The sequence below is a fragment of the Chlorocebus sabaeus genome, unplaced genomic scaffold, assembly GCF_047675955.1.
Source record: "Chlorocebus sabaeus isolate Y175 unplaced genomic scaffold, mChlSab1.0.hap1 unalloc_scaffold_219, whole genome shotgun sequence".
NCBI classification, from domain to species: Eukaryota; Metazoa; Chordata; class Mammalia; order Primates; family Cercopithecidae; genus Chlorocebus; species Chlorocebus sabaeus.
The window spans coordinates 101,892-173,980 of NW_027327503.1; the positions used below are offsets into that span (position 1 = coordinate 101,892).

General features: G+C 48.4%; 1 long non-coding RNA gene and 1 pseudogene across 1 annotated transcript; one reads left to right on the forward strand and one right to left on the reverse strand.

Moving 5' to 3' along the window:
* Positions 1 to 13,644: 13,644 nt before the first annotated feature.
* On the reverse strand, positions 13,645 to 30,439 carry LOC140711146 (SH3 domain and tetratricopeptide repeat-containing protein 1-like; annotated as a pseudogene).
* Positions 30,440 to 40,335: 9,896 nt separating this feature from the next.
* LOC140711147 (uncharacterized) lies at positions 40,336 to 48,178 on the forward strand. Its single transcript, XR_012092264.1, has 2 exons — positions 40,336 to 42,143; positions 45,974 to 48,178. It is a non-coding gene; the product is annotated as an uncharacterized lncRNA (long non-coding RNA).
* Positions 48,179 to 72,089: the final 23,911 nt, after the last annotated feature.

Below are 72,089 nucleotides of genomic sequence, written 5' to 3' on the forward strand. Positions count from 1 at the left end.
TTTTAATTTTTCTTGTGTGACTTAGTTCTCATGAATATTTTTCAGTTTTTCTTTTCCTTTTTTTTTTTTTTTTTTTTGCAAATCCTTGGCATGAAACTTATTTCTAGCACTGGTAAATAAAAAAAAGCATTTACCATACAGCACATATAGTAAGTAACGCTTAGCACTTGATTCTTGCTTTTCTGAGCATCTTAAACTTTCTTCACTTTCTTTGCGAAGGAAACCTGCCCAGGTTTTCCCGTGTTCACTGGCTTTGGGGGCAACTTTCACCTTTTTTTTGGCAGTCACTAATCTCTGACCTAGACGTTGCTTCTCTTCTCCCGGTGATGGGTGTCACGGCTTTGCTGCTGCGGGGCTGGCCCAGCTCTGGGCTGACCTTCACGCTGGGAACATGAACATGAGTGTCAGTTTCACAGAGGGGATGCCAGCATGGCTTTCGCTGCTCTTTCGCTGGCTTTAGCTGGATTTTTGGGTCCGTGAAAGTTGGGTGTGCAATGGGAGGGATTGAAACTTCTTTTTTCCCAAATTGTTACCTAATAGGAACTTGCCCAGAGGGAATGGGTGGAGAATTTGAGAGCAGTCACTGCAGTTAGTTGAGCATCTGAAGATGTGGGACAAAGCTGCTGTTGATCTCCCTGTGACTTTTTTTATTTTCAACTTTCCACACAAAGCAGAGGTCCTTGTGGTATGTGATGTACACTTTCAGGCATAAAAAAATCTCTCTTTAATTCCAGGGTCCTCCGCTATAAATAACTTTTTTGTTGTTGTTTTTCAGATTGTAAATATGTAATAAATGTGTAGGGTCAAAATTTGAAAACCAAAATACGTGAGGCAAACACCCCCCAAATGATCAGTTCTACCCACTTTGACTTCCCTTGGAGGGACTGTGTAATTTATTATGCGATTGTTTTAAATTCAGTTTTTCATTCATTCAAGTTTCTCAAAGCTAGGTTAAACAATTTCGTTTTCTTTCTTTTTTCTTTTGTTTTCTTTTCTTTTTTTTTGAGACAGGTCCTTACTCTGTTTCTCAGGCTGGAATGGAGTGGTGCAATCACGATTCACTGCAGCCTCCACCTCCCAGGCTTAGGAGATCCTCCCACCTCAGCCTCCTGAATAGCTGGGACTACACGTGCATGCCACCGTGAGCAGCTAATTTTTTGTATTTCTATAGAAATGAGGTCTCCCTGTGTTGCCCAGGCTGGTCTCAAACTTCTGGGCTCAAGCAGTCCCCCTGTCTTGGCCTCTCAAAGTGCAGGGGTTACAGGGATGAGCCACCACGCTGGGCCTTAAGTTAACTGATTACAATAGAGAAAGAACTAGAAAGTGTAGTTAGTTGAGGCTCCCGTTGGCCAGGCACAGCCACCTTGGTAAGGGTATGTGTGTGTCCTCATTGCCCTTCTGATCCTGAGCTCCGAGGAATGAGGCTGTCTTGGGAGTGCTGTGCTTCTAGTCTCGTGATGGATGAGTGACACCGGCCGATCAAGGTCACCCCGGCGAATGCAGCAGCTGCTTGGGAGCCAGGACAGGGATGAGAAAGCTGCTGAGGGGTCCCTCTGTGGACGCCTGAAGGGAGAGGGACGGAGATGTGAACATGGCAGCTGTTTTCTCCAGAGTCCTGTTTACTGACGGCAAAACAGGATGAAGCCTGAGAAGGTTTGGATTTGGGTCTGAACTGGGCTTGTCTGGCCGTAGAACAGGAGCTGGTGACGAACTCAGGACATGAGGGTGTGAGGCGACTTGATGTGGATGGCTCCGGGTCGCTCCAGCCACTGTCCTGAAGCCATCGGAGGTTGAGGATGTGTGGGAGTGAGCGTCTCTTCCCTGTCCGGCCACACCCTCTGTGCCCCATGACTCATGGCCTGGTCCTGGGCAGCATTTATGTTTGGGGTCTGTGGATGGCTCCAGTTGTTCAGTATATTCGGTGATTCTCATTGGGATGATTGTGCCCCAGGGGATGTTTGCACCGTCCAGGGAGGTTTCTGGTTAGAACTGGGAGAAGGGATGCTCCCAGCTTCTGGGGCTGGAGACAAGGGACACTGCGGAAAGTCCCTCCAAGCACAGGGCGGGCTCCATAGTAGGAGTCTGGCTCAGGACGTGGCCGTGTTGTGCTTCAGAAGCCTTGGGCGGATCTGATACGGTGAAGTCATCATCTTCTTTGGACACGTGTGTCCTCATCCTCACTCGTGATTTCCTTCTCGCCAGCATTGATGCTTAGCTGATGCCACAGCCCCTCAGAATCTATGCGGTGCTGGTGAGTGGGTCTTCCAGGCAGAACAGAGTGAATGAAATACCTCAGAGCAGGTGTTACACATTCTCAGGATGTGGCTGCAGGGAGTTTCGGTTGGACTCCTTTCATTCCCTAGCGCTGGCTGATGCATTACTCTGTCCTGTAAGCTTGATCAGGTCACATCAGAAACACAGTAGGTGGGTGCCACGCTGCCGTCAGGTGTCGCGAAGGTGGCGGTGACCACAGCATTGAGAGTAATTCCTTGTCATAGTGCCCCCCCCCCCCCACGTACCCAGGGGCCCGGCTGTGTTCGGTCTTGAGAGTTTTATGCTTTTCTGGGCAGGGTCTCCCCCGTCTTGAAGCTTCCCTCCCCTTTTTTGGAGACTGAAGGAAGGAGAAGAGGAGCGATAGGGAAGGAGGGGAGAGAGGATTTGCAGCAATGGGTCCATTCCCACAGATTTCAATGTGGAGTTAAGGAGCCGAGACCTCCCCCACCTGCCCTCTTGTGTGCCTCAGGCACCAGGTTACACACACCCTCTGGCTTCCAGTGAGGGCTTCTTGGAGAAGCAACCAGCTCCCCGCAGCCAGTCTTGGTCATTCCTGAGCTAGGGCATTCCACAGTAAAGGAGTGACATCACCTGTCTGAAAAGCATAAGGAGCCCCCCACGTGATGGTGCTGACGGGGCCACATCCTGGGCACCAGGCCAGCGAGTATCTCCAGATAAGTGTTTCTGGCTGGCAAGCAGGCTGGCATTTGGATTGAAGTCCTGCACAAACTGCCATGGCCAGAGCCTGCAAGGCAGAGCCTGTACAGAGCAGCCCAAGAGCTGGGCATGTGCTGGGCCTGGGTGGACGTGGAGGCCATGCCATGGGGCGTGGGGGACCCTGCTCACAGCTCACCTCGTGGTCGCCCAGCACTGACCCATCCACCTTACCCTCCTACCCACCACGCTGTGAACTCACCTGCCACAGATCTCCACCCACTGTCGGAAGCCCTCGGCCCACACGGACTCCTGGCCTTGGGATGCTTTGGGTTGCACCAGGGCTGCAGAGCCTGGGTCGCTCACTGTCCAACTCTCCTGGGGCGATGTGGGCCCCGCCCTGCGTCCCAGCAGTAGCATTTCTGCAGCAGATGTGGAGATATTCACAGGAAGAGGGACAAGTCCAAGTCCATAAACAGTTGGTTTTGCCGCCAAGTGGATGACAAAAATACCTTGCTGTGTGGGGCCGCTTGGAGGTGGGAACAGTGAGCGTGTAGACCTGTCCTGCTGTTACCTTGGTTAACACCTTGAGGTGGAGTCTGGGAAACCCCGGTGCACATGGGCTCCAGAACCGCTCCCCTTTCTGACACCAGAGCCCATTTCCCAGTGGAACCCCAGAGCAGCAACTCGGGCTCTTGCTCGCCTGTGTGGCTTTGTGTGCGGCTTCCTGCCGGTGAGCAGAGATGTGGCGTGGGGCTGAGTGTGGCCCGCCGGTAATCCAGCTGCCTGCCTCCTTCCCTGCCTGAGCGTGGAGGCTGCCTCTGCACGATGAAGGCTGTCACTTGGTGTGGTCCTTACGGCTGTGTGCCCATCCCACTGATCGTGGCCTGCCTGCAGGAAGCTACAGGAATGGCTTTGCCTTTAAACCTGCTGACCGCCCCGGCCTCCCTTACCCACGATGAGATGCCGAGAGCTGAGCTGTCCCGCTTGTGACTAACTCGCCACTGCCTGCAACCTGCTCTGCTGCCTGCCTCACCCCCACCCTGCTGTGCTGCCTGCAGGCCTCCCCTTTCACGAGGACCTGGGCTGTGCCCAGGCAGTCCCCTGTGTCGCTGAGGCCTGTCCTGCTACCGCACAGCCTCCAGAGCTCCCCTCGGCCCCTTGACCCGCAAGAACCGGCTTCCGCTGGTGATTCAGGCCCCTTCTGTCCCTTCCTGGACCTCAGCACAGGCCCTGGGGCTGGCAGGTGAGCACCCAGCACCCCCCGCTAACCGCTTGGCCCTGCTGCTTCAGGCTTACAAGAGCGCGTGCGACATGGCCGAGGCGTGAGGCCGCCGCCAGGAGCTTTGCATCCACCTGTGTGTGGTGCCGGCCACGATTAGCAACAATGTCCCGGGCACAGAAATAAGCCTGGGCGCTGACACTGGCCTGAATGCTGTTGTCCAGGTAAGAGAACCCCGTTTCCTCCCATTGCTTTCTTTCATTTATTTTAGCAATTTGTTTTTTCTGTGCTAAGAATGAGCCAGATTTATTATTACTCTTCTCCACCCACCCCCACTCTTTATTAGCTTGACTTTATGTCGATCACACTGGCCAGAACAGGGTAAATTTTTTAGCTTCTCTGCCTTAGGGAGAATCTGTCTTTACTGACTAAAAGTGAGATGATATATTCAGTCCTAGGGGTCATGTTTCTATCCCACCTAGACTAGGGGAGCGGTGAGCACCATTTCTCTGGAGCCTGCCTCTCCTGCCTGGATTGACTAGTGAGGCTGCAGGGCCAGCTGTGGGAGCCTGCAGGAAGGGGTTTGAGTGCGTGGTACGTAAGAGCTCTGGGACACAGCCGTGTCCACTGGGGGCTGCTGCCTGGAACCACAGCCTTCCTGGTGAGATGAGAGGTTCTTGAGAGAGCTGAAATCAAGTCCTCCTGGGCAGGCAGCTTCACCAACATGTGCTATAGGAGGAGTGGATCCTGCCGGTCATGGGCGTGGTGCTGACAGCCACATGGTGGCCCCTCAGGTCCCTGATAAGCTGACCCACCTCTATGGTCATGAGCTGGACATGAGGACCTGTGGGAGTTTCACAGGCCTTTGCTGCGGAGAGGGTCCTCACTCAGCTGCAGACGAGACGGTGGCCACCTTGGCAAGTAGGGTCACATCAGTGGCTTGTCCGCCTGGTGCCTTCTGAAGAGCAGCCGCTGTCCTTTACCTTAGATCTTCACGTCCAAACCACCTCCGGAGTTTGTGGTGAAAACTCCCAGCCCTGTTGGATACTCCTTAGTTCAGCTTGGCACAGAACCTCGGAAAACAGCAGTTCTGTTCCGGGTTCAGCCTCCTGTGCCTCCCACTCGAGCTGAGGGCCATCTCTCTCCTGGGCTTCTCCTTGTCGTGTTCCCTGGTGCTGTGCTGGCCTTGCAGAGGCTGGCCCAGGCTCGTTCCCTGGACTTTCTTGGGCCCCGTGCTTGTCCCCTGTTCATTGAATGCCGTTAGGTTCGGGCCATCGCTGGCTTAGCTCTCCTTTAGCACCTTGTAGATGTCCACACATGCTTCCACCCTCGCACCCCACACGTGGCGCAGCACAACCCCGGCCAGCGGCTCTGCTTTGCTGCGGGTCCCTTGCTGTAGCAGGGACGGGACCCCCACCCCCTGCCCTGTCTGGCCACCGACTTCAGTAGAGGCTCGGCTGCCGTGAGGGATAGCAGTCATGGGAAAACTGGCCTCCCTGCAGATTCACAGAGCAAAGTGGTTCTCACAGAGAAGTCAGTGGCTTTTTTCTACCTTAACGCTGTAGCAAACGCCACCTTATCTTTCACCACCAATTTATAGTTCTTTACACCCACGGAGCAACGTGTCGGTGATGTTTGAACTGTAGCCTGGGCTCTCGCTCCCATGGGACTCCTTAGGGAATTTCCTAGCAGGATCGTGTGTGTGCCCTTGCAGGGGGTTGTGTCTGCCAGGCACATCCCATTGTGTGGCAAGAATGGCTGAGGTCACAGGCTCTGCCTGACGAGTGCGGCTCACAGCTGCTGTCCACACAGGGCCACGCTTGGGATCGGCTTTTTTCTTGTCAGTGCTACTTTGACTAATTGCCTGAGGCACGGCTGGAGTGACTTGCTATTTTTAGAGGCTAATTCAGGCTTCAGATGCCATCTAGGTAATGAGGAGAGAGTTCAGGAAAGCTGTATCTAAGCTCCAGCAAAGGCGGGTTCTTCCATCCCAGCTTTCACTGCGTTTACAATGAGAGGAGCACACGGTCGGGGGCGTGGCTCAGGTGTCAGGGCTGCGCTGTTCCACGCACCCACAGCAGCAGCCTGGCGGGAGCAGAACTCAGACACTCTCGGGCACAAATCAGCCTCTTGGGAGAGCTGTTTTGCCTGCGGAATTCTTTTGCCATTAAGTGGTTGATGTCATTCTTTGAATGAGTGACAGTAATTCCCCACCTCAGGGTGGGCTGCGGGGGAGATTCAGTAGGAAAAATAACCCATGAGGCTTTGTGCCTCTGGGGGTCCTGACGCCCCACCCACATTTTCCTTCCCATGCCCAGGATTCTCTAACACCAAGGGCAAGTCTTAAAGCCTTATGGCATCTTAAGTCTTAGATCGCAATTAGAGAGAGAGCCGGTACAGGTGGAACAGTGACACCCTCAGAATTCTGCACTGGCCCTTCAAGAAGGCAGTTGTGGGCTCTTTGGACCCTTGACGGGCTTCTGTCCTCTGTCCTTCCTAAGCACAAAGACAGGAATTCTTCCCATTGCCTGTTTCTCTCCCCACCTCGGCTTCTACACAATGCAAAGTGGCCCGCTAACTAGAGCCCGTGTTCAGTTTTGAATACATCAACCAATTATTTTGGGAGAAAAAGAATCTGTCAAACGAAGTATAGGTTGGAATGGTTTAATCAAGCCTGTGTTTATTCAACAAAGTGCGCTTTTAAATGTCATCCGAGGCACTCAAGTGAACATTTCCCAGTGGGTGTTAAACTTTCGTGCACAGACTCTCATATGGCTCCCAGTCTCAAGTCCACACCCCCACTTCATGCTTTTACTCTTGGCTGAGTCCCATGGAGGCCGGTTAGGGAATCCTGCAGGATCAGCCCTTGACCTGGACAGACGGATGGACAGACGACTGGCTGGGGAATACTGTGCTTATGTCATTCAGTGACAAGTATTTCTTGAGCGCCTGCTGTTTGGGCTCGGCCGGGTCCTGCTGATGGTGCAGTGGTGTGAGCCCAGCCCACCGTTCCTGCCCTCATGGAATTTGCAGCCTAGTGAGGACTGCAAGTCAAATAACCACGAGGTAACTGCAGGGAGAGACACCGGGGTGATTTCTATGAAGAGAGAACATGAGGTGTCCCGAGAGCCCATGACAGAGGGAACTTTGCGGTCCTAGAAACCAGGCGGTGTTTTCCTGAGGAAATGGCATTTCCCTCTGGGTCAGAGCTGAGGAAGGTGCCTGTGTGCGTCCCGTGGCCGCTGTGACCCTGACCATACACCTGGGGCTGGAAAATAATACTCCCTCTCCCACAGCTCTGGAGGGCAGGAGCCATGGACTGAGACCGGAGTGTTTGCTCCAGGAGAGTCCCTCGTGGCCCATTCAGGTGCCCAGAGCTGCGGGCCTTGCACGCCTTGTTCCCTGGCGCCGCCTCCTCCCATGTGGGTGTGCAGCATCCTGCTCCAGGGCCTTCAGCCTCTGCACCCCTCATCTGCCGATGCAGGTCGTGGCACTTAAGGCCCACCTGGGTAGTCATCAGAATTCACCTTTATCACCGCATGAGGGAACAGTCCCAGGTTGCAGGGATTGGAACCGGGATTCCTTTGGGGGTCGCTCTCCCGCCCACCACTGTGCCTGAATGTGACGCACACGGCGGCCAGCATATCCAGAGGCCCCAGGAGGACCTGGGGTGGCTGGAGCTACAGTGGGACCTGGTGTCAACCAGGCGAAGCAGGGATTCTCGAGAAAGGCTTGACGTGTACTTGAAGTGAGCAAAGGGTTTTGAATGACTGGATCAGATTTATGTTTTTTATAGATGGGTCTCCAGTCTGTGTGAACAGATTGGAGGGTGCCGGGGTGGGAGCTGAGGCACAGGTAGAGGCCCCGCGAGGTGGGGTCCAATAGCCATCCCCTCTCCCCTCCTTGGCTATTGGGAGCCATGGTGGACTCATAGCCTGTTTAAGATATTGTGAGTAATATTGTCTCCCCCTCTGGAAATAATGAACTCTTTCACAGACGGGTGTACACCTTCAGTGTATTGCTCAGGGAACAGTGATATAATTAATTATTAAACGTCAAGAATCGATTGTAATAATTATCAGTAATACTATCAATTAAAATTTTACCATTAATATGGATAATTATTTTAAATAGATGATGTCAAATTACCGTTTAATAATTATATCATTTATTAATGTTACTAATTTTTAATATTATCGTTTTTTGCCAGCATCACTCAGTATTGATTTAAGATTAATTGTTGATATCTTTATTTTATTATTAATAGTGTTAATATTAATACTCATCGTTAATATTTTTAATCAGTATTAATATTTAGTATCTTTATTGTCATTATTAATCTCGATGATTAACATTAATTTGTATTATATTTATTAATATTAATAATAGACTTGTTCCTCATATGCGGTGGGTAGAAGATGATATTCCTCCCAATATCGCAGAAAGTGTACATTCCTCTATGATGTTTTTCCTAATAACCAGGGGATAGAAGATGATATTATTGAAACTACCGCAGTCTGTGTACATCCTTTCGATCATCTTGTTCCTTCTATCCAGGGTACGAGAGGATGATATTACTCCCAATATCGCAAGGGGCCTGGACCTCCACTGTGATATTTTCCCTCACATCCAGCCGGGGAGAGGAAGATATTACCCCTCATATCACAGGGGTGTACATCACCTTGTGATGTTGTTCTGTATATCCTGGGATGGAGAAGATAATACTAATGGCAATATCGCAGGGGTTTTACACACCCACTATGCTATTGTTCCGAACAACATGGTATGACTCCCAGTATCACAGGAGGGGTACATCCTCCTGTGATATTGTTTCTTATATTCAAGGGGAGAGAATGATATTACTCCCAATATCGCAGGGGTTGCACACACCTCCTGCGATATTGTTCCTAATATCCCGAAGAGGAGAGCATAATATTACTCTCAATATCTCAGCGGGTGTACACCTCGTTTGTAATATTTTTCATAATATCCAAGATGGGAGAGGATGATAAGACTCCCAATAGGCCAAGAAGTGTACATCCGCCTGTGATATAGTTCCTAACATCCAGGTGGGGATAGGATGGTATTACTGCCCATATCGCACGAGTTATAAAACCCTTTCGATATTTAGCCTACGATCCTGTGGGGAGGGGATGATATTACTCCCAATATCAAAGGAGGTGTACACCCCCTTGAGACACTGCACCCAATATCCACGTTGGGTGACGATGACAATATGCCCAATATCGCAAGGGATGTACACAAACCCTGGGATATTGTTCCTTATATCTAGAGTGGGAGAAGACACTATTACTTCCAATAACACAGGGACTGTGGCTGTACACCCTTGCTGTGATATTATTCTTAATATCCTAGGCAAGAGAGGATGATACTACACCCAATATCGCAGGGGGAGTAAACCCACCCCGTGATGTTGTTCTTAATGTACTCAACCTCCCACCTCCAGGGATATCGTTTCTAATATCCAGGGGAAGAGAGGATAACATTATGCCCAATATTGCAGGGGAGTGTGCACACCCTCTCTGATGTTGTTCCTAGTATCCAAAGGTAGAGACAATGATGTTACTGGCCATATCGCAGGGGGTGTACACCCTTCTGTGATATCGTTTTTGACATTCAGTGGGGGAGAGGATAACATGAATCCCAATATCGCTGAAGGTGTACAGACCCCTGTGCTGTAGTTTCTAATGTACAGGGATGAGACAAGAATATTGCTCTCAATATCACCGGGGGTGTAACCACCCTGCCCCCTGTATGTTGTTCCTGATATGCAGTGGGGTGGAGGCTGATAGTACTCCCAATATCCCAGAAGGTGCACACACACCTGTGATATAGTTCCTAATATTCAGCGAGAAAGAGGCTGATTTTACTTTCGATATCGCAGTGGGTTTACACCGCCCCCAACCCCGGGGTATCTTTCCTAATATCCAGGCGGGAAGAGGATGACATGGCTGACAATATCGAAGGGGGTGGACACCTCTACTGTGATATGGTTCCTGATATCCAGGGGGTGAATGGGTGATATGACTCCCAATAACGTAAGAACCGTACAGCCACCCTGGGATTTTGTTCTTAATAACCACAGCGGAGAGATGATATTACTACCAACATTGCAAGAGGTGTACCCCCCTCCTGTGATACTGTTTCTTATATCCAGGAAAGAAGATGGTATTACTACCAATATTGAAGAGATATACAACGCCTATGGGATATTGTTCTAAAGATACAGGTTGAAAGAGGATGAGACTCCATCCAATATAACAAGGGGTGTACACACCTCCTGTGATGTGAATCGTAAAACCTAGGAGAGAATGACATTGCTTCCAAAAACACACGGGGTGTACACCCACCCTGTGACTTCGTTCCTGTCATCTAAAGGAAGAGATGATGATACTAGTCCCACTACCGGAGAAGGTACACACCCCTCTGGGATATTGTTCCTCATAATTTGTGGGGGAGAGCATGATATTATTTCCAGTACGACAGTGGCTTGACACCCAGTCTGTGATATTGGTTCTGCACACCAAATCTGTGCCCCTCATTTCCCATGCATTCTCTCCACACTTTTGGAACCTCGGGGGAGGCTTTGTCTTTGGTTACAGATGAAGAAACGAAGGGTCTGAGAGGTTAAGCAAGTTTGTTACTGGAAAGCAGTTCCGATCCAGACCCCAAGAGAGGTTTCTTGGATCTCACGTAAGAAAGAATTCCGGGCGAGTCCATAAAGTGAAAGCAAGTTTATTAGGAAAGAAAAGGAATAGAAGAATGGCTACTCTGGCCAGGCGCAGTGGCTCACTCCTGTAATCCTATAACTTTGGGATGCCGAGGCAGATGGATCACCTGAGGTGAGAAGTTCGAGACCAGCCTGTTCCAACATGGCAAAACCCTGTCGCCACTAAAATACAAAACATTAACTGGGCGTGGAGGCAGGTGCCTGTAATCCCAGCTACTAGGAAGGCTGAGGCAGGAGAATCACTTGAACCCAGGAGGTGGAGGTTGTAGTGAGCCAAGATCACGCCACTGCATTCCAGTTCAGCCAATAGAGCGGGACTCCATCTCAAAAAAAAAAAAAAAAAAGAAAGAAAAAAAGAATGGCTGCTCCATAGGCAGAGTGGCCCCAAAGGCTGCTGGTTGCCCTTTTTCATGGTTATTTCTTGATCATACGCTAAACAAGGGTTGGACTATTCATGAGTGTTCCAGGAAAGGGGTGGGCAATTCGCAGAACTGAGAATTTCTGCCCTCCCTTCTGAGACCACGTAGGGTAACCTCCAGATGTTGCCATGGCATCTGTAAACTGTCGCAGCGCTGGTGGGAGTGTCTTGTAGCAGCTAATGCATTATAATTAGCATATAATGAGCCGTGAGGAGAACCAGAGGTCACTCTCGTGGCCATCTTGGGTTTGGTGAGCTTTGGCGGACTTTACTGCAACGTGCTTTATCAGCAAGGTCTTTATGACCTGTATCTTGTGCCGACCTCCTATCTCATCCTGTGACTAAGAATGCCTAGCCTCCTGGGAATGCGACCCAGCAGGTCTCAGCCTCCCTTTACCCAGCCCCCATTCAAGATGGAGTCGCTCTGGTTCACGTGCCTCTGACAAGTTGGCCTGGGTTGAGTGTTCCCTAGTGTGTGGTGGTTGGAGCTGTTCCTAGGAGTAAGAGGTATTGCCAGTAGGAAACAGGTCTCTGTTAGCCCGGGGGCTGGCACTCTGCACCAGTATGTCGGCCTCATTTTAGTGGTGACAAAACTGGGGCTCAGAGACATCAACTCCCTCATCCCGACCCCCAGACTGTCAGTGGTGGGCTGGGGTTTGAATGTGGGGCTTGAAGACCCATCATCTCCTCTGGTCCCCCAGTCTCTTCTGCCCAAGAGGAACAGGATCCCAGGATCCAGGCCCCTCATGGCACCAGCCAGGGTGGGTGGAGATGGGGAGGCAGAGTTCCAAAGCCCCCCGGACTCTGAGGCAGGTCAGGGACCAAGAGCAACCCGGACCTACGGGCCCCACCCTGAGAAGAATGGCTGCAGGCCCGGCCCAGCGGGCAGGAGGTCTGTGTCCTCACTCAACGTGACGGCGCTTCCGGCTGCTCCAGCCAGGCCGTGCTGTCTTCAAGTTTCCAATCATGCGGCCTCCTCTCCAATTCCCAAACCCAACCCACAGAGACAGCGATCTGGGGTCTTCGTGAGGTTTGTCAGCAGCTCTGACCCGCTGCTGGTTCTGGAAAGCTCTCTGCTGCCCCCTGCTGGGGAGGCTCAGGGTAGGGCTCTGGCTGCAAGCATGGGGTCCCAGAACCTCCTGGCTCTGTCACCTCTGCTGGGTGGAAAACCAACCCAGGATTGAACCAGCAGATGGGTGCCTGATTCCTTATTATCAGAGCTCCGCCTAATGGCAAGTCTCTCTCCGGGCCTCAGTTTCCCCTTCCATTAAACGAGGGGCTTGGGGGATACCAAGGAGGGGTAACTGCTTAGTGAGGATGGGAGGTTTCTTCTGGGGAGATGAATACATTTTGAAACTAGATGGCGTGAGTGGTTGCACAGGACTGTGAATGCACAAATGCCACCACATTATTCGCGTTGAAATAGTTGCATGCGGTGTGAAAGTCACCTCATTTAAAGTGTTTAAAAGAGGGGCCTGGGAGAGTGCAGTGTACGTGAGAATCAAGTGAGACACCCATAGTCTCTGAACCTCTGTTTTCTTGTGTAAACTGGCAAAGAGACCGTGTGAACTGTGTTCCCTGGGGCCAAGAGATTCCAAGAAGGAAAACCTGGGATTCCTGGCTCTGGGATGAGGGCTGGGGGCCAGAAGGGGAGGGGCATGTGAGGATGGCTGGGGTCAGCCCAGATAAGGCTTTCAATACTGGGTAGCAGCGTCTACACAGGCGGAAATCCCTGCATCTCACTTCCCGCAGGGCTGACCAGTGGCCAGAGGTAGGACTGGCCAGGCTCGGCCCAACCAAGTCTGGGAGCAGAGGACACTAAGTGAGGGATCCCCGTCGCCACCCTCACTGGCCTGTGGCTCTCCTGACACCACAAGAGAGCTCCAGGAGCTGACCTTGGGTCCTAATGGGGGACACCTTCCTGGCTGCAGGCTGGCAGGGTGGTGTGGTGGTCAGTGTACTGGGCTCTTCGTTTCCGCCCCTACCTGCTGTGTGACGGTGGGCCAGACACCTAACCTCTCTGTGCCTCTATTTCTTCAATGGAGCCCCCACATTTGGGCACAGTGGCCTGAAGGTTAAAGGCAAGAGCAGCACGAGACCTGCAGTAAAAGCTCTGAGCAGGGAGAACAGGGACCTGCCCAGGGAGTTCCACCACCATCTCCCCTCTGGCCGCCGAGGAAACCGAGGTTCATGGTGACCTGGCCCAGGTCTGTTGGACTCAGGGTCCTTCTCATCCCCAAGATCAGAGGGCTGCCACCAGGGAAGGAGCTGGCCCCTAGACCCAGCCCAGGAAGCACACAGGGAAGGATGCCCTGGGGACTTCGGTATGTTATTGCAAAAAAAAAATTTATTGCTATATGAACCCTGCTTTCATTCCTCCATTTCCCAGAAAATGAGCCACGGGAGACACCAGGAGAGGCAGGAGACCATCCTCCTTGCACAATACCCACTCCCTTGGATGCTGTCCTCAGCGAGGGTGGCTGGGGTCAACCAAGGGGCCCACCCGCAGGGTGGCAGAGGAGGTAGGTTGACCCTGTGGACGTTGAGCTCGGTGGCAAAGGTCCTGGCCCTCTGGTAGAAGAAGAGCGACTTCTCGCTGTCCAGGAGGAAGTTGTGGGAGATGGTGGCCAGCCGCGTGTAGATCTTCAGCTGTGCCTTCTTGTTGCCCAGGTCCACGGCGGCTGCCAGTGCCAGCTGGTAGTACCTGGCTGCATCAAACGGGTTCTGAAGGAGACAGGCCATGCTCAGCAAAAGGGGGACTCGGAGCCCATCTTCCCAGAGGCCATTCCTGTCTCCAGGTCATTCCACATGTCCAGCCAATGCTGGCTCACCCCATGAACCCCGAAGCCTGTGACACTGCTGTGGTCTCAGCTGCAGGAGGTGGGGACGACCCTGATACCCCTGGAAGACTTCCTGACTGTCCCTACGCCCCACTCACCCCAAGCCTCCTGCCCCAGTGCCACCCTCTCTGCAGGCAGTGGCTGCTTTCCCCATGGGCTGAGGTCAGGGCAGATCCTGCCTGCTCTGAGAGTTCCATGCAGGACCCGTGGCTCCAAGCCACAGCAGGGGCACAGTGTTGAGTGACCCAGGCTCCCCTCTGGCCCCTGTCCATGCTGACCATTTCCAGGCCCTCCACGGGCCAGGCCAGGTAGAAACCCATCTCTAAGGTGTCCTCTTTGGCAATGTTCCCTGAAATATTGACAGAATGTGACTCCCCAGATATCCACTCCCATTGTCAATGCATCTTTGGCTCAAACTCACCATCGCTGGGATGGGATGCCATCTCCCAGACCTCCTCCTTGACCCTCCCATCCCCCACCCGGCTTCTCCCCAGGCTCCTCCTCCACATGGGGGTCACCTAAGGGACCTCTCTGAGACCCATGCCTGGCCTGTCCCTCTTTACCATCTCAAGATGGCTCCCAATGACAAAGTCCAAGATGCAGCAGTCCATTCCCTCACTGTCCCACCCCACACACGGAGCAGGGGCGTGAGAAGGCCCCAAGTCACCGCCACTGCTCATCCAATGCACCCGGCCCAGCCGAACACTGGACTCTGTGCTGGGTGCGTGGCTGAGCCTAATGTCCTTGCTCCCAGTCTGAGGGCCTCGGGAGTGAACACTGACCACACAGGGTGGCCCGGGCTGTGGCAGAGGGAAGCCCAGGAGGTCCCAGACTCAGCCAGGGGTGAAAGGCAAAGGCTTCCTGAAGGGGTGGGGACTTCCCAACTAAACAGGAAGGAGCCAGCCAAAGCATATGTCTCTACATGTGCCTGTGCGTACGTGTCCCTGTGTGTGTGCGCACACCTGTGTGTGCCTGTGCGCATTTTCATCTGCCTGTAGTGTGTACAGCAGCTACTGAGTGGCAGGCTGAGCCAGGACACACCTAATCCACCCTATTCCAGGGCTCACTCTCATGTGTAGACTAAAGGGGACACCATTTTAGAGGCAGTTGGCAAAGATGCCCATTTACCCCTGCTTCTCTGCCAACCTTCCAGGTCCCATCCAGCCCGGCTTTTTCTCCCACTCCTCTGGGCCCTGGGTCCAGAGCCTCCTATACAAGGAGGAGGGTGTAGCCTTGGAAAGACAGCCGCCCTTGGGGAATTCCAAGGGGGCCTCCCTGTGGGAAGCTGGCCTGCGCTGACAGCATAGTCACGATGAGGCCCAGAGGGCTGTGCATGGGAAGGAGGTGAAGGAGGCCACTGTCCCCCGACCCCAACCATGGACTTTGGCCTCTCAGGTACTACTTGGCGCTTTCCTTTCTCCTGGACAGGCGGAGTGGGCGGCAGGCTTGACCAAGAGAGAGAAAGGCCTCTTCTGGGAGGCCCGTCCCCCTGGGTCCCAGGCAAGCCCCTGAGCAGTGAGCAGCGTCCCCCTAGGCCTGACACCTGGCACCTCCATGTCTGGCTGGGACTTGGGAGGCCACAGGGACCACATCTGACCACCAGGTGTCGCCAGCACTGGGCTGAGGCATATCGGGCCGCTGTAGGCCTGCAGTGGGGGATACAGGGCAGGGTCTTAGGGCTGCCCCGCTCCTCAAGTTGTTCTAAGGCCTCCAAGATCTCGGCCCCTGGACTGGAGTGCCCGGGCCCCTCAGCCCATAACGAGTACTGACGCGGTGCCGGTGTGATGCTAAGGAAGGGCGGTGCCTGCTGGGCAGAGGGGTAGAGACACCCCAGGTCTGAGTCTGCCAGTCCCAGCTCTCCAGCCCTGCAAGGCTGGGGCAGACAGAACACAGCACGTCCCCTCCAGACACACCCGACCCAGCAAGGCCTCAGCCTGGCTGGCTGGGGCCCCGCCCCACTGCACCTGCCCTGAGCTGGGGTTTCCCTGTTTGTGAACCCAATGGTAAGATACTGGTCCCACCCCACCCTTCCTGGGTGATGTGAAGATTCAAGGTGTCTCGGGACTCCAGGAAGGAGTTGCTCCGTGCAGGCTGGCACCCTGCGCAGGCTTCCTAGAGGAGGTGCCAGGATTTGGGTTGGATCTTGCAACGTGGATTCAATGTGAGGCTGATGCTGTCCTCCGAAATGTCCTTCTCCCGACCCTATTTTCTTTGTTAAATGCACCTTGACACTTGACTGTCAAGACTCAGCTTTGATGTCACCTCCTCCAGGAGGGCCTCCCTGACTACAATCCTCCTTCTTAACCCAGAGGCCACCATTGCCCACTCATGTGTCAGCCTCCCTGGCTGAGACTGAGTTCCTGAGGGTGGGGCCTGGCCATCTTGGGAGCTGAATTGTATCTGCTAACCTTGCTGGCTCCTCCAGCCGGGCATAGAGCTCCAGGGCGGCCACTGGGCCATTTCTAAGGAAGGCTGGAACCCAGGCCTCGGGGCTGGGTGGAGATCCCACTCCAAGGGGACTGGGAACACCCCGAGCCCTGCCCCTCCCTCCCACCTTCAGGTCATAGAAGATGATGTCACGGAGCATCAGGTACACCTTCACGTAGTAGAGGGTCTCCTCGTCGAACCCCAGTGGCAAGTTGCAGAGCTACAGGGTCTTGAGGTAGAAGTGCTCCGCCAGCTTGTCATGGCCCAGCCGGTGGTAGGCCACGCGCTCATTCAGCCGGTCCCCTGGGGTGCAGGCCAAAGGGGCAGGTGTGAGGACGTGGCTCCCTGGGGCAGGCAGGGCACAGGCCCCTCAGGAGCAGGTATACAGACCCCAGGCAGCACTCGTGGCTTGCCTCCAGGCACCTGTGGTCACCTGGGCAGCTCTGGCCATTCCCTTCTGGGTTCCCAGACTCACTTTCCCGTCTGGAAAGCAGAATTAATAAGGCCTGCCCCTGTCTACTGTGAGGCTTTGGCAAAGTCGGACCTGGATGGCCCAGCTCTGTGTCTACACATAGCCACCTGCCTTTGCTCACTGGTTTTAACCAGGGGAGCCCATGCAGTTCAGGTGCTCCTGGGTACCCCAGCTCCAGGCAACCCACAGATGTGACATCTGACTCCTCCTGGGTGTGTCACGATCAGATCCCCCTACCTTGGGAAGTCAGCTGCACACCTACTGTGTACTGGTCCACAGGACACAAGGCACTGGCACATGTGGCCTGCCTAGGGTTCCCTGTCTCTGGAGGGGGACAGACGACCCTGGCACAGCACCAGGGGATGCCCGGCCTTAAGGGGCAGACTGCTGGAAGGGGAACTGGGATTTTATCAGCCAGAGAGCCGTGTGGTTGATGACGGTGGGAAAGGCACAAGACAAAGGGAATGTGCCACTCAGCCTGGCACATACAGGGACCAACGAGATGCCTGGCATGTCTGGAAGGCAGAGGGCACACTGGGCGGCCCTTGTGGTCAGCAGCGGGAACAGGCAGAGGAAGCAGAAATCAGGCAGGCAGGGAGCTCTGCACTGCGTGAGAGACCTCGGGCTGTGCCCCACAGCCGGACGGGGAAGCCAGTTGGGCAGATCTGCCTGCCTGGACAGGAGACCAGGAAAATGCAGCAGCTGTTTCAGCTCCTGGCCTGCAGACCCAGAGGCTGGGCTCTGGCAAAGTGTGGGTCCTGGCAGGGTGGGGGCTCAGGGGACGTACCCAGAGTGATGCTGAGTGCTAGGACCATGTGGGCAACCTCCAAGCTCTCCTGTGGCTTCTCCATTGTGACCAGGAGTGCCACCAGCTTGCTGCACAGCTGTAGCTGCGGCTCCACCCTGCGGTTGTCCGTAGTCACTGCCAGGGGCAGGGCCTGGTCCTACCACACAGGCAGGTGGGGTCAGGTTTCCCACAGCACCCACCTTGCGCAGCGTCCTCGTCAGAGCTCAAACATGTGCTTGGAGCTTCCCACACCCCAGCTACTCCTGCACCTCGACACAGCTCTGTGCTGTGGGATAACACATAGTTCAGACACCCAAGTTGGGGGCTGAAGAGTCACCTGAGGCCCATCCAGCTACTCCCGACAGCCTCAAACCAGCCTCTCCCACCTGAGCACTGGGGGTCTGACTGGGGGGAGCCAACACTCCTCTCTGCTCTAGAAACACCACACTGATCTGTGCCCAGGGCTGAGCCACACTGTGAGCTCAGAGGAAAGGAGAAGTCGTCCCACTTCGGGGTACATGCAGACCTGGGCCTCCCACTGATATGCTGTGTGTCCTTTGACATGTCCCTGTGCCTCTCTGAGCCTCAGTTTCCTCATCTGGAAGATGGGGACAGGACTTCCCACTCATGGTTGCTTGAGGTCATCAGGTACAAGGGTAGAGCAATTGTCACGTCCAGGCTCCGAGCGTTTTTCCCGGGCAGCGGCATGGTCATATGCCTCAGACCACCAGGTGCCCCACTGAGGCCCACCCACATCAGCCCACAGGCCAGCTCACTCGGTAGAAGGGCATGCCTTCCTCCTGCTCCCAGGGCCCATTGAAGAAGATGTCTCCAACTGCCTCCAACAGCTCCAGCCCCAGGTTGGGGTCGCCTGTGTGCACGTCCACATTCTGTGCCACCTGAAAGGAGACAGAAGTTCGCTCCAGACCCACACCTAGCAACGTGGCTACGCGCACCTTTGCCAGCCTCTTTTCTCCCACACACTACAGGTACACCTGAGCATTTTTCAGACCCTGTGCATGGAGGCTGCCCCCACCACTGGCATGAGGACAATGAACTGATGCACCTGAGTGCCAGGAGGTGACTGAGCAGCTGCAGCCCAGGAGCCCGACACCTGTGAATCCTACCACCAGGGGTAGCCCTAGCCCACTCCCCCTGCACTCAAACCAGTCTCCGTGGCCCCTAGATTGCTGGGAGCCCAGCCCCTGTCTCCTTTCTGCGTTGTCACATCCCTGCCACATCAGCAGTGTTTCAGTGTTTGTGGGTGGGCCTGGTCTCCTCTTGGCCATGAGCTCTTGATCCCTCTCCTCAGCTCAAGGAGGTATACAGCAGGTGCTCAATAATGAAAGCTTCACCAGGCTCCTGGGCTTCACAATTTGTACCAGATCACACAGTGTTTCGGAAAGCCTCTGAAAACAGCCACTATGATAGATTCATTTTGTAAGGAGATGTGCCACGTGTCGCTTGGAGCAAGTTCTTCTGTGTGTTAACTGAGTGGTCACATTATTTGAGGATGTGCTGTATACCAGCAAGTGCTGTGCACTGTGAGGGGCCGCGCCTCTGCCCTCAGGGAGAAGATGCTGGCCACCGGAGGAGGATGTGAGGGAACCAGTTGGAGGGAGGGAAAAGGCACACAACAGGTGCTCAGCAGTGGCTTAGGAATGAGTGGATGGATGGATGAATGGATGAGGAGATGAAGACACATGGATGGATGGAAGGGTGTGTGGATAGATGAATGCTTGGATGGATGGATGGATGAATGGATGGATGGGTGGGTGGGTGGAATGATGTGTGTATGTATGGGTGGGTAGATAATGTATGGATGGGTGGAGGGTAGATGATGTATGTACATGTGGATGGATAGATGGTGGACAGACGAATGTATGGATAAACAAATGGACAGATAGATGAATGGAGGGATGCATTAATAGGTAGATTGGTGGGTGGGTGGATGGGTGAGAGGACGGATGAATGGAAAGATCAATTGGTAGGTGGATGGATGATGGATGGATGAACAGGTGAATGGATGGATGATGGAAGGATGAACGGACGAACAGATGGACGGATGGTGGCTGAATCAATGGATGATAAAGGGATGGATGGATGAACAGGTGAATGGATGGATGGATGGAAGGATGAGCAAGCGAGTGGATGCATGATGGATGGATGGATGATGGATGGATAGAAGAATGAACAGGTAAATAGGTGATGGAAGGATGAACGGATGGGTGGATGGACAGGTGAATGGATGGATAGACGGGTGAATAGATGGATGATAAAAGGATGGATGAATGATGGATGGATGAAAGGACAGACGGATGGATGATGGATGGATGGATGGAAGGATGAACAGGTAAATAGATGATGGAAGGGTGAATGGATGGGTGGATGGACAGAGAGTGAACAGCACAGGAGTCCTCCTGCATCCCTTGCCACTCACCTGGATGTACAGGTCCACCAGCTCGCTCTGCCGCAGGAGGTAATAGATCTTCCCTGCTTGCAGCCAGGCATGTGCCTCCTCTTTCCTCTGGAGGTCCATGAAAATCCCCAGACTTCGTTTGGTGTAGTCCAGAGAGGATTTGTAGGCCCTGGAATCACTGGAATCAGACACAGGTGTCAGAACAAGGGCTCTCATCCTCCTGGAACCAGTCTGCCTCCTCCCGTGGGTCTGATGACAGATGAATCTGGCATGTGGGGACTGGGAACGGCCCTCTTGTGTGTGCAGTGTTCTGCCCTTCCCAGGCTGCTGGGATGGCCAGAGTGAACACACACGGCATGGAAAAGATGAAGGACATCCTTCTGAGGGAATCAAGCATCATGCTGCCCTGTGGCAGGAGGAGTGTGCTAGTCCATCTCCCCTGCCTCCCAGTCATGGCCTGTGTCTTCTCCAGACGCACCAGGAGCCGTTAGTGTTCAGAGGCTATCTAGGTCGATGGTTCTCAAGGTGTGCAGGCATCACAGTCACCCGGAGGCCTGTCCTTATAGCTTGCTGGCCCTGCCCCCAGAGCTTCCGGCTCCACAGGCCTGGGGCAGGCCCTAGAACTCCCACTTGCCACAAACTCCTAGGTGACATGGATGCTGCTCTACTGGTCCAGGGACTACACTTTGAGAAGCATGGCTCTAGCACACTGTCCCATTTTCCTTCTGTGAACTTGAGGCCAAGACTACAGTCAGTCTCCCAGGTCCCTATGGAATCTGGCTCCTTCTCTGCTCTCTCAGTAAGTCCAACACTCAAGGGGCTGGGACTGCAGCAATGTCACTGGGCCCTATGGGTGGGGTGGCCAGGGCCATGGTTACCCCACCAGGTCAGGATGCTTGGGGGAAGCTGACTAGGCCAAATATGGGATGTGAGACCTTGAAACCCTGCCCCAGGGAAGCAGGTGACACAACTGGCTCTGTCTTCTGTGGGAGAGAAGCCACAGGTGGCTGCTGTGGTCACATTTAAGGGGACAGACGAAGCCCAGGAGTGAAGATTCGGGGCAGGCACAGGTAAGATGACAAAAGCCACCATAGTAGGAAGAACAGCCCAGAGTGCACCTACTGCCTCTGCTGGGGTTGAGGTGACCTTTGCCCCAACAAGGGAGGCTCAAGCTGGGACTCATGGGCCAGCAGCAGCCCTGGGATGACCCCAGGCCGGCCAGCTCAAAGCATCTGATGCCAAAGCACCAAATGATCAAAAGGAGAGGGGCTGCTGGGCCCTGGGCCAGCTTCCCTGTGCCCTTCTCCCTGCCCGCCCCCACCTCCACCACTGCAAAGCCAGCCCTTACCGCTCCGTGCCCAGGGACAGGTAGAGCTGACTGATGGTCTCCAGGAGCTGCCCCTCCAGCACCTTGTCGGCCACCTTGCGGGCCAGGGAGAGCTGGAGATCGTGGTAGATGACATACTGGGCCTCGCTGGGCATGACGGCGCTGTAGAAGTAGCACAGCCACTGGACGGCCCGCAGCTGGTCTGGGCAGAAGACAAAATGGAAGACGTTAGTCTCCCAGCATCGAAGCGAGGCTGGCTGGGCTCAGAGGCCCCTGCTTGCCTCCTTCACACCTCTGTGAGCCTGGGCCCCATAGGCGGGGCGCCTGAGCGCAGACAGGCCATGCACCTGTGCCAGGGCAGACGCCAAGCACACTGTGACATGGGCACATCTTGGTGCAGATGCTCATGGTACAGGCCGGCCTTCTTTACAACTCCCAGGGCCGAGGTTGTGGATGGACACAGAGTGAACAGCAGGGGCTTGGCACCTGCACCAGGCCATCTATTTCTGCTTCACAAAGACCCTCTGGCCAGGATCAGGGCTGCCTTCAGCCTGAGCTGATGAGGCCAGGGGCACAAGTGGCCCCTGTCACAGATGGAACCCTGAGAGAGCAAAGCCAAGCATCACGTCTGCCACACATGGCATCATGTTGGGGGAATGGGATTCAAAGCTGGCCCCTGGCGTTCCCACACATGCTTCTCTCATGCAACCAGGCTCCCTAGCCACAGGCTCACTGGCCTCTCCCAAAGCCTGATTTTCTAGTGTCAGAAACATTCCGGAGATTAACAGAGGAAACCAGGTACGCCGAATGGACATCTGTCACACACGCCACCCAACAACAGCCGAATACACAGTCCTCTCGAGCACCCATGGGACATTCCCCATGACAGACCATGTGCCAGGCCACAAAACGAGCCTCAGTGAATGGAGAAGGACTGAGACCAAAGCAGAGGTGTTCTTCAGCTGTACTGGCACAAAACTGGAAATCGACAGTGAAGGAAATGTGGGAAATTCAAAAAATATGTGAAAACTACACACTCCTAAACAACCAGTGAGTCAAAGAGACCAGCAGGGAAACCAAAAACTAATTTGAGAAGAATGCAAACAAACGCACAGCCCCGGCCAGTGCGGTGGCTCACGCCTCTCATCCCAGCACTGTGGGAGGCCGAGGCAGGAGCATCGCTTGAGTCCCGGAGTTTGAGATCAGCCTGGGAAACATGGTGAAATCCCGTCTCTATATTTAAAAAAAATACAAAAATTAGCCGGGTGGAGTGGTGCACATCTGTAATTCCAGCTACTCGGGAGGCTGAGGCATAAGAATGGCTCTAACCTGAGTAGAAGTTGCAGTGGGCCAAGATTGCACCACTGCACCCCAGCCTGGGCAATAGAGCAAAACTCTGTCTTTAAAAATAAAAATAGCACAACGTATCAAAAATTCCAAGATGCAGCTAAGGCAGTGCTGAAAGGGAAATTTATAACTGTAAATGTCTACATTCAAAGAAAGAAGAAAAATCTCAAATCAAAAACCTAACCTTCCACCTTGAGAAACTAGAAAAAGAACTAAACCCAAAGTGAATAAAAGGAAGAAAATAATAAACGTGAGAGTGGAAATGGAAAGTAAAAATACAGAGAATGGAAAAACAAAAGAGACAACAGAACCGAAGGTGGGTTTTTTGAAAATAACACAATTGACAAATTGTTCACTAGACTGACCGAGGAAAGAAAGACGGGACACAAATGACTAAAATCAGAGACTGAGCACCATGGCTGACGCCTGTCATCCCAGCACTTTGTGAGGCTGAGGTGGAAGGATCGTGAGGCCAGCATTCAAGACCAGCCCGGGGGAACATGATGAGACCCCATCTCTAATAAAAATGAAGAAATAAAAAATTACAAACCCAAGTTTCTAAAATCAGAAATGAAAAGGAAACATTATTGCCGACCTGACAGAAATAAAAGGATTCCACGAAAACACTACGAACAATTGTACACCAACAAACCAGACCATCTAGACACAACAGCCAAATTCTTAGAAGGACACAAACTACCGAAAGTGACTCAAAAATGACCCCAAGGAAGCATGTGGGGTATCAGCCCCGCCCTTGGTCTCCTCGATCGTTCAGCGCAGGGTGGGGAGACAGGGAAGCATGATCCCCGTTCCCTGGCCTGCATTTCCAAGTCTGAATCCCCCAGCACCCCGGGGAGGGCCTCGTAGGAGGAGGTACCACAGGCTATTGTGCCAAGAGCCACTGGAGGCTGCAGTGGGGGCTGGGGCACTGGGTTCCTGGAAGGTCTCCTTCCAGTAAGAGAATGTCCCTGGGGAAGAAGCCTGGGTCTGAACCCCCCAACCCTCCTTGGGCAGATGTGTGGGACCGGGGCCCCTTCACACGGTCCTTTCCAAAATCTTATCCCTCCTAGGGCCAGGAGTGGGTGCCAGGCCTGTGCTGGAAATGGGCAGGTTTGGTCACAGCCCCTGGGGCTCTGGTCCAGGTCACAGGAGGCACCTCTGAGTGGTCTCACTATGCCATGACAAAGCGCTGCAAGACAGAGGGGACCCACAACAGTATCCCTTGTCTCAGCCATTTCCCTGGACTCAACTTCCTCATCTATTCTCTGTGGCCTAGATTTCGGACAGCCCTGCCCACCTACTGTCCGTTCACTGCTCCGTCTGCAGTGACTGTTCGATAGCACTCCATGGCTCCCCAGTGCTCTTGGGGAAAAGGCCAAGCCACAGCCTGAGGCCCCAGGCCCTGCTTAGCGCTCCAGAAGAGCTTCTCACCATCCAGCACCCAACCCACCCCCTCCCAACTCTGCACCTCCCTGCATAAGCCCTGTTCACTCATCCCCGCTCCCACCCCACTCATCCCCGCTCACACTCCCACTCATCCCCGCTCCCACTCCCACTCAACCCCGCTACCACTCCCGCTCACTCACCCCCACTCACACCCCACTCATCCCCGCTACCCCTCCCACTCACTCACCCCCACTCACACCGCTCACACTCCCGCTCACTCACCCCATCACACCCCACTCATCCCCCCTCACTCTCCCGCTCACTCACCCCATCACACCCCACTCATCCCCGCTACCACTCCCGCTCACTCACCCCTATTCACTCATCCCCGCTCACACCCCACTCATCCCCGCTCACACCCCACTCAACCCCGCTACCACTCCCGCTCACTCACCCCATCACACCCCACTCATCCCCGCTCCCACTCCCGCTCACTCACCCCCACTCACACCCCACTCACACTCCCGCTCACTCACCCCATCACACCCCACTCATCCCCGCTCACTCTCCCGCTCACTCACCCCATCACACCCCACTCAACCCCGCTACCACTCCCGCTCACTCACCCCCACTCACACCCCACTCACTCTCCCGCTCACTCACCCCATCACACCCCACTCATCCCCGCTCACACCCCCCCACTCATCCCCACTCACTCCATCACACCTCCACTCACTCACCACCACTCACACCCCACTCATTCCCACTCACTCACCCCCACTCTCTCACCCCTAGGCCTTCACACAGGCTACACCACCAGCCTCTCCTCCACCAACTATTACTTGACTAAATGCTCTCAACCCTCTGGTTCTAGACTAAAGAGGCTTCCCTAACCCAGGGCCAAGTGCTGCCCCGCCATCACGCCATTCACCCTTTTGTGGCTTCTGTGGCCTGAAGCTCACATTCCCACGCTCAGTCTCTGCCACCCGAGGACCCCACAAGCCCCATTTGTGGGTGGGGCCTGGCACACTGCACAACGAGCTGCTTTTGCATGAACTGCTCTGCGGCTTTGGGCAATCACCCGCCCCCGTGTCCTCTGTGAAGTGGGATGACAGGTGCGCAGGCTGCCAACATACCAAGCAGATAACACGGGCACAAGAACTGGTGTTCAGGGCCTGGCTCATGGTGGGGCCCGAAGTCCCAGCGCAGCCGAGCCTGCCTTGATCCCAGGGTTATGTCTAGGAATTCCCAGCATGCAGGACTTTCAGTGCCCAAGGCAGGATGGTCCCTGGGCAAACCAGGAAGAGCTGGCTGCCTCAGTAGGCCACAGAGGGCCTGGCCCTGCATGGGAACCGCCTGTCTCCAGGGCGCTTGCCAACATCTGCTGCTGGACATGGCTCAGCACTTTCGATGGTAGAAAAACCACCACTTGTTTCTGAATCATAAACCCCAGGTGAGCCCTGACCCGAGTGGCCCCAGAAGGCTCACAGGAGGAACTAGGGCACTCACTCTCCACATGGCCTATTTCTACGGTGACCAGAAGGGCCCACTCATAGTAGCCCTTGCCCTGCTGGGCTGGGCCCTGGCGGGTGCAGAGGTGGCCCAGCTGCAGGAGTACGTGGGTGAAGTCTCGGCCACACTCCCTGCAGGGCAGCCTCGAGAACAGCCGCATGGTCCCCAGGAGGTAGTGCTGGGCCAGCCTGCTGGCACTTGCATGCAGGCACAGGGTCCCGAAATTGGCCAGCACCACTGCCTGGTTCCTCCAATGGCCCAGGTCCCAAGCCGCTCATAAGGCGCAGTAGTAGCCCTCAGCTGCCTGCCTCGTCCGGCCTGTCCTCTTCACAGCCACGGCCAGCATGTTGGCCATTACACCCTCTGGTCCTCTCTGGCCACCACTGCATCCTGGACAGACTGCAGGATGTTCAGGGTCACCAGGCTCTGTCCATGAAGCACGTGAAGCCAGGCCAGGGCCACCAGGCAGTCCACGATGGCACGGACTCTGGTCATGAAGAGGCCAGCTTTCTTGGCCGCCCCTCGGGCATGTGCCAGGCACTCAGTCAGCTCCTCCTCGTCGCTAAAGCTGCAGAACATGCCGCTCAGCCATGGCAGTGCCACGTCGTACAGGCCACAGAAGCTGGCCTTGTACCCGGGGGCGTTCAGGAACAGCAGCAGTGAGCTCAGGGCCTCTGGGTCCTCCCAGTCGTCCTCAGCTTCCAAGAAGAAGGAGGGGTCCTCGGGGTCCTGCAAGCTCACGTTGCTGGATGCCGCACAGAGACCCCAGGACGCTGGCTCCAGGGGGCAGCCTGGGCAGGTCTTGCATTGTTCCAGAACATTCTTCACCTTCGACAGGGTCTCCTGTGGATCCAGGCCCAGACAAGATGGAGGTATTTCTGCAAGTCACAAAAACACCTAGACATATTAGAGTCCGGCAGTGAGTCCTTGGTCCACTGGGGGCAGGGTCCCCCCATCCCTGCCCTCTGTGTCCCTGGCGCAGCTTGCCATGAGCCCTTAAGAATTATGTGCAACGCAAACTCGGGGCCTGGAGCACGTACGAACTCCGGCACTACGGGGACAGAGAGAACACGCAGGCCCGTGGCCCGACTCTCCTACAAAATCACCCTCCTGTCCTGTTTTGTCGCCCACCTGACAGCAAGGTTTTAGGAGACTGTGTCAGAACAGTGACCCCTCAGAGATGCCTTTCCCTTTAGAAAGAATCAAAGCCTTCTAACTGGACCCATGAATATGCAGCACCACAACTACAAATGTAACTTCTGTCAGCATATTGGGCCCCCCGGTGGGGTACAGGAATCCATGAAATCCTCAACAGCCAATCAGAGCTATGGATCAGCTCAAAAGCTGCTATGCAAAATTGGTAAAGCCACGGACGGCACAGGACAGGGGTGTTGTACCCATGTGCCCAGCTCCGTGCAGGGAAACGGACCATCCCTGCAGGAAGGATGGGAAAGCTTCCAGGCCCCTGTGGCCACCTTCACCGTGGATGGTCTGAAAACCTGAAGCCCACGGTTCCTAAAGGGTTAACAAAGGCCAGACTGCTCCAGCAGCCCACTGGTGTCTGCTGGCTTTGGTGGATTCCTAGCCAAAGCCCCCTCCCAGAGGTGAGCAAACAAGCGCATTTCCTGTTGGAAAACCTGGGATGAAAGGAGGCATTACTGGGAAGGGAAAAACCTAGATTTAAACCGACCCTCTGTTTCAAGCTCACATGCAAAAAATACGTTCAATACAAACTGCCTCCTTATTCATCTGTAAAGCCTTAGAATTAAAAAAATAAATAAATATGATTTAGAGGCAAATGTCTGACTTGACTACACTAGATTAGCTAAGAAATCGCCCCCACCCAGCAGAGGCACACAGCCCCTCCCAGCCACTACCCTGGCCTCCGGGGCAGCTGGAGAGCCACGTGCCTTTGCTCCAGTGACTTTGGCAGAGGGTGGAACCACCCCCTCCCTGAGGCAAACCTACAACAGCCTTCCCTTCCCCCCTGGCTCCCCTCAGGAAGGAGAAGACCCTTCAGGGACCTCAGTTGAGGCCCCTGCAACCTAAGGCTCTGAATTCTGCTACCCGCTGAGGGCAGTGTGGCCTCCCATCTCTGAGGCAGAGCACAGGGTGAACTGCAGCTTCTCCAGGTCATGAAAAAGGAACCCACAGCTACATGTGGGTCCCAGCAGTGGAAAGGATGCCCCATCTCGGTTGGGGACCAGGCGGGGGTCAGCATGTTCATTGGAAGAAATGTGGGACCTCACGGCCTCCAGTGTCAGAGTAGACGGGAGGTTCAGGCCCACCTCAGGCGATGTCCCTCAAGTCCCCGGCCCACACCACAGAGGGGTGACAGCCGCATCCAATGCCCACCGTACTCACCTCTGTCCCCTCCCCTGCCATTACTCCAAAGCCCAGCTCATAACCAGAGAAGCCTGAGCCACGGGCAAAACCTACCTTGTTCCTGCGGCTGCTCGGTCTCAGCTTCCTCTACTGAGTCTGGCAAGGGAGAACAGAGAAGCAATGAACACCCCCAGCCAGCACCTCTGGTCCCATGTCAGGTTGAGCTGGTGTCGGTGTTGCAGGATGAGAGCATTGCAGGGTGCAAGGGTTGAAAGTCATATCGTCCTCTTCCCTCCTGGATCATGGGAACAACATCACTGTGTGGTGTACACTTTCTGCGATATTGGGAGTAACATCGTCTTCTGTGCCTTGGAATATTAAGGACAATATCACGGGGGGACGTGTACATCTTCTGCAATATTGGGAATAATATTATCCTCTCTCTCCCTGCATACTAAGAAAGATATCACAGAGTACGTGTTCACCTCCTGCGATATGGGGATTAATACCATCTTCTCCCCTTCCAGATATCAGGAAGAGTATCACACGGGGGTGTACGGTGTCTGAGATACTAGGAGTAATATCAACCTCTCAGCCTTGGAATATTAAGAAGAATATCACAGGGTGGATGTACACCCCCTGCCATATTGGGAGTAACATCAGCCTCTCCTCTCCATGGATATTAGGAACAATATCCCAGGCTGGGTGTACGCCTCCTGCTCTATGGGGAATCATATCTTCCTCTCCCAGGATATTAATAACAATATCACAGGGTGGGTGAACACAGCCTGCGATACTGGAATTATTATCATCCTCTCCCCCTCCAGATACTAGGAACCATATCACAGAAGAGCTGTACCCTCCCTGGGATATTGGGAGTAATATCATACGCTTCTTCCATGAATATCAGGAGCAATATCACCGGGTGGCTGTTCATTCATTGCTATGTTGGGAGTCATGTCATATTCTACCCCTCTCAATATTAGGATCAGTGTCACAGGGTGAGTGTATACCTACTGTGGTATTAAAACTAAAATCATGCTCTCTGTCCCTAGATATTAGGAACAACATCACAGGTAGGTGTGAACCCCCTGCAGTATTAGAAGCAATAATATGATTAATTAGCAAACATCAATCATCGATTTTAATAATTATCAGGCTAGTCTCAAACTCTTGACCTCAGGTGATCTGCCCGCCTCAGCCTCCCAAAGTGCTGGAATTACAGGCGTGAGCCACGGCGCCCAGCCAACACTACTTGACATCCCTTTTTGGACCTCAAATTTAGCATGCGGAAAACACACTTTTGATTCCCCCTACTATAACCCACTCCTCCCATAGTCTTCCCGATCCCAATAACAGCATCTCTAGTCTTCCAGTTACTCAGGCCAAAATCCTTGACATCATCCTTAATACTTCTTTTTCTCTCTCTTGTCATCCAACCCATTTAAACTCTCCTTTCAAAATATGTGCCAGACCTAACCACTTCTCACCTTCCTCATCATTTCCAACCAGGTCCAGCCCTCATCATAGCGCTCTGGGTTACGGCAAAAGCCTCCCAATCGCCAGGCACAGTGGCTCACGCCTGTAATCCCAGCACTTTGGTAGGCCAAGGCAGGTGAATCATCAGAGGTCAGGAGTTCAAGACCAGCCTGGCCAACATGGTGAAACCCCTCTACTAAAAATATAAAAAATTAGCCGAGCATGGTGGTGGGCGCCTGTAATCCCAGCTATCCGGGAGACTGAAGCAGGAGAATCACTTGAACTCAGAAGGCAGAGGTTAGAGTGAGCCGAGATTGTGCCATTGCACTCCAGCCTGGGTGACAAGAGCGAAACTCCATCTTAGAAGGTTAAAAAAAAAAAAAAAAAAAAAAAAAGCTTCCCAACCCACGTCTCTCCTTCCACCTTTCACCCTGCCCTGCATTCTACCTTCCTCTCTCAAACATTTCAGAAAAAAAAAAAATTATATCCACAGAGAGGGAAAGTACAAATGGGGTGAAATGTTTGGGGAATCTGAGGGAAGAGTATATGGGAATTGTCTGTACTATTTTTGCAACTTTTCCATAAGTCTGAATTATTTCGAATTCAAGAGAAAAAAAAAACATTATCTCCCTTTGTGAATCCATCCTGTCTTTCCCCTGGCAACTTAAGGACACTCTCAACTAACACATCTATTTTTTCATGAACACTAAAAGAACCCTTGCCGAGTTTTGACTTTCTGTGCTTGGCAGTAGAAGTGTGTGTGTGTATGTGTGTGGTGTGTATGTATATATATATAGAGAGAAATATATATATGAGTATATATATAAATATATACTATATTTACAATGGTAATGTATATATATATAAATATATGTGTATGTGTAGATATATATAATACGTACCCCATAGCCTGTCCTTAACCAGTTCTAAACTTAGTCCGAAAAACACACATCTAAGCACAGAATTTCAAAATAATACGATGAATATTTTGATAGAGGGATGTGTTGCTATGGAACACGCTGCTAAGACACAAAACCTCCTAGATGGGACAATGAATGAACGAAGTTTGCACCTATAGGCACCCCCTCTGATATCCCCTCAAACGTTTATAGTTATATGTATTTGCTTCCGCCAGGACCCCTATTTCATAAGGGTTAGTTCTAGAGTCTAGCAAGTTCCTACTACAGCTGGCACACATATGCCATTCAAAAATCAGTGGCGGAGTGAATGACGAGTTAAGAACTGTTTGTCAGCCAGTGCTCAGTAATACAACATGCACTGGTATGCAAATGATATTTTTGTTGAAAGCAACAGCAGGATCACAAATTATCTTTCCAGAGAAAGCAAACCTCAAAAGCTTCTTTACCCTACTAAAGCACATTATAAGAAGCTCCCCTTATATAAAAGAAAACCTCCTCATTCGTTATCCATGGCATGTAAACCTAATAAGCCTCCGTCTCTGATGACATCTCTTCCATCCCCAGGGCTAGATAAAGGAAGTTCCGGAAACCCTGGTAGTTGTGAAGGTGGCTCCCAGCTCTGACAGTCTTGAACCCTGCATGCGTGGAGGTCACACAGCAGAAGAACAACAGAGGGAAGCATCATCAGACTTCGAATATGTTTGAACCAGAGATAGCAAATAGGCTGCAGCCAACTGAAAACACCAGAGATTCATGGTGGCCACCTGAGAGGTTGTGCTCTTAAAAAACAAAAATAAAAAATAAAAATTAAAAAATTAAGAAAGGAAGGGGTCAAGAATCCATCAGGTCTGACTGAGACGTGTATCAGTGACTAACACCCCGTATGGCAAAAGTACTCCGGTGCGCTTTGGGTACTCACAGCTTCAGCAGTATTCAAAGGCGTGTGCTCCCCTAAGACTAAGCCACGGGAATACCCCCAGCAACACTGCCAGGAGAAACGTCTCCCATGGATTTGGCTAGAAATACAGTTGTCTTTAACAAATGAACACTGAATAAATCCTGACTTATTAGAGCCTGTGAGAATGACATTCTCAATGATAACAGTTATCACTACAATCTCCAAACATCTGCGATCCTGCAGGGAGGAGCTGTGACAGTGCAGGCCACAGGCCACATGTCCAGAATGTTTCCCAGACTGCCTGTTACAGAATAAAAGAAATGAATCCCCCTCCAAGAATGTCTTCACTCACATTTAGCCAGTTGTTCCTTTGTGTGCATCTCTGTGCTAAAATGGCCATTCTTCCCCACAGCCTGAAGTCATATGCTAAAATAAAAGAGACTCACATGAAGTCAGAACCATGCAGATGCAAGGAAACCACCACAAAGGAAATGGGCTGGAGAGTGTGGCCAGGAGGATGGTACTTCCCAGGAAGCAATTACTTCATCTCTGCCCATGAAGCAGGCAGCTGTTATTGTCCCCCAGGCCCACGCCAGCCACTCAAAGTAGGTTCTAACCAAACTACCTCCAACAAGCAATATAAATACACCACACAATTGGCTTCTGAAAGGACACCTTGCAACCAACAAGAAACTGTTAGCACAACTTTGACAAACTGTACAACTAAAAACCTTGGAAAGGGATAAACACTGCCACATTTTGACTCAAATACTGCTACGTGGTAGCACCGCAATAATTCACTGAAACAAAAGAATGAATGAGGAATACGTTTATATAGGAATCAGAGGAAGCATGACTAATCATTTAAAGAAATAGGTCAAGAAACTGCTAGGTTCAAATGCTACCGTGAGACACTGTCAGGGCCTTAGGCAAATTCACTTCTCTTGGTCCTGTTTCTAGGTTCATCAAAAACCAGCTTTGGATTAGGGAATCTATTGCTTCCCCAAGTCTTCCTTCTGTGATTCCAGCCCAGATTTTAGGACTGCTCTCCCACTTGGTATATGAAAGCACTTTCTATGTATAAAAGCAAGAGTGCATTTCTGTGTTGAATGCGGTTTGGGACCTACTCTATGAGGCAGAATATCATCATGTAACTTTAAACGTGACGACAAGGCGCACTCTAGATAAGGATAACACATAAGATGTGGCCATACACCTGTGCATGCCTGACAGGGAGATGGGGAAGTCTCATTTAATGAAGCCAGGGTGCCTGTTGCACCTGAACATCCTCAGTCCACGTCAAGTTCACAACGTCCTTCTGACATCAAACCACAGGTATCACATACTTTTCCATACTTTCCACCCAAGATTAAAATATGCAGAGCACCGTGATAAAGACACCTCCATTCCCAGCATGTTGGCTTTCATTCCATAGAATTACATACTTTCGGTGCAAAATGGTGACCAGGTTCCAGCGGCAAGCAAGACTGGGCTCAGTGGGGACAGCAGGCCCTGCAGGAGCCACCACTCCTGTCGCCACAGTCTGATGCAGCTGCAGAGAAGCTGTGGCTGAGGCCATTCACTTTGTGAGAGAACCGCACAGGAGGGAAAAGGTAGGGAAGAGGGCAATGTCATGCTTCTGAGCCCAAGCCAAGGAATCGCATCCCCTGTGACTTGCACTTATATGCCCAGATGACCTGAAGTAACTGAAGAATCATAAAAGAAGTGCAAATGCCCTGTCCCACCTTAACTGATGACATTCTACCACAAAAGAAGTGAAAATGACCGGTCCTTGCCTTAAGCGATTATATTATCTTGTGAAATTCCTTTTCCTGGCTCAAAAAGCTCCCACACTGAGCACCTTGTGACCCCCACTCCTGCCCACCAGAGAACAACCCCCCTTTGACTGTAATTTTCCTTTACCTACCCAAATCCTATAAAACGCCCCCACCCTTATCTCCCTTCGCTGACTCTCTTTTTCAGACTCAGCCCGCCTGCACCCAGGTGATTAAAAAGCTTTATTGCTCACACAAAGCCTGTTTGGTGGTCTCTTCACAGGGACGCGCATGACAGGCAGGTGCAGAGCCAGGGAAGGGCCAGTGATGAGAACAGAAAGGAATGCGTCTCCCTGTACACACACTCGGATTTTATGACAATGTGCGCAGGGGGCTGAACTGGATGCCTGAGAACATTCCTCCAAGTTCTTTTGCTGATTTTCTAAATATTGGTGTAAAATCTGAACTCAGACAAAATTTTTTAAAATCGCTTCAATCAACATCTTTGTCTAGTGCTCAGCATCATATCTACATGATCATCTAGAAAACCAACTTCTGTTCTAAGGCTCACATCTTCCTATTAAGTCCCAGGGATTTTACAAGGGAATGCACCTCTCATTCGCATCAAGAACACACACAACTACTGTTAAAGAAATGATTAAATTGCTTACATAATTTTTTAAACACCCAGATTTGAAATACAACAGAGACAACTTTTTGATAGCCCTGCTTTCCAACTGCGAACTGCGAGTGGAGAAAATAACCTACCATGATTTCTAACCAGTCAACAACCTGTCTTCCCTGGCTGCAGTAGGAGCAATCTTTCTGAGCTCAGGATGAAAAAGAACCCAGCTGGTTAGGGGACAGACAATCATCAGTTCTCAGTGGACTTCCCGGGTCCCAAATCCCCATGTGACACGTGGAAGTAAACAGCTATCATTGACCAAGCATCTGAATGCTTATCTCACCTCGCCATCTGATTCTCCTGCCATGCAAATTTAAAATTAATAAGCCTGCTATTAGAGAACAGAGTTGGTGCTACATCTGTCTTCCTAAAATTATGGATAATTACCAGCCCACAATGGCTTCTAATCAGATTTGAGTAGTCCCTTAGACAGGAAGCTAAAGTGCCTCAGCCCTAAACTGAGAAGAAAACAGAAACTGGAATGCTCTAGGTTTGATTTTTTCCCCCTTGTTCTAAAGTTGCTGTTCACGAATCTCCTTCTACTGTCTTGTTTATAAAATGTATGAGAAACAGGGAAATTCAAAGACATGATAGAAATGGCCACGTTTTCTAGGTACAAACTTTGTGAACATTATTTTTAGGTGTTGGGCTTTTTCTCCACAAATTGTGAGCCTGGAGTACATTTTCTCCCTCGTGGTTACACATTCAGAGTCAGGGAAAGTGGCTTTAGGAGTAAAGAGGGGAGTGCAGTGAGAAGTGACCGGACACTGAGAAGGACAGACAGGGACTCTACCTTGGTGGCCTACAGCATTCCTGGGCCTCCGACTTTACTTTTCTATCTGTACAAGGGATCTAAAGGCCCGTGATTCTAGGCCATGACAGCTCTTCATACACACATACGCAAACATCACACGCCTGTGTGAAAAGCTGTGACACTTGGCTGATTTCCTGAAGAAGTTATCTTGTATCATTTCTACTCAAGTACTCCACCTCCTTCCAGACAAGTATCTGAGGATGATGGGCTATCCCACAGCCATGTGTGTAACCTCTGCTGCTTATGATCCCTGTTCATATAGCATTTTCCAAAAGCATTTGGTGTGAACTGACAGAAGAAAGAAGAATAAGGTTCTTTCAGCCCATTCATTCATTCATTCATTCATTCAACAAATATTGACTATCTATGTGCCAGGCACTGGTGATATAACAGCGAACATATATTTTTGTAGGTAGCGACAGACAACCAAAAAGTATGTTAAAGAGTGATCAATACTGTAGAGGAAAATACACCAGGAAACAGGAAAGAAGAATACCCCTAGCCACCCTACACTGGGGTGACGCTAGTGTTACAAAATGGAAACAGCGGCCGGGGGCGGTGGCTCACACCTGTACTCTCAGTTCTTTGGGGGACTGAGGCAGGCAGATCACCTGAGTTCAGGAGTTCAAGATCAGCCTGACCAACATGACGAAACCTTGTCTCCACTAAAAACATAAAAATTAGCTGGACGTGGTGGCACACAACTGTAATCTCAGTTACTCAGGAAGCTGAGGCACAAGAATCACTTGAACCTGGGAGGCAGAGGTTGGAGTGAACCGAGATCGTGCCACTGCACTCCAGCCTGGGTGACAGAGCAAGACTCTGTCTCAAAAAATGTAATAAAAAAAAAAAAATGTAAACAGAGAATAAGATACCAAAAGAAAGAACATGAACGATTAATTGTAACAAAAGCTTTTGTAAGCTGATTCTTTCCTTCCTGGATCCTTGTCCCTTACAAATGGAAAAAGAGGGAGGAGAGGGGGTAGTATCCAAATGATGTTGTAAGATGGCTTCGGGTTTCAGATGTCTGACAGCCATACTCATGTACTTCAAGGAAAAAGCTCTAGCTCTATAAGCAATCTGGGCAATGGTTTAATGATCCTGTAAGATCAGTACCATATTCTCTCATTTTTCATAGATGAGGAAACTGAGGCATAGAAAGGCTAAGTAAATTGTCCATGGTCACGGGTGATTTAGAAACTTTTCTTCAAACTTTCAAAAGTTAACTACTGCCACTATTACACATGGGTTTTTGTTTGTTTGTTTTTGTCTGTTTTGAGACAAGGTCTTGCTCTGACCAGGCTGGAGTGCAGTGGCGTGATGATGGTTCACTGCAGCCTCGACTTCCCGGGCTCAAGTGATTCTCGCACCTCAGCCTCTCCAGTAGCTGGGATTACAGGCATAAGCCAATACACCTGGCTAATTTTTTAATTTTTATTTTTTGTAGGGATGGGCTTTCACCATGTTGCCCAGACTGGTTCCAAACTCTGGGCTCAAGAGATCCTCCAAGGTTGGCCTCCCAAAGTGCTGGGATTACAGGTGTAAGCCACTGTGCACAGCCCTACAAATGTGACTCATACAAAGTGAGAGCAGTGAGCAGGAAGAGAACAGAGACTTCAGCGAGTCTCCTGGCTGTGTCAACGCCATATCCCTCCTCCATACCGTAATGTGTCTACACCCACCAAGCTCCTAGACGTTGAAGGCAGGCCAGCTCAGAGACGAAACAGCAGTCAAGAAAGAGAAGATGCAGACATGCGTCTTGATTTCAGCTCGAGCGTGCCTCTCTGCCCTGCAGCTGCACAGGCAGAAACCAGGGGCCGTGAGTCTCAGGCAGTGTGTTCGGTTCCTGGCTGGTAATCTTTTGGGAGACCATCCCATACAATTGGTGTTACACTTCTCAAAAAGGAAGTGTGAGTTTTATAGAAAAATCGATTCCGTTTGGGAGAAAGGCCTAATAAAACCACAAAAGGATAACACATTCATACAACAACAAATTCAATTCATCTGTCACAAACTGAAATCCCAAAGCCATCTGGGCACACAGCTGCTTTTCTGAGCTGAAATTCAACTTCAGTTGAGAAACAGGTCAACTTTGCTAAAAAGATTTCTTTTTCACATGCCTCCAATAAAAATTCCTTTCCCTCACTTGTCATTTTCCAGATTTAATGACTCTGTTGGCCTTTCTTTCATTTAGGCTGTGAACACTGACTACATGTCTAATACCGCCAGGACTCCAAGGGAGGCACCCTAGGGAACACAGATGACCACAGCACAGCGACAACCTCAAGGAGCACACACAGGGAAGGCAAGATGATACAATCGAAGACTTCACACAGAAAAGAACTTGGCATCCATACCCCGTCCCATTTCTAGAAAACAACGATGCTCACTTAGGAACATTTACCGAACAGCCTGCAGTGTGGAGGCAGCACGAGGGGGTTCCATGCGGGGAAGAGCACCTTCAGAAGGGGGCATGCAAGCAACGTGGAGGCAGGAGACGCCCCCACGCACAAGGGCCAGCCTGGGGGCCTGCAGAACTGCCCATGCATCTGGGAAGAGGGAGAGAGGACAAGATACTTAAATGCTCCAAAACGAATAGAAGCCTCCCAAGAACCTCCCCCGAAATGGGGCAGGGATTTACAAAAGACCAAACCGAGCATGCGCAGTTACCTGAACATAGCGCCACCAGAGCGAGCTATCAAGGAAGAAACAGGGTCACTAGAAGCCTGAGCCTCTACTCGCAGCTCTGCGACTCATTCACCCTATGACCTTGGTGAAGGCTCTTAGCTTCTGTGAGCCACAAGAGAATCATGGGAAAACAGAAGATATGAAAGTGCTCTACCTTTTTCACAGAACTGCTGAGGGAATAAAATCAGATAACGGATTTTAAAATTCTCTGTGAATTACAAAGCGAAATGCAAACGTATGAAATCATTCCTACCATTAATAACAGTACTGTAAAATTAAGAGAAGAGTTAAGACCACAGCATTTTCCATCCCCCGACTCCCGAGAGAAACAGTGAGTCCAGCTGACGTATTTGGGCAACCCCAGTATCTAGGCTTTGAGAGTCTCAAACAGCTCATGAACTCTGACAGTATCACTCCAGCCCAGTGCTCATGAAGTTCTCCAAGACAGCCAACTGACCTAAAATACTACAGCTTTTTCAGCTGGACTTGAAGCCCTCCAAGCTCACAGCACAGCTAAACAATGAAGAAGAGGTTTTCTGCCACTAGACTCAAAAGTTGGCTTTCGTAGATTCCCATAGAAAGAACATTCAAGGCCAGGCATGGCGGCGCATGCCTGTAATCCCAGCAATTTGGGAAGCCGAGGCAGGAAGATCACCTGAGGTCAGAAGTTCAAGAACAGCCTGGCCAATATGGCAAAGTCCCATCTGTACTAAAAATACAAAAATTAGCCGGGCATGCTGGCGGGCACCTGTAATTCCAGCTACTCAGGAGGCTGAGGCAGGAAAATCCCTTGAACTCAGGAGGTCGAGGTTGCAGTGAGCTGAGATCACGCCACTGCACTCCAGCCTGGGCGACAAGAGCGAAAGTCCATCTCAAAGAAAAAAAAAAAAGAAAGAGCATTCTTTTTTGCTGATGTTAAATTTCCTGTGCTTAACACAGAGAAATCATACAACACTGAAATCCTGAAAAACATATCATAAAAAGCATTTAGTGACTGAAAAGACATTCAATATAACCTGTAACAGTGAGTTCCCCTCCTCTTTCCAGCCAGCTCCACTAACGCTGTGACCCTTAACAATGCTTTCACTAACACAGAGGAAAATTAATAGGACCACTTATCCCTCTCAGCTGACAGCTAAACCACTGTTTCTCCCTGGGCTCACTAAAGATGACCTTTACCCAAAACCAGGCTGCAACGACCCTGTAGATGTTGACTAACAATTTCAAAATTCCCATATTCTTTGTCCCCTCCTAAGGAAGATGAACTGAAGTCAGGTGTCTCCAAGTCAGAACTAACAGAGGCCTTAAACATCAGATGGCCCATTCCTTTCTTTGACAACCGGGGGATTTAAAGCTGAGCTTATGGAAGAAAACAGCCTGTTTAGTAACAAAGCGAAAACCAAACCCTAGTCACCCAACCTCTGGTCCAGAACTCCTGCGACATTCCAGCACCCATACAGGATGTGTCTCCCTAACCAGAAACTCTGAAATCCACAACTTTTGAGTGCTGACGTGACGCTCAACGAAACGTTCATTGGAACAGCTCAGACTCTGAATTTTTGAATTCAGGATGCTCAACCAGCAAGTATAATACAAATATTCAAAAATCCAAAAATGTAAAGAAATCTGAGACACTTCTGGTTCCAAGCAGTTTGGATGAGGGATATTCAACGTGCATTTTTTTTTTTTCCTCTAATGAAGGAAATTAAAAACGAGGCCCAAGCAAAGTCATTCAATCCATACTAAAGTCATTCAATAGTTTAATTAGTACCCATTTAAAGTTAAGTGCTACCCGCAGATATTTAAAAGGATGAATACATACATGCCTATAATTCCAGAACTTTGGAAGGCCAAGGTGGGAGGATCACCTGATGTCAGGAGTCCAAGACCAGCCCGGCCAGCATGGTGAAACTCCATTTCTGCTATAAATGCAAAAATTAGCCAGGCGTGGTGGCGCACACCTGTTATCCCAGCTACTCGGGAGGCTGAGGCACGAGAATCGCTTGAACCTGGGGGAAGCACGTTGCAGTGAGCCGAGATCACACCACTGTACTCCAGCCTGGACCACAGAGCAAGACTCTGTCTCAAAAAAAAAAAAAAAGAAAAAGAAAAAAGAAAATTTAAATTGTGTTTTCACATGGAGCCGATGTTCCCAGAACACAAACCCTGCTCTGTGCTCCAAGGGCACACAGGGTGCCCCTTTATCTTAATGCTCACCATATTCCATGGCAGCCATTGGCACGTGTCTGTCCATCGCACTAGACTTCCTGTGCATGAGGCAGGGATCATATATTATTACCTTTCTGTCCCCAGTGTCTGGCCTAGAAGACACTCAGTAAATGATTCCTGAATTAAGTCAGTTACTAAAATATGTTAAACTTGTATTAACAAAATTGATTTAATAAGTTTGCCAATGCAGCGTTCATACCACACAGCTTAAATCTCAATCTGCGGATTTATCTTGTGTTCTGCTAGATTATCACCTATTAACATTCAGAAGGCACCTAGTATGTGCTAGGCATTACTAATTGCTGGGGACCTAGCAGTTACAAAACAACATTCCTTGTTCAAAGACAAGTTCTAGTATAAAGAGGAATAGAAGGAACAGGCTAGATTGATGAGAGAGCTAAGAAAAGGACAGGTTGCCATGGGAAGCACCTGGTCTTGTCTGGATGGTACACAGTTAACAAAGTCTGAGTGCTTCATATAGCATAAGATCATCTCCTCCAAAGAAGCGAATGAAGCTTTGATTCCCCAGTACCAGAAGTCACCATAAAGGTGTGCACAGCCACATGTTTAGTGTAGGAAGTGAAAGCAAACGAACAAACAAAGCTCCAACTTCCAGAGGCAATGGTCCAATTATGAAATCCTCTGGCTACGTTCAATTGAAATTCAAGGTATTCAAGAGGCCAATATTTAAGGCATAAATTAACCCAACCACTTAAAACTAAAGTAGTCAATGGGTAAACGTATAGTACCTTTTACACATTTATTAGCTCTTAATATTTACATTTAAATATGACGACGATGGTGTAATAACTTTATTAACTAGTTATTATGTGTTAGGCACGAAACTAAGCACTTTACACACACATTTACACGATCCTGTGAGATGATAATGACCCCTTGTCATCCCATTTCATAGATGAAAGTCAGGTTTATATAAGCTTAAAAACTTGCCCCAAATGACACAACTACTTAGCAAAACCCAGGCAGCCTGACTCCATAGGCCTTGTTTAAAGAAGTAATATTTATAAACTGTCCAGCACAGCGGTGGTACAAACAAGAGTTCAATCAATGCCTAAAGAGTACTTCATACCCAAAATCGTTTCCCGCCAATCAAACTAGACTTACTCTGGTTCTGCATAACCAACTGTCAAATTATTGTTCCATGAAGAAAAGGTGGAATGGGTAGAGATCAGAATAGAGTGAATAACTGGTCAATGTACTTCATGACAGGTAGTAACAGGATGTGGCATTTAGGCTATTTCCACACTTGTTTGCATAACACTTTTTCACAGTTCTAAAGCACAAGAACCATTCTAAGCTGGTGAAAGCGTAAGGCATGTCTATGATCCAGGACTCCAATTCACTGTGGATCAGTGGATCTCAACCTTTACTCAACCTTTAGGGTATATCAGAACCACCTGGGGGTTTTTAACAGCACTATAGCTGCCCAGGCTCCATTCCTGCAGATTCTATTTCAACTGGTCTGGAGTAAGCACGCATGTGTTTTTCACAGCCCCCCAGATGCAGCTAGGTTTGCAAACCACTGTCCAAGATGCTCTCACACTTCCGCTCCGTTCAACACACACTCACTGAGATTCTAAGCACTATGAATCGGACTAGGTTAACAAGTCAGGCTCCACTCCCTAATAATATTGTCAAAGAAAACAATATCAGAGATTTATTCCAGTCCAAACCAAATAAATTGCCGGGTGAAAAAAATGCCCTGGCATAGTTTGTCATACAAAACAACTTCCTGCGTCTTCCCGGTCCGTAGCCTAGAGACTGACTCTGAGCCATGAGAATTCAGAATCAGGGGAAAATGCCAGTTTGAGGCATCTGCCTGCCAGTTTGAGGCATCTGCCACACTCCTAGCACACCCCCAAAAGCGTCCAGCTACATTTCACATCCACTGTCCTAACAGGGGTCGAAACAGGGAAGAGCAGTGCAATACAGAAAACAGAGCCTGCTGGGCGCCAAAAGGCTGGAGAACTCCAGTCCTAGCCCTGCTACCAATCGGTCTGGTCACTTCTCTCTGGTCCTGGTGTGGCCAACAGTTATGCGCGAGGGTGAGGCCTAAAAACACAGATGTCAGGCAAGCTCCAGCATCCAAAATACATAGAAATTAAAAAGCATTAAGGTGATATCAAGGAAAGTATGCCATCAACCAGAAAAGTAACTGAAGTATTCCTTTTCCCATTCTTAAGAAATCAAAAGTGGAAGCAAAAAATTGAACAATCAGCCTACCAAGTAGACTGGGGCAACAGAATACACTCACGGATTCTGTTCACAACAGCGGGAGTGACAGACCAAAAGGAGAACGGCAGAGCGTCCCTCTCCCCTCTGTCCACTCATGCCACCAGCACGTGAGTGCGTCCACATGCAGCGCCCAGTCTCCTGTTCCACTGACGCCAGCGTCCACTCACCACAAGCCTACTAAGTGCCACATGTGCTAGGATGCTCCCTCATCTCATCACCATAGACGTCCCTGCTGGAGGTGAGTATGTGACAGACGAAAATCACGGAGGCCTAGGGAGGTTGAGACCCGCATTCCCACTGCGGTGAGGGTGTGCTTGAGAAGGACCCCACGGCTGGGCCCTCCATGCCGCTCTCCTCAGTCATCACTCCCAGACCAGAGCAGTGAGGGTGAATTTTCTTCCTCTATTTTCAGCCCCTTGGCTGACCCACCGTTCCCCAGAAAGCTATCGAGTTCTGGCAGCTCTGAGGCCACAAAGCCATAAACGCACGGGACACACAGCCCATCTGTCTCTAACGGGTCTTTTACTTGTCATGCTGGTCATTTCAAAGAGCAGATGGGTTAAGAAAGACTTGGCGAGTTACCACGAAATGACCCCTCCACTCCTTCCTGGGGGAAGGGTGACTAGCGAGCAGTCAGGCCGGCTTTCTTCCCCCACTCCCTGCATTCCTGTCCCCAAGGAGCCACAGACATTCCCACCAAATAGAGGCAGGAGACAGCCGCCTCCTTCCTACAGCTGGAGGGGGGAAGGGTCCTCTCGGGCCTTTCTAACTGCATGAAAACCAAACTGTGAGCTGTACTGACCCGGGCCTCACCCATGTTGCAGTCACGTACAACACAGGTGCCCAGTGGTATCATCAGGCAGAACTACGAATGTGCTTTCCATCGTTTTCATACAATGATTCCAGAACCGCTATCCACACAGTTCCACTTCTCACACATACGACGTACTTCACGGATTACACAGCATGTTCACCATGGCCCTCATCTGCTCCTCCCAGCAGCCTTGTGTGATCCCTTGAGTATGTTTTCCCATCTCCATTTCTTAAGAAATGGAGTTTCTGAGGTTATGAAATCAAAACTTTCCCAAGAACATCCAGCTAGTGTTAGAACCAGGATATGAGGGCTTCTGATTCTAGAACCGGTATTTGTGCCACTATTCCACATGGGCCCCTCCAGGGATTTCTGCCTGATCTGAAAATGCAGACAGCAAATCCGTCTCTCTACAGTCCTGGGGTTCCCTATAGACAAGAAGTCAAACTTCTAACACAAAGCTTATACTTATTTGGAAGGCTACCTGGGATATTTCTTTTAAGTTAGTTTGTTCATGTTTTGGAAAGATTGTTCCAATGGCAATGTGGGGCATGAAGTGTAGAAAGGATTCCATGATGAGACAGAGAAACAATTTGGTGGCTCTTACAACGGTTCAAATGAGGCATGAGGTGCAACCAGAAAGGACAGAGGGAAAATGCATTGGAAAGAAATGCAAAATGAAGTCCACTCAGACCCAGGATGGAAAAAAGGGGAGTAAACATGATGGTGGTTTCTAGTTTGAAAGACTGATGAACAAGGATGTCATTAACTACTACAGAGTGGTATCTGGGGTCTGGGTGCACCAGTTTGTTTAACCATTCACCTGCTGAGCAGTCTCCAGGTTGTTTCCAGTTTCCAGCCTTTATAAATAATGCTGCTATGAACAGATACATATAGGCTTTTGTGTGAACATAAGTCTTCATTTCTCTGGGATAACTGCCCATGAATGTGAGTGCTGCATCCTATGGCAATTGCACATTGAGTTTTTTAAGAAACTGTCAAGCTGTTTTCCAGAATGGCTGTACCGTCTTCCATTCCCACCAGCCAAGTGTGAGTGATCCCGTTTCCCCGCGTCCTCACCAGCATTGGTCTTGTTACTACTTTTTATTTTAGGCATTCTGATAGGTGTATAGTGACGTGCCTTTAGTGTGCATTTTTCTGATAGCTCATGATGTTGAACAGCTTTTCATGTGCTTATATGTTATCTGAAATGTCTCTTCAGGTCTTTTATTCATTTTCAAACTAGATGATTCGGTTTCACTGCTGAATTTGGATAGTTATTTATATATTATAGATATGAGGCCTTTATCAGACATGTGGTTTGCAAATAGTTTCTCCCAGTCTCTAGCTCCTCTTTTCATCTTTATTTTGCATTTTACATTTTAGTCTATGATCCATTTTGAGTTAATTTTTGTACTAGGTATGAGGTTTAGAGAAGAGTTCAGGTTTTTTTCCTATGAATAATCAGGTAGCCAGTAAGTTTTTTTAAGAGACAAGGTCTCACTCTGTCACCCAGGCTGGAATGCAATGACAAGGTCAGAGCTCACTGCAGCCTTGACTCCTGGGCTCAAGTTATCCTCCCGCCTCAGCCTCCTGGAGTAGCTGGGACCACAGGCAGGTGCCACCATGACCAGTTAATTTTTTTAGTTTTTGTAGAGACAGGGTCTTGTACCATGTTACCCAGGCTGGTGTGGAACTCCTAGGCTCAAGTCATCATCCCACTTATATGGGGCCAGGCAGTGGCACATGCCTCTAATCACAGCACTTTGGGAGGATGAAGCAGGAGAATCACTTGAATCCAGGAATCCCAGACCAGCCTGAGCAACAGAGGGAGGCCCTGTCTCTGCAAAACATTTTAAACATTAGCTGGGCATGGTGTTGTACACCTGTGGTCCCAGCTACTTGGGAGGCTGAGGTGGGAGGATCTCTCGAGCCTATGAGGCTGAGGCTGCAGTGAGCCATGATCGCACCACTACACTCCAGCCTGGGAGAAAGTGAGACCCTGTCTCAAAAAAAAAAAAAAAAAGAAAAGAAAAGCTAGAGCATCACCCATATTAAAGACAGGTATTGTCTTTTTGATAATTTAATTACAGTTATATAATGGACATGTAAAATATCCAGTTTGGAAGTTTGAAAAATACATAACTTTAAGTATTCTTACCTTAAAATTCTGATTCCTACCTATCTCATACTGTTTACATAAGTATCACAATGCCGGGACAACAACTAAAAATGTGTACGAGGGAGAAAACTGAGCATGTATGCCTATTAATTCAGGTATATTTCCCCCTTATTACATAAAAAGGTCATCACGGCAAATCCCTGTGACTGTATCTAAAGCAAGCCTACAGTTTTACTTCTCTGTATTATAAAATGCAAGGCTAAAATTCAAATACTAAACATTTCCTGAAGCCAAGGGTAGTTTACCTAAAATAAATGCCTAGGGTCTATATAAAAAATATGAAAAAGCTAGCTACTTCATAGTCATTCCAATCTAAGTTCAGTTTTTTCTTTTTTAATTGACACATAATTGTGTACTGTACATATGTATGTAGTACACATGGTGATGTTATAATACATGTATTGTAGGTGATCAGCATAATTAGCATATCCACCATCTCAAACATTTATCATTTCTTTGTGTTGGCAACGTTCAATACCCTTCCTCCAGTTATCTGGAAATATATATATACACACACACACACACACATATTTTTTTTTTTTGAGACAAAGTCTTACTCTGTTGCCCAGGCTACAGGGCAGTGGTGTGATCTCAGCTCACTGCAACATCTGCTTCCCAGGTTCAAGCTATTCTCCTGCCTCAGCCTCCCTGGTAGCTGGGATTACACAGGCACTCACCACTATGCCCAGCTAATTTTTGTATTTTTAGTAGAGATGGGGTTTCACCACGTTGGCCAGGCTAGTCTCAAACTCCTGACCTCAGGTGATCCACCCACCTCAGCCTCCCAAAGTGCTAGGATTACAGGCATGAGCCACCGCGCCCAGTCTGAAACTATATATTCTTGTTAACTATAGTCATCCTATGTTATAGAACACTAGAACTTATTCCTATCCAGCTAGAATTTTGTATCCTTTAACACATTTCTCCCTATCTCCCTCTTCCCCCACCCTTCTCACCCTCTAGGATCCTCTGTCTACTTTCAACTTCAATGAGATCCACTCTTTTTTGCCTTCCACATAAGAGAACATGTGCTGTGTAACTATCTGTCTCTGGCTTATTTCATAATATCTTCCAGTTCCATCCACATTGCTGAGAATAACAGGACTTCATCTTGTGTTATGGCTGAATAGTATGCTACTGTGTATAAAGACCACATTTTCTCTATCCATCATCTGCTGTTGGACACCGAGGCTGATTCCGTATCTTGGCTATGGTGAACAGTGCTGTAGGAAACAGAGGTGCGGATGCCCCTCTGACACTGATTTCCTTTTCTTTGGGTATCTACACTGTAGTGGGACTGCTGGATCACACTGTAATTTCATTTGCAGTTTTCTGAGGAACCTCCATACTGTTTGCCATAGTGGGTGCCTTAGCTTACTCTTACTCTTTCTCTTTTTTCTCTTCGAGACAGAGTCTCACTGTTGCCCAGGCTGGAGTATAGTGGTGTAACCTCGGCTTGCTCACTGTAGCATCTGCCTCCCAGGTTCAAGTGGTTCTCATGCCTCAGCCTCCTGAGTAGCTGGGATTACTGGCACCCGCCACTGCACCTGGCAAATTTTTGTATTTTTTTGTAGAGATGGGGTTTCACAACATTGGCCAGGCTGGTCTTGAACTCCTGGCCTCAAGTGACCCACCCACCTCAGCCGCCCAACAGTGCTGGGATTACAGGTGTGATCCACCGCTCCCAGATAATTTTTGTGTTTTTAGTAGAGACGGGGTTTCACCATGTTGGCCAGGCTGGTTTCAAACTCCTGACCTCAAGTGATCTGCCCGCCTCCGCCTCCCAAAGTGCTGGGATGTCAGCGTGCGCCCCACGCCCAGCCAGCTGCTCTAGTTTACACCCCCCTACAGTGTGTAAGAGCTCCCTTGTCTCCATATCCTCGCCAGGATTTTTTGTCTTTTTGGTAATACTCATCCTGACAGGTGAGATGATACCTCACTGTGGTTTTGATTTGCATTTCTCTGATTATAAGTGATACTAAGAATTTTTCTCACATATTTTTTGGCCATTTGCATGTCTTCTTTAAAGAAATGTCTGTTCTGTTGGGTGTGGTGACACAAACCTGTAAGCCCAGTACTCAGAACGCTAAGGCAGGAGGACAGCTTGAGCCTAGACCAGCCTAGGCTGCATAGTGAAATCCTAGATCAAAAAAGGAGGAGGAGGAGGAGGAAGAGGAGGAGGAGGAGTAAGAAGAAGAAGAAGAAGAAGAAGAAGAAGAAGAAGAAGAAGAAGAAGAAGAAGAAGAAGAAGAAGAAGACGACGACGACGAAGAAGAAGAAGACGACGACGACGAAGAAGAAAAAAGAAATAGCTTTGTCTGTTCAGCTTTTTGACCTCCAAAAATTAACAGCCCATTTTGGAATCTGATGACCTGCCTGATTCAGAGACAATCTGTGTTTGGTTCTACTCTGCTACTTCCTATGTGACTTTGGGAAGTTCCCTTAGCCACTTTGAGCTCAACTTCCTCAACATTAACCAGGAATAAGTGCCACCTGCCTCTGCTGGTTAACGCTGAGGACTGAAAGGAGAACCTCCAGAACGCCACTTGACAATGCCACCTGATGGAAGCCCCTCAATGCGGGGCTGGTAGGATCATCTGAAGCTAAGTACAACTTTCCTTTCCACTTTCCCAGGCTCATTCTGCATACGATTAGAAAGGAATAGCGAATAAAGGAAACCAAAATACTTGCTTAATTTTTTATAAGAAATTTTTAAAAAGTGGGGGTGGTGGAAAAATAGGAGGGAGACGAGGGGAAGGAAAAGCAGCCGGTCACAAGTTCTAGTCCAGAGCTCATCCCCGGCCTCCTCACTCAGGCAATCACCAGTCCCCACCTCCTGGGGAGGGGTACTTTCTCGGCGGGCTTCACCCACATGGAAGGCACTGCCACAGGTGTTCAGAAACCAGGAGCACCTTGAAATGGGCAATGTGCTTTGGGTAGGAGACCTACAATTTCCTCAAAGAAACCACGGCACAAAAGTGACCCACATAGGAGGTAACCAACGGCTGTAAATACTTGGTGGCAAAAACTGATGTCATACCTTGTGTACAGGAGACACACACCAAATAAAACTTGCCAAAATAGCAGAGAAAAAAATACAGCAGACATCCAGTACCATTCTGTTACAGAAATATTTATATCCCAAAGCCAGGGACCTCTCTGGAACACTGCCTTTATTTCCATGTTTCATGGAAGATGTTTGAGTGCACTCACGTGTGTCTCAACAAACTTCCAGTCCCTGCTCTAAACCCTGTGGCTCCTCAGCAAAACCCAAAAACAAGTATCAGTTTTCCTTCCAAATGGGAAATTTCCTGACCTAACGAAACCAGCATCAAATCCACTTATTATGAGATAGCTGATTACAGGCGAAGCCCTCTAGTCCCAGGATGACTCCCCTCCTGCAGGAGCGGGAAGGATGGCCATAGCACTGGCCTTCCAGACCACATCTCCAGGTAGTTCGAAACCATGGCTGCTCAGGTGAGCCATGATAAAAATCTTAACCAAGTATCTCTGAAAAGTGTACATGTCAAGAGCCACACCTCGAACCAGACTCAGCAGAAATGGACGTTGCAAGGTTTGTTCAGAGACCTCTTCTCCATACCCCCTCTCCCCGGGACCTCCCTCCTTGCACTAGGGGTCCAGGGCCAATGGACCGCTCCCTTACCTCTAGCCCAGTGCATTTTCAGGAACAGCTCCCAGACTGTACCAGACCCTGAAATGTATTCACTGAATGCACTATTTCTTCAAATGATCATAAATCACCTGACTATAACAACAATTGTTTTAAAAGTTTTCTCTCTCTCTGTTGGGAATCGTGCCATGAGTTTGAGCAAGCAGCTTTGCTTCTCTCTACTGCAATCCTATCATTTGCAAAATGTTAACAATTACTGTGTTCACCCATAGCATTGTTGTAAAAAGCCTTAAGATCCACTTCATGTAGTCTGCCTGGAGCACAGACCCTGTCATATGGCAAACGTCCACTGAAGGTGAGTTATCTGTAGCTATTAGTACCTAGCACTCCAGCGAACAAAAGGAGTCGATCAGGTCTCATCGTATCACCATGAAAGGATGTCCATGTAGACTGCGCAGTGGGAGTAGGGGGACTCAGTGTTTATCAGGTACTATTTTGTGTTTTACAAAGTGTACATATATATTTGTAGGTACACTGGAAAAGATCTGGAAGGAAATACACCCAGTGTTAATAGTGACTACCCCAAAGACACATTCATCCAAACAAACAGAAAAACACTCACTATCTTTCTGTCTTCCATATCATTTGAACTATTTTCAATAAGCATCTATGGCTTTTGTAAAGTTTTTGAAAGGAATTTATTGCATTTTTTTCTGGAGAAACAAGCAGGAGCATGAGAAAGGTGGAAACAGAAGGTAAAATGGAATGGGACTCAATGGAATTGAGTCCAAGCCAGGCTCAGCAGGCACACGAACCACACACCTCTCACTACAACTCAACACCAGCTCTCTCTTCTCTTGATCCAATGGCCCAAGACTTAGAGATAAAATGTTTATTGTGATCACATCAATCACACCACGGAGCTTGGAACCACCCTTCAAACTCCTCTGGTTCTGTGTACCTGCCCAGGGCTGTTAGCTTTCCTCCTGTGTCTTTGGCTGGCCTGTAATCCCCTAGTGGTGGAAATGCACCCTGACACTTAGCCATCATCCCTACAACACTCAGCACCGCATAGAGACCAGGGCAGTGATGTCCACTCGGACTGTGATTCTACTTATAAAGCAAAGGACCAGGGACCAGATGCGACTTGTCTTTGGTAACTCACCAGCTGTTGCTGGAACCAGAACAAACTCGGGTCTCCCGATGCCCAGAAAAGAACTAGTGCCTCTCCCACTAGAAAAGTGATGAAAATGTTTTGCTTGCTGTGAAAAGATGTACTACTGGAGAAGATGGGTGCAAGTTCTCATGGAGGCACTCAGCCCAGATCACCAGGAAACAGGGCTGCAGGATGAGACACTCCGCCCAGATCACCAGGAAACAGGGCTGCTGGATGAGACACTCGGCCCAGATCACCAGGAAACGGGGCTGCCAGATGAGATACTCGGCCCGGGTCACTAGGAAACAGGGCTGCCGGATGAGACACTAAGCCCATCCACCGGAAAGGAAATCTGGCAGGGCAGTGGAGGGAAATTCACACAGCCCAAGGACAGCAACAGCATGAACAAAACAAGAAATACCTGACTGGAAAGCCATAGCCTGGCTAGCAAATTCGAAACAGAGCCACAGTCCTAGCAGCACACATCACTGCAACACAGAGCTTCAGTCAGTGTGCGCACACTTTAAGTAGAAATGTAAAATGTCCATGTTTTTGGAACAAGCGGGCTATTTTTGTGTGTGTGTGTGTGTGTGTGTGTGTATGTGTGTGTGTGTGTGTGTGTATCTGTGTGGGTGTGTGTGTGGGTGTGTGTGTGTATCTGTGTGTGTGTGTGTGTGTGATGTCAAAGAAAACAGCTGAGAAGAAACTGTTGACAAGGAAATAGAAATAGGCGCCCTTACACATTGACAGTGAGATAACGGTATGGCCCTAACGGAAGGGAATCCGGCAACACCCATCAATATTTAAAATGTGCAGAACCCTGGATCCCACAATTCCATTTCTAGCAATGCATCCTATGAACATATTCACGCAAATATGCAAGAATTATGTACAACTCAGCATTGATTAATCCAAACGGTTGGGAACAACCTAAATACTTAGCAGTGGGGAACTGGTGGAGAAACGTGTTTATCTTATGCCAACATCTGTGTTTTTAAAAACAAGACACATAGGCTGGGCACGGTGGCTCATGCGTGTAATCCCAGCACTTTGAGAGGCTGAGGCAGGTGGATCACGAGGCCAAGACATCCAAACCATCCTGGCCAACATGGTGAAACCTCGTCTATACTGAAAATACAAAAATTATCTGGGCGTGGTGGAGCACATCTGTAGTCCCAGCTACACAGGAGGTTGAGGCAGGAGAATCGCTTGAACCCGGGAGGCGGAGGTTGCAGTGAGCCGAGATCACGCCAGCCTGGTGACAGAGCAAGACTCTGCCTTGGAAAAACAAACAAACAAACAAAAACTGGCAACAGTGGTCACAGGCCAGTGATGGGAGTAGGACTGCCTTTCACTCTCCAGTACGTTTTGAATGTCGTTCATATTACATATTCAAAATATATGGCTACAGCAAATATTTTCAAAGTAACTATGAAAAACTGGGAAAATAATATCTAACACACAGAACTGCTGTATAATTAAAGGATGAAAAACAGGCACTATCAGAGTTCAAAGGAAGAAAGATTAATTCTAGCTTGGATGTCAGAGCGGGGATCGTGTAAAGGAAGTGAGTATTTCAAGTCTTGAAGGATGGAGAAGATTTAAAGAGGCAGAAGTGTGGCGATGATGTCCCAGATGGAGATAAGAACATAGGCGAAGACCATAGCCCAGATGGAGATAAGAACATAGGCGAAGAACATGGCCCAGATGGAGATAAGAACATAGGCAAAGACGATGACGAGATGAGAAGGTATAAATTCTAAGTGCAGCTCTCAGGCTGGGCTTCAGAACAGGGCTTAGGCAACAAGCTGGAGTGCAAGGCTGATGGCGGGAATGGAAACACTGAAACTCAAACTTGCATATCACGCCCTGATCATGAGCCTTGAATGCGAAGCCAGGGAACCCGTCCTTGATCTTAACAATGAAAAATCACTGGGCCAGGTGTGGCGGCTCATGCCTGTAATCCAGTGCTTTGAGAGGCTGAGCGAGAGGACTGCTTGAGGCCAGGAGTTTGAAACCACTCTGGACAACACGGCAAGACTCTGTCCTTACAAAAAATTTAAAAATTAGCTAGGCAGGATAGCACACCTGTAGTCCCAGCTACTCAGGAGGCTGAGGCGGGAGGATCACCTGAGCCCAGGAATTTAGGGTTACAGTGAGCTGTCATGGCACGCCTGCATTCCAGCCTGAGCAACAGAGCAAGGGCAAGTCTCAAAAATCAAATCAAATGAAATAAAATCACTACAAGTTTGTATAGACATAAAGTATAAAATCATACCATATATGATTTAATCCAGCTATATAATATAAATTAGAAGGGGAAAAGAGAAATTAGGAAGCTATTATAAGAAAACAAGACTCAACTAAGACATGAGCAAAGGCCCTCGGCTCACAGTGCTATCTTTATATAAAGGAATGAACTACCACATTTATTTTCATGGCATCACCAATTCAGATACAGGCTACAGTATTCTGGAACCATCTCTGTATCAGTCAAATCAGATGGCCATAATACCGTAGGCAAATACCATCAAAAACACCATAGGCTGTGTGGTTTAAGCATTAGTTTATTTCTCACAGCTCGGGAGGCTGGAAGTCCAAGATCAAAGTGTCGGCCAACTCAGTTCCAGGACAGGGACCTCTTCCTGGCTTGCAGACAGCCATCTTTCTTCTTGTTTCCTCACACCAGGGCAGTGAGAGCTCTCTGCTTTCTCTTTTTATTTTTGAGAAAGTGTCTCACTCTGTCACCAGGCTGGAGTGCAGTGGCACAATCTCAGCTCACTGCAACCTCCGACTCCCTGGTTCAAGCAACTCTCCTGCCTCAGCCCCCCGAGTAGCTGGGATTACAGGCACGTGCCACCACACCCAACTAATTTTTGTATTTTTAGTAGAAACAGGATTTCAGGATGGTCTCAATCTCCTGACCTCGTGATCTGCCCACCTCGGACTCCCAAAGTGCTGAGATTACAGGTGTGAGCCACCACACCCGGCCTGGTTTCTCTTCTTCTAAGGGCACCAATCCTGTCAGACCAGGGCCCACGCTCATGACCTCATCTAACCCTAATCACCTCCCAAAGGTCCTACCCCCTAATACCATCACACAGGCAGTTAGAGCTCCAGTACAAGAATCTGGGGGAGACATAAACATTCAGTTTATAACAATGTCTTTTCAATCCTGTTGAAAAAAACAACCAAATGAGTAGGCGACAAAGTACCTTATATGTAAACAAGTCAGGACTTTTCATATTTCTGCTAACACATTTAGGTCAATTTAAAATGTCTGATAGCAAGAGTCAGAAGCAGAGATAAATGAAAGTTAGTTACTCTGCATTTTAGGCCCACATTGCGCTGTCTTCCAATGACATTGTGGCACAAAGAACACTGCTTTCTATTCCTGGTTTTCCCTGTATTTCCCTGTATTTTTCTGTATTTTAACTGGAAAATTTCCCTGTATTTCTGTTTATCTCTAAAATCACTTGGTTGACTTAGCAGACCTCCAAGGTCCCTTCCATTCACAAATTCCACAAATAACTTCCTACCAACAGAGGCTACACAAATAAACTACACTGACGAAGGGGAAAGCTAACACTAGCAAACAATGAGATACACACAAGGTAAGACGTATAGAGAACTGGATCAACCACAAACTGGTGGACGATGAGCCGGCGGTGCATAAAAACACATTCCCTAACGATGGACAGAGAGGCAATGGCGCCGAGGTAGTATTGTTGAAGATTTCCTCTTTTAAATCTTCAAGATAAATGGCCCCATTGTTTATATTCATTCTGATTCAATGTGAATGTGAAAACTTCCTCCAAGGGACACAGACATCTAAAATCTTCCCAATGTATCCAATTTGTCACTTGATATTTTTACTGACAAGAAAAATGAGGGACTGAATATACAAACAGGTCTTGCCTGATCATATGTAGAAAGACAGAACTCAGATCACAACCTGTAGCTGCCCACCCAGGAAACCAATCCCCTATCTACAGTCAACAGCCAGGAGGCCAGCCAGGCTAGCACATCAGACAGGAAGCCAGACTGCTCTCTCTCCACAACCCAGAGACTAAACCACAACTCTGTCCCAGGTGACCAGGACTTGACTCAAAACTGACAGCCACCCTAATTTTGGCCCATGTTTCCAGTTAGGATCATTCAGAGAAAGCCAAATATGCCCCTAACCAATCACATAGGACACCCCACTTCTGCACAGCCGCCTCCAGCCCCCACAACAGCCTCCACTGGGAGCCGTTCTTTCCATCCTGAAGCTTCCCCACTCCTCATCCGCCACTCACTTGCATGTCAGTCCCTGCCACACACAAGTGACGGTGCCGACTCTCTTGCCACAGCAGCTCTGAGAAAGTCGCCTCTGCCTGTCTCATGTGAACGGCTTTCCTTCATTTTCCTCAAAGAATAAGTCTTAAATGAGGGGCTTCTCTATATGGTCAAGCTACACAATTCAGAAGTCCAGCATGGCAGATTCCAAGCCTGGAAAGACCATACACCCCTCAGGTGCTCTTTCCACAAAACACAGCTTCCTTGAGTTCTTCAGTCACTCCGACCAACCAGGGAAGGAACCACGTGTTATGGAAAGATCAAGGGCCTTGAAGTCAAACTTCTGAGTTCATCCAGTACTTCATCTTTCAACTTAAGAAATTACATGGCCTTGGCCAGGCTGGTGGCTCGCATCTGTAATCCCAGCACTTGGGGAGGCTGAGTTGGGTGGATCACCCAAAGTTGGGAGTTCAAGGCCAGCGTAACCAACACAGAAAAACCCCATCCCTACTCAAAATACAAAATCAGCCCGGCGTGGTGGCGCATACCTGTCATCCCAGCTACTCGGGAGGCTGAGGCAGGAGAATCACTTGAACCTGGGAAGCAGAGTTTGTGGTGAGCCGAGATCGCACCATTGCACTCCAGCCTGGGCAAGAAGAGCAAAACTGTCTCAAAAACAAAACGAAACAAAACAAATGATGTGACCTTGAACAATTTTCTTAACTTCTCTAAGCCTCTATCTTCATCTTCAATAACATAATTTTACCTCCAAGATTGCATTAAATGGAATCCCACATGTAAACCAGCTGGCAAATATTAGGGGCCCTACAGCTGTGCGCTGCTACTGCCGCCCCACTTTACCCCAAGGGAGAAGCGCAAGATGTCCAGAAAAAGCCTGTTGATCCCTACACCTCAGCATCCTGTGTTCACACAAGGCGCAGTGGCATCCAGACTTACCGGGGTCACCCAAATACAAGACATGGTTTGATTTTTCAACTTAGGTACACATGGCTTCTAACGTTCACCATATGTGATCCATAATTTAGAAGAGATTTTCCTACACTACCCTGTGGTTCTATTTTAGTAGACTTAGATGTGCCATAATAGCTCACTCTCTTAAGCCCTCTTCAGTATCAAAAACAAAACTTTCATCTGTAACACAGTCATCAACAGTGAAAGTGGAAAAGGCACCTATGAGTCAAAATGACCCTCGGCCCCGCCCTGCCCCACCCTACAAAAAGCTGTTCAGGAGGATTTGGGCTGCTTATGAGAACGCTGTCTGTATTCCCAGGGACAGACAAACGCCTACCCTGGTTAGAAGCTGCGCTGCTCAGCCTCCAGGGTAGAAAGTGCCCAAACCCTCTACCCAAGGAGAAGAGAAGCAAATGGGGTGGCTAGGTTCCAGGATGTGGACTGTTTAGTGTGGTTTCTGCAGTCCAGGTCACCGCCATGGGTGAAGCTCTTCCTTCCTTCTTTTCAACCCAAGTGGCCAAGGTCCTACGGCTGCTGTAGGGCCTCTTCCCTATGAGTCAGCCCAGCCATTCCCCTTCCCTTTCCTTCTGTTTTTTTGAGACGAAGTCTCGCTCTGTCACCCAAGCTGTAGTGCAGTGGCATAATCTTAGCTCACTGCCACCTCTGCATCCCGGGTTCAAGCAATTCTCTTGCCTCAGCCTCCCAAGTACCTGGGATTACAGGCACCCGCCAAAACGCCCAGCTAATTTTCATATTTTCAGTAGAGACGTAGTTTCAACTTGTTGGCCAGGCTGCTCTCGAATTCCCGACCTCAGGTGATCCACCTGTCTCGGCCTCCCAAAGTGCTGGGATTACAGGCATGAGCCACTGCGTCTGGCCGAGTCAGCCCAGCCATCCTGACTTTTTGTTCTGGTAAAATTACTCTCTTCTACATCTACCTTCCAAGTAGCTAAATCAGAGATCTGGCCCTTGGGGCAGGCTTGAAGAATCCCTGTTTTTGGTCCTCAAGAGGTCCTACCAGGGTCTGGGACAATTCCAAGACTTGTGCTCTGAAAGAGGAAAGAAACCTCACATACACGGCTCTCGCAGAGCTCAGGCAAGGCTTGGGAGGGCCCTAAGGTTTGGGTGTGCCATCTATGATAACAGCTAAGAGATCTGAAGCCAGCTGTCTGGGTTCAAACCTCAATTCCAACAGCACTGGCTGTGTGATGTTAGACGACGTCCCCAGGCTCGCTGTGGTTCAGTTTCCTCACTGTAAAAGGACCACAATAAGAGAGTTGCTCTAAAAGTTAAGTCAATTGGTGCGTATAGGGTATTCAGAATAATGCTTGGCACATGGGGGAGTTCAATAGACACGTACTGAACAGAGTAACTTAGCAATTACTAAATATACTCATGCAGGCCAGGCGCGGTGGCTCACGCCTGTTATTCCAAAACTTTGGGAGGCTGAGGTGAGAGGGTCACTTGAGCCCAGGAGTTTGAGACTAGCATGGGCAACACAGCAATATTCCATCTCTAAAACTGTGTGTAACATACATGTATACATACACTCAAATGTTCACAGTGTATTTATAGTATACAAAATAGCTGGAAAACAGACTTAACTATTCACAATGGTTACTTCTAGAGAAGGGGAAATGCAAATTTCAGCTTTTTACCCCACACATATATTCTTGTATCATCTGAAATATTTAAGCAAATTGTATGTATAAATTTGCCCCGAAACACATAGCAGAACAATGTAGTTTTCACTCAAAAATCTTCAAATCATGATGGAATTGTCCTGTGAAAGTAAAGTTATAGAGATGAAAAGCCTCCCTCCAGCCTAAATGCTCGTTCATATGACCTATATTACACAAACCAATGCAGACACCCCAATCCTTTCCCCACTGTCATAAGAATTTTTCAGTGAACTGCGTTCCCCTTTACAAACTAGATGATAGTTACAGTTACCAGGCAAGAACGTGGATCCAGTTCTGCTTTTTCAAAGCCCAATGTTCCTCCCATAATAGCAATGCATTCTTCAACCGGTCAACTGTCCCCAACACCTGAGCTCTCTGTTGTACACAACTCAACGAGGCCTGGGAGAAAACAGGTGCAAATTTCACTTAGTAACAACACATCCCGCCTGATTCCTCTGCTGGGCTAGTTCTCAAGTCGTCTTTTTCTAAGCTTTCATTCGGCTCTACCACACGTACCTAGGCTGGGTAAAACACTTGACCAGGTTTTTTTTTTCGAGACGGAGTTTCACTGGGTCGCCCACGCCGGAGTGCAGTGACGCCATCTCGGCTCAGAAGCCAGCGCCCGGGTCCATGCAGCCCCTTCCGCGGCAGACGCGGGGAGCCGGGGAGCAGAGGGGACCGGCCCCTACCGGCAGGGCGACCGGGACCCCCGCGCGGGCCCACGCGATATCGTAGCAGGCGCGAAGCCCCCGGTGCCACCCGAGGCCGAGACAAAGCCCAGGCGCAAGGACCCCGGATCCCGACCTCGGACCCTGCGGAACCCAGCTGGGAGCCGCCACGCCCGGGGCAGAGACCCCCGCCCGGTCCGGAGACCTCGTTGCCCGTTCTCACCTCAGGCTGCCGCCTCGGAGCGCTCGCTCCTCGCCGGGGCGCCTGGGCCTACTGGAGCGCATCTGAGCAACCGACAGAGCCGAGGCAGCCTCAACCACGGAGCCCCGGGGCGGTGCCGCTGCCGCCGCTTCAGCCCGTGTTCCACGCTCAGAATCCGGCTCGTATCAAGGAGCTGCAGCTGTCGCGGGGCTGCGGCCGGAACACACACCATGCAGGTGCACAGGGCCCCGCCTGCCGCCCGCCGCCCGCCGCCTCGCCCCCAGCGGAGTCGGGCGCCCACGGCCCGCCCCCCGGCCAATGGGGAGCGAGCCGCGCGGAGAGGGCGGGACCTAGGGGAACAAATGGAGGCTGGGCGGGGCGGTGCTGGGATTGGGCGTACAGGTTTCCGCGGGAGGACCGGTCCCAAGAGCTGGCCGGATCCTGGCCTCCTAGAAGACCCAGCTCTACCTCCACCTGCAGTCTGCTCTACAGGACGTGTTCATCTCAAGCCCAGAACTCAGGCTTTTAGGGCAGAGTGCGAGAGACAGGCTTGCTTTACAAAAAGTGAAACTGAGGTCCAAGGAATAGGATTGCCTGCTGCCCGAAGTCACGTATTCCCATTCACTCGTTCACTTTGTGATTCAGCAAACATTTGGAAGCACGTATGGTGGGCTTTAGGAGTGAAGTAGGGCCGGGCGCGGTGGCTCGCGCCTGTAATCCCAGTACTTTGTGGGGCCGAGGCAGGTGGATCACTTGAGGCCAGGAGTTCGAAACCAGCCTGGCCAACAAGATGAAACCCCATCTCTGCTAAAAATACAAAAACAGCCGATCGTGGTGGCGCGTACTTGTGGTCCCAGGTACTGAGACCTGCGTAAAACAGGACCTGCACCCTGAAGGCACTCTCAGGGATACTGCTGGGATGGGTGGATGCACAGTTAAGGTCTTCATGGTGGCTGAGGCTGACCTCATCCCCATCGCTCTTCCCACACACACCTGTACACTCATCACTCCCACGCTCACACCCACCACTGAAAGCCTGGCCCCTAATCTGATTTGCCTAACAAGCTCCCCAGATGAACAACACAGGCTTCCCTCCCTCTCCCCTGCTAGGGCCCCACCGTGTTCTGGGATGTACTCAGGGATCAGGAGAACAAAACCTCAGGGAGTGAAAGGACATTCCAGGGTGCAGGCCTCTGCATTCCCCTCCATGCCCTCACCCCTGCCTGACACACCCTCACCCCTGTACCTGGCCAGCTCCTACCAACCCTTAAATTCTCACCAAGTTCAGTGGTGGCAGCCACACCCTAAAGTGGCTGACCCCCCAATAACCTATGCCCTTGTATAGTCTTCCTGACCTTGGGTACGAGCAAACCGGTGACTGGCTTCTAACCCATAGAGCCTGGCAAAAGCAATGGGATGTCACTGTCACAGTGCATCACCTTCGCACACTTGAGAGAAAGGTTCGGCCTGCAGGCGCTGCCGGAGGGAGATGATGTGCTGAGAAAAGACCTTTGGAGGGGCCCCGTAGGCAAGGAAGCAAAAAGCTGGGCCCTTGCCAAGCGGGTCCGAGGAAATGAATTCTGCCAGCAACCTCAGCGGACCTGGAAATGGATTCTGCCCTGGTGGAGACTCAGATGAGGATGCAGCCCAGCTGCTTAGCGTGAGATCCCAAACACAGGATCCGCTAAAATGTGCTCAACTCCTAGGTTGCCAAAATTGGCTTAAAGGTGTGTGTTGTTTTAAGCTTCTCAGTTGTTAGTTATTGCCTGTGAAAGTGTTAAAATATGAGACAATAACTTAGGTCCCTTTCTCATCACACACATTCTTCTTTCTGGCATTCATCACAATTATAGTTATTGATTTAAAATCTCCCTCTTGACTGAGTGCAGTGGCTCAGGAGTTCCAGACCAGCCTGGCCAACATGGTGAAACCCCATTTCTACTAAAAATACAAAAATTAGCTAGACGTGGTGGTGCAATCCTGTAATCCCAGCTACTCTGAAGGCTGAGGCAGGAGAATTGCTTGAATCTAGAAGGCAGAGGTTGCAGCGAGCCGAGATGACACCATTGCACTCCAGCCTGAGTGACAAGAACAAAACTCCGTCTCAAAAAAAAAAAAAAAAAATTGTCTCTTGCCACTAGCATGAAGGTCCCATGAGAAGAAAAATGGGAACTCTTGCTCATAACAGTGCCCCAAATGCCCAGCACGGTGTAGTTCTAGGGCAGTGGGTCGATGGTGGAAGCTTCTGGTTGAAGGGCCCAGCTGGCCCTCCCAGCTGCCTTCTCCCTGGTGAGGTTCCATTATAGAGAACAGAATAGTTTCTTGCCTTTCCAGAGTCCCTCTTACTGGGGATTGGCCAAGTGACATTGTCCTGCCCCAGGACATATAAGTGGAAGTTAGCTGAAAGGTTTCTAGCCATGGTGTGCTGGGGCGATTTGAACCAGGACATGAGAGCTGACCATCCATTGTTCGGTAATTCCGCAAGTTGGTTGTTCAACACATTCAGTACTTCAAATATTAAATAATATAAACTCGCAAATTAAAAAATGCATTAAACCAGATGCAGTGGCCCACGTCTAACACATTGGAAGCCTGAGGCAGGAAGATCACTTGAGCCCAGGAGTTCAAGACCAGCTTAGGCACAAAAGGAAGACCCTGTCTCCACAAAAAATTTTAAAATTAGCTAGGCATGGTGGTGTGTGTATCCAATCCTAGCCACTCAGGAGGCTGAGGTGGGAGGATCGCTTGAGCCATCTGTTCAAGGCTCCAATGAGCTATGATAGTGCCACTGCACTCCAGCCTGGGTGACAGAGCCAGACCCTATCTCAGAAATAAGCATATTTCATATATCAATAAATTTATAATAAATGTATATTTATATATACATTTATGTATTACAATTATATATTTAGACGTAAATATATATTTCTTGTTTTATTTATTTATTTATTTTGAGACGGAGTTTAACCCTTGTCACCCAGGCTGGAGTGCAATGACGCAATCTGGGCTCACCACACCCTCCACCTTCCGGGTTCAAGTGATTTTCCTGCCTCAGTCTCCTGAGTAGCTGCGATTACAGGCACCCACCACCATGCCTGGCTAATTTTTGTATCTTTAGTAGAGATAGAGTTTCTCCATGTTGGTCAGGCTAGTCTCGAACTGCTGACCTCAAGTGATCTGCCCACCTCGGACTCCCAAATTGCTGGGATTACAGGTGTAAGCCACTGTGCCCAGCCTATATGTTATATTTATATATTATAATTATGTATATTAATTTTATATACTTATATATAAATATAAATATAAAAACTTTCCTTGCCTTCTCTTGTTTCTACCTACAGTCAGTCCCATGACTTCAAATACTATCTACATGTAATAATTTTAAATGTATATTTTATATATATATATATATATTTTTTTTTTTTTTGAGACGGAGTCTCGCCCTGTAGTCAGGCTGGAGTGCAATGATGCAGTCTCAGATCACTGCAACCTCTGACTCCTGGGTTCAAGCGATTCTCCTGCCTCAGCTTCCCAAGTAGCTGGGCTTACAGGCTCCCAGCACCACGTCCAACTGATTTTTGTATTTTTAGTAGAGACAGGGTTTTGCCATGATGGCTAGGTGGGTTTCGAACTCCTGACTTTAATTTGTCTCCCGCCTCGGCCTCGTAATGTGCTGGGAATACAGTGCTGGTCAAGATATTTTTCTGTTTCCAAGCACTTTACATGACAGGAAAGCGGAGAATAAGTCATCTGACACTCTACTGTTAAAAAAAAATCTTTGTGCCTCTCTTCTTTTCATCTTTCCTAAGTGTACATATTACCAAAATGTCTTTAGGTTGAGGTCCCCACGTGAAAACTTTACAGGGTGTTGAGTTCTCAACCACCCTCCTGTATTTTCCTAGTCCTGGTATTTTAGAACTGTCTGGGGATGACCCAGGATACCCACAGTGGCCACGTCTTTTGGAGGGTCTAGTGAGTATCAGCCCCGGGGTCATCTCATCGCCAAGGACAGCCTGAGGTAGGGGGTAGAGTCTCTCAGGGGAGTAGCTGGATGCTCTTGGCCTTAGAGGAATCTTCTGGTATAGTTTCATCTAAAATGGTGACCCCTTGGGGTTATTAAACTTTTAGGACATTAAAATGAATGGACAATACAACGTAATGTGATTAAAGCTAGGTCATTAAAACTGTTCCTCCAGCCGGAGTTTTTATTCCTCGGAGACACATTGATGGTCTGCCAATGGGATGGTGATATTGAGAGGAAAAGGCAGAAATGGTTTCTGCTCTCTAGATTGTCTCAGACTTGTGTAGAGAGAAAATCTGTCCCAAAGGACAAGGAAAACCCACCCCAGAGAGGATGTGCAACAACCTGAACATTAAAATGCACTGAAGGCGCACAGGAGGACAAAGAGCAGTGCCAGTGCCTCCTAGGTGGTCACTGAGTACTTTACTGAACAGGATGGGTGTCCCAAGGGATAGAATGGCCTGCCGTGACACTTAGAAAGGTGTTGGAGTCTGCACTGCCTCTCCCTGAATTTGTTACCTTGAAAAGGCTTCTCCACTTATTTGAGTTTCAGTTTTTCATTGACTGTAAGATACATTTTATCTGTACAGGTTGAAAGATAAACATACTATTTCCAAAGGGGCAAAGTAAAATGATGTATTTTATTTGCTAAAAATTCGTATTTATTTATTGCCCAGAGTGAGTGTAGTATTAAAGGTCTGTTCTTTTCAAAGGTAATTTCAAATGGAATTGTAGGACTTAGCTTTGTCAATGCTACCGCTGAAATAAAAGTGTGATAGATAAATTGGTGATTTACAAAGATTCACCAAAATGTCAGTTTCCCTCTTGTAGCATGGTGAAGAATTTATGACAGTGGACACATCTGTATCCTCTTATCTGGATACCTGAGGGTTTTTTTTTTTTTTTTTTTTTTTTTGAGACACTGTCTTGCTCTGTAGCCCGACTAGAGTGCAGTGGCGCCATGTCTGCTTACTGCAACCTCCGCCTCCCGGGTTCAAGTGATTCTCCTGTGTCAGCCTCCTGAGTAACTGGGATTATAGGCAGCCACCACCACACCCAGCTAATTTTTGTGTTTTTAGTAAACATGGGGTATTAGGCCTGGCACAGTGGCTCAGGCCTGTAATCCCAGCACTTTGGGAGGCCAAGGTGGGCGGATCATGAGGTCAGGAGTTCCACAGCAGCCTGACCAACATGATGAAAACCTGTCTCTATTAAAAATACAAAAAAATTAGCTGAGCCTGGTGGCAGGCACCTGTAATCCCAGCTACTCGGGAGGCTGAGGCAAGAGAATTGCTTGAACCCGGGAGGTGGAGGTTGCAGTGAGCCAAGATGTTGCCACTGCACCCCAGCCCAAGCGACAATGTGAGACTCCGTCTCAAAAAACAAACAAACAAACAAACAACAAAACGACAGGGTTTTGATATGTTGGTCCGGCTGGTCTCAAACTCCTGACCGCAGGTGATCGCCCTCCTCAACCTCCCAAGCTGCTGGGATGACAGGCGTGAGCCACCATGCCCTGCCCACTCTATTTTCTTTTTATTCCCTAAATTTTAATATGTTTGAGTTTGTCTGTTCCTTTATTACTGTTTTCTTACATAAAAGAAATTCTGCCTAATCCTTCGGAAAAAGAAAAAATCTTCCTGTGACTTCTGAAAGTGTTCTGGTTTTATCTTTCACATTTGAATATATAATAAGTTGATTATGGTTCATGGAATAGAGAAGAATACAATGCATTTTCCCAAGTAGATGCCAGCCTGGTTTGTCTCATATTTTAAAATGCATGTGATTTCTTTTTCTATTCTACAGTGCCTACTCTATCATTCCTCAACTTTCCATATAAATGCTGGGTCATTAACACTTTTTTTTCCCTTTGATCTGCTTGCTCATCTCTCTGCTAATACTGTGCTGTCCTGAATATTTTCGTTTGAAAATCTTAGAAGTATGTTAGACAAGCCATCCCTCTTTTTTTAGATGACTAAAAATCATTAGACATTTGTCATTTTTACTACGTAAGAAAAAGTAGTTTTTCTTGCCCAAAAACAACCTGAGTTGGGAATTTCTGTGATTTCACAGGAATAGCATCTGGAAGTCGTGATATAAATGTCATTTTAAAAAACGTGTGTCGCATTTCCTCTTATTCCTTTCTACCTTGATATTGTGCAATAGAAATTTTTAAAATTGTGACATTAGTATTACCAAATATCAATTATTGGTTTTATTTACTACTCAGTTAAATCTAATGAGCCTACTCTGTCTTGGTGTAATCACATGGCATCGGCTCAACTCCTCAGTTAACAAGTGACAGCATTTGTAAAATATTGTCTACCAGGGAAACTCATTGAACACTTAGTGTTCAGACTGTGTTTTGGTGTCTGGTTCCCTAAGCACCACTGCAGTGATACAAAATAATAGACCTTCAGCAGAAAAAGTTTTGGCAAATATAAGCCATTTAGATGCAATGAGTCATGCTTATTACTTGGGTTGGTGGAATCCCTTTCAAAATGTAAGTTACTAATACAAACAAAGATGGAACTTTGTGAGCAGGCGTTTTTAAGAATAAGTAGTCTCAGGACTGATAATATTAACTCTCTTATGCACATCAGGTAGGACTTTATTATGACAGATACTAGAAATGTACAAAGTGAAGTTAAATGGTAACTCCTAGCAGCACATCTTACGCCCTGGATTCTCTAATAAGATGGGAGTTTCTACTTTGCTGTTGCCTTTCTGAATAGTTCAATTCTAGCATTCGTAGTGCTGTGTGGGAGGGAGTATGTGTGAACAGAGTAAGAGTTGTGACAATCAAGTCACAGAATAAATGCTTGAAATATTAGAATCATGTAAACAGCTTATGGATTGAGTATAGATTCCCAGTGCTGTCAGTCCCACCCATCCTTCTATCCACATGTGTGGGATGTTCTAGGACCCCGTGGCTTTTGAGGATGTGGCTGTGAACTTTACCCAGGAGGAATGGGCTTTGCTAGATTCTTCTCAGAAGTTTCTCTGCAGAGAAGTGATGCAGGAAACCTGCAGGAACCTGGCTTCTGTAGGTGAGAATGACAACACATTTCACTTAATTACAGAACTATTTCCCTATCATCAGTGCTATTTGTGATTTGGAATGTGGCAAGGGAATGATTTGGTGAAGAAATCAGGCATGGGCACTGTGTACAATGAACATGAAATCTAGTTATGTTTCTATAGTTTGTAAAAATTTATGATAATTTTGTGGGTCTGTATTTTAGGAAACAAATGGAAAGGCCAGAATATTGAAGATCACTTTGAAAAATCTGGGAAAGAGATAAGATAATTTGCACTGAGAAGAGGAAATAAAGTCCTCTGAAGGAATCTTAGCTAGTCATGAACTTAAAAACAAGCGATCAAAACAAATAAGAGTCACTTGAAATTTATTTCTTTTTAGAAAAATTTCACCCAAAATGTAACGTGCTTCAGTGTAGCAGTCAGTGTTTGGAAAACAGTTTACTTGAAAATAGTACTACAAAATTGTGTACATGAATGTTACTAATTTGGTCATAGCCATGCAGGTGGTAGCTGTGTTTTCAGTAGTAACCCATTTACTTTCCAATAATTCAGTCATGGCAAAAAAAAAAAAAAAAAAAAAAAAAAAAAAAAAAGCATTTTCCTTGGTATTGGTAGCAGTGTAAGTCAAAGACCTATTAATAAGTAGAAAGTTATTAAACCAACCAATAATAATGTGCTTGTCTTTTTTTTTTTTTTTTTTTTTTTTTACAGAATTCATATGATACAGAGACTGTGTGAAAGCAAAGACGGTAGTCAGTATGGACAGTTGTCAGCCAAATTCCAAAGCTTGATCTGAATGAGAACATTTCTCCTGGATTAAAACAATGTGAATGAAGTATTTGTGGAAAAGTCTTTGTACGTCATTCCCTCCTTAACAGGCACATCTTAGCTCACTCAGGATACAAACCATATGGAGAGAAGCAACATAAATGTGAACAGTGTGGGAAACTCTTCGTTTCTGTTCCAGGTGTTAGAAGACACATGATAATGCACAGTGGAAATCCAGTTATAAATGTACGATATGTGGGAAAGCTTTTTATGTTCTCAATTCAATTGAAAGACATCAGAGAACTCACACAGGAGAAAAACCCTATAAATGTAAACAATGAGGTAAAGCGTTCACTGTTTCCAGTTCTTGTCTAATACATGAACAAACTCACACTAGAGAGAAACCCTACGAATGTAAGGAATGTAGAAAAACATTCAGATTTTCTTGTTCCTTTAAGATGCATGAAAGGACTCACACGGGAGAAAGACCCTATAAATGTACCAAATGTGATAAAGCCTTCAGCTGTTCCACTTCCCTTGGTTACTATGGAGGCATTCATACTGGAGAGAGACCCTATGAATGTAAACAATATGGCAAAGCCTTTAGTCATTTGAGTTCCCTTTGTAACCATAGAAGTACTCATACTGGAGAGAAACCCTATGAATGTAAACAATGTGACCAAGCCTTCAGTCGCCTCAGTTCCCTTCACCTCCATGAAAGAATTCATACTGACGAAAAACTCTATGAATGTAAGAGATGCGGTAAAGCCTACATTCGTTCCAGTCAGTTTACTTGCCATGAAAGACGTCATGATATAGAGGCTGGGTGTAGTGACTCAGCCTATAATCCCAGCACATTGGCAGGCCAAGGAGTGTGTATTGCTTGAGCCCAGGAGTTTATAACCAGCCTGGATTAAAACAATGTGAAACAACCTGGGCATCATGGTGAAACCCCGTCTCCACAAAAAATAAAATAATGCCAGGCGCGGTGGCTCACGCCAGCTACTCGGGAGGCTGAGGCAGGAGAAGGGCGTGAACCCAGGAGGCGGAGCTTGCAGTGAGCCGAGATCGCACCACTGCACGCCAGCCTGGGCGACACAGCGAGACTCCGTCTCAAAACAAATAAATAAATAAATAAATTGGCTGTTCATGGTGGCACATTTCAGTGGTCTTAGTTCTTTTTCAAGGACATAAAAAGCAATGGGGGGTTGGGGGAAAGCCCTGTGCATGAGGATCACGAGGTCAGGAGATCGAAACCATCCTGGCCAACATGGTGAAACCTCGTCTCTACTAAAAATACAAAAATTAGCTGGGTGTGGTAGCATATGGTTGTAATCCCAGCTACTCAGGAGGCTGAGGCAGTAGAATCACTTGAACCCAGGAGGCGGAGGTTTCAGTGACCCGAGATTCTGCCACTGCACTCCAGCCTGGCGACAGAGTGAGACTCCATTTCTAAATAAATAAATCAATACACAAACAAATAAATAAAGCCCCTTGAATGTAAGAAATGTGGTAAAACATTTACTCTTTCCCATTCCCTCATAAACATGAAGAGACTCACACTGCAGAGATACCTTAAGAATGTAGGAAATGTGGCCAAACCTTCAGATTTTCCTGTTTTTGAAGATTTGGGAGGCCTCAGACTGGAGAAAAGCCTTTTGAATTTAAATTTGTGGTAAGGCCTTCAGTTGTGTTAGTTCCATTTGAAGACATCAGCTCAGTCCTGAGAAAAACCCTATGAATGTCCAGAATGTGGGAATGTTTCATTTCTCTCATACCCACTCAAGGACATATGAAAATGCACACTGTAGCTGGCTGGACCTTGTAAATACAAGAACGTACACAGGATTAAAACTCTAATAGTTTAGAAACTGCAAGAATATTTTCAGTTTTCACATTTACTTGAAAAGTCATGTGAAAACTGCCATGGGAAAGAAGTTCTATAAGTGAAGCTTTTCTAATTTGGAAAGCCTGATGCAAATTAATTATCGTGCAGTGTTTGAAAAAAGTGTATGAAATGTTACACAAGTTACAAGTATATTGTTTTTATCAGTGACTCATTCTTAAAGAGTCTTGAGTATGCATTTCTCCTTGTTTTGCAGGGAAAGCTAGAGGTGAGAGTTCTGTAAATGCTCTTTAAGCAGTAGTACTTGAGTTTCATAGATAATGAGATGAAGTTTGTTGGTAGAATTTTTGTCTATTCATTTGATAATTTGCTGGATTCATGGTTGAATTTTGATGTTTTTCTAATATGTAGGTAAGTTCAATTCTTTTATTTCATTATTTTTTTTTTTTGAGATGGAGTCTCACTCTGTTGCCCAAGCTGGAGTGCAGTGGTGTGATCTCGGCTCACTGCAACCTCCACCTCCTAGGTTTAAGCGATTCTCCTGCCTCAGCCTCCTGAGTACTTGAGACTACAAGCGCCCGCCACTACGTCCAGCTAATTCTTTGCATTTTTAGTAGAGACAGGGTTTCGCCATGTTGGCTAGGCTGGTCTTGAATTCCTGACCTCTTGGTTTGCCTGCCTCGGCCTCCCAACGTTCTGGGATTACAGACATGAGCCACCGTGCCCGACCAGGTAAGTTTCATTTGTATGTATTGCCCTGTGATTAATGGACCAGTGAATAATGATTGTGAATTGTTGAGATAGTCTTACTAGCCTCATTTGGTAAACTTTGATTTTACCTTGTTCATTATACACATTCCACCTTTCTTTATTAAAGGAAAAATTACTCTTGATGTAAAGATGTTTCTTTTTAGCTAATACTGAGTTGGTTTAAATTCCTAAGTACATAAAGTTTATCATAGAGTATCATCTCGTGAGTTCTTTGCATCTGTTGCCCTTTATTCTTTATTATTTCTGTCTGTTATTTGGATCGTTCACTTGGAAGGAAGGAGAGAGGACTGTGATAGGACGATACGTTGTAACCAATCTGAGGGAGGAAGCATTCAGTCTCTCAGTCACATATGATAACATTGGGCTTTTCATCGATGCCTTTGGTATTGTAGAAGATCGTATTACACCATTAAGGTATGATAGTTTATATATTGTATTTTAGAGTATTACAGTCCTACCAGTCAGTGTCACATGATTCAGTTCCCTACCAGTCAACAGACAAACCAATCACGTACTCCTGTAGGAACAAAGGAACATCCTCAGCCGGGCACAGTGACTCACACCTGTAATCCCAGCACTTAGGGAGGTCGAGGCGGACGGATCACGAGGTCAGGAGATTGAGACCATCCTGGCTAACACGGTGAAACCCCGTCTCTACTAAAACTACAAAAAATCAGCCACGCATGGTGGTGGGCACCTGTAGTCCCAGCTTCTAGGGAGGCTGAGGCAGGAGAATGGCATGAACATGGGAGACGGAGCTTGCAGTGAGCCGAGATCACACCACTGCACTCCAGCAAGGGTGATAGAGCGAGATTCTGTCTCAAAATAAAGGAAAAAAAAAGGGAACATCCTCACTTTTGTAAAGTGATACCACTCCCTGCTCCCAAGTTAATCCCTGTTTGGGCCTGTGGGAGCTTACGCCATCTTCCTATATGTAATTAATAACTGATGTCTGGCTTATCTGTTTAGTAATAGATATTATGTGTTTAACGGTGCCAGTAAACTTAGGGTGCTCATTTCTTCCTCACCAGTGGGGTGCATGAGACGCTATTGAAACAATTGGCAACGCAACACGAATGGAATGGACCAGCCCTCATGCAGGACACCTGCTCAACTTGACCTACCTGCTGTTGGCTGATGGTTCCGTAACACATCAGCAGTCACCTGAATCAGAACCATGAGCTGACGATGGGCCTTCCCTTTGTTCTGCACAGTGTTTTGTGGTCTTCAGGTGCTGTCATCTTCTCCCACACTAAAATGCTCTCATCTCCTAGACATGAATGTTTAATTGCACCCCAGCATGACATTTGGCCTGTGCTTAACAGGCAGTTTTGAGGCCCCGGATTATTAACGCACAGAAGCACGGCACATAAGCCGACACTTAAGTCCTAACTAGCAAGAATCAGGCTGTATCTCTGTAGTCCCTGCATCTACTCTGGTCACCATCTCTGTATGTTTAGGGCAGCCATGTGAACATTATTAATTACTGTACACTCCAAGACAATAGTAATTATGTAAGCAGAAGTAGTGGCCTTGTTTGTTTCTTGTGCTGCTGCTCCCCTTGCCGCTGTCCCCTACACCCTCCTGATGAGGTGTACATCCATGGTGCCTCATGGTTCAAGAGAACTAGTAGATGGCTCACAAGAACACTCTGTCGCTACTGTCTGTGATTCTGTCACAACAAATATCCTGATCCTTCAGTTTGAAGGGTGCAGGGCCATTTTCCTCCCTTTCCTACTGGTAGTTCTCAAGATAACTGTATGATATGCTGGGAAGGCAATATCCTGATAAGTGACATTGGTCAGAACAGCCCAGGCTCTGTTATAGTCCCTGCTCGAAACAGAATGACCTTTAACGCTTGTGTCCAGCAAACCACATCGTGGGAGAAAACCCAAGGTGGGCTGCTTTCTGGGGTCCCTCAGTTGTAGTGCAAGTGAAGCATTTACAGTCAAAACTCCATCCATCTGCTCTGGGTAGCCTTCCTGATCTTGTGGTAGCAGTTCATATTGAATCCTAGGCTTCTGTTGTCTTTTGTTTGTTATTTGTAAGTAATAAACTCACTTTATGGAATTTATGTATGGATGTGTTTGGTCTCATTGTACTCAGAAAAGTTGGTAGCCATTGCACAGTGAACCCGCTTCATAATTGGTGAAAACACCTATGCCCCCCTTGTGCCACAGCAAGGAGGTTAACTCAGCCAAACATAAACTTCATATTCCTAAAACCCTGTAGCACAATTATTACCATGTGGGAGGCCTTTAACGATGGTGATACTGATTTGAAGAACTCTGAAGGAAGAAATTTACACAAATGGGTTGGGTACACGGAAGTCCCTCCTAACTTAAAGCAAACCTTACTTTCCTCTGCCTAAAAAGAGTGGAGAGGGCAGGCACGGTGGCTCGGGCCTGTAATCTGAGCACTTTGGGAGGCCGAGGTGGGCAGATCACAAGATCAGGGGTTCAAGACCAGCCTGACCAACATGGGGAAGCCACATCTCTACTAAAAATACAAAAATTAGCCAGGCGTGGTGGTGGGCACCTGTAATCCCAGCTACTTGGGAGGCTGAGGCAGGAGAATTGCTTGAACCTGGGAGGTGGAGGTTGAAGTGAGTCAAGACCATGCCACTGCACTCCAGTCTGGGTGAGAGGGCAAGACTCCGTCTCAGGGGAAAAAAAAAAAAAAAAAAAGGGTGAATAAGAACTGAAACAGGTTTAAAATTTCACCTAATTGGGAATGCAAAGTTTACAAAAATAATATTTAAAATAAAATGCTAAATGAGTGCTCATTGAATTTTATGCCTCCACAAAGTAGGTTGTGAATTAACTTCCACATCTGTTGAAAGCCACCAAAGTTGGGAAGCCTGCATGTCTGAAATTCACATGTGGCTCAAATAAGAATTATACCTGGGGATACCCAAAAGTTTAAATATGGTATCCCCTGTAATATTATGAGGAATTACTGTACAGAAAACAGGTTGCCTTCCTTTAACTCTGTAAATAATATTATCTTGCCTAAATTCTCCAAAACGCATCGCTCTGCAGTATCTTATAGTGGACATAGGTTTCCTGACCAGTGAGCACTAAAAGTAAGTGTGTGCGACTCACCTATGTACTTATCAAAATGGAAATCCCCGAATCCCACCAGTTAGAATAACATGACAGAATGTCAGGTTTTTGGAATATATAGGTTTTCTGTAAGGTTATTAGGTATTGATTCCATTTTTAAAGTAGATATCAATATTTTTAGATTACCTATTTCTCCTATGTTTTAGTATTAATAGATTGTGTCTTTTAATTAATCCAGTTGGTCTAATTTACCAAGTTTGTGGGTTATGGAGATTGTAATATTCTTTATTATTTTATCATCCATGGGCTCTCTAATATAAAGGCCTCTTTTAATTCTTCTATTATTAGGTTGGTGCCAAAGTAATTGTGGTTTTGGACCGTGAATTTTAAATTTTTATAACTAGGCTGCAACACATGTTTATTAATCAAAATAGAACCCATTACAATGGACTGGGCACAGTGGCTTACACCTGTAATCCCAGCACTTTGGGAGACTGAGTCGGGTGAATCAGGAGGTCAGGAGTTTGAGACCAGCCTGACCAACGTGGTGAAATCACGTCTCTACTAAAAATACAAAAAGTAGCCAGTGTGGTGGCAAGTGCCTGTAATCCCAGCTACTCAAGAGGCTGAGGCAGGAGAATCTCTTGAACCCAGGAGGCAGAGGGTAGAGTGAGCCAAGATTGCACCTTTGCACTCTGGCCTGGGCGACAGAGTGAGACTAGGTCTTAAAAAAAAAAAAAAGAAACCATTACATTGAACACATTTTTGCCAATGAGAAATAAACTTATTTATTCCGTGCTTTCAGGGTTCGATGAACTCTTGGAAAGCATTTTCTGCATCCTGTTGGTTGTGTAAGTGTTTTCCCTGCAAAAAGTTGTCAAGATGCTTAAAGAAGTGGTAGTTGTTTGGCGAGAGTTCAGGTGAATATGGCAGATGAGACAAAACTTCATAGCCCAGTTTATTCAACTTTTGAAGTCCTGGTTGTATGACATGTGGTCATGCGTTGTGGAGAACTGGGCCCTTCATGTTGACCAGTGCCAGCTCCAGGTGCTGCAGTTTTCCATGCATCTCATCGATTAACTAGGCATA